We start from the raw sequence: 72,089 nt of genomic DNA, 5'->3' as shown, positions 1-72,089 counted from the left end.
GCAAAACTTTTAATGATTAGTGAAATTTAGATTTATATCATGCATGTCCTTGGGTTATACCTCTTTGATAAGTTCATGATGTCAAATACTCTATTCCTCAAACCTTAGATGAGTGCCCAAGTTTTGTATGGTATCATTTTATACTTCAAGACCTCATGTTCTAACCCTTCAGTGACATTTTCCCTTAGGTCGAGATAGTAATGATGTGCAATTGTCTAGATGGGAGAGAGTAAACATTTCTTATTGATGAAGGATGGTTGTATGCTTATTTTAGCTAAGGCATTAAATACGAAGTAAGATTGAGGCCAAGTCTAGGTTACATGTCATGGATAGTTGAATTTTTACGTGTTATGTTTTGGAAGATTGTCGTATGCTTGTTTTATGTATTCTGTGAGTTTGAAGAATGTTAAGTGAAGTTTTGTGTATGACCCGATCAGTTGAGAATATGTCATGTGTGTCCTTCTAAGGATGGTGCATGGAAGTTGTTCATGATAGAAGGTTGTAGGATATGACAAAGGTGCTTTATGAGAGTGTGTTTAGAAGTGCATATGTGGTTATAGAAGTAGTCTTGAACATCATGTTTGTATATATATTGATGAATGCACTGAACGTTAGTAAATGTCTAGTATAAGGTTGAATGTGGTCGTTAGAGTGGTAGTGAGAATTTTGCATGAGTTGAGAAATTATGAAATGCAGGGTGTGTTAAATTCATAACTCAGACTAGCATTACAATGTTATGTGGTATATCTTGTGACTTTGATATAGGCTTGAACATGGTGAGTGAATTTAATTTAGTCTAGACGTTAGTAGAAGGAAATATCAGTGCCATGTGAGAATTATAAGTTGAATCGAGTGAATATAGTAATTGAAGGGAATAGTATAGTTGATATAGTGTTTTGAGAAGTGTTGCTAAGTTTGAGAGTAAAAAGTTGCATTGCCTAAGGCCTAGTACTCCTATCCCGACTTATGATTCAAAGGCCTATGTTCCAAGCTATGGAGCTCTAGCAATAATGTAATCCCTTATTCAGATATCTTATTCAGATCCTGCCCAAAGTTCCTTGCTCCCTCATATTGTTAGAACTCCCTAGAAGGACGTTGAAGAAATTCTCCCCTTGAATATGAGTATTTAGTATGATTCAGTTGGGATAGTCAGTAATCCAGTTTAACGATCAGACAGATAGATCTCTATAGTTGTCTATTTTCCAAACTAGTTTGGTCTTACTATCTAAAGTTTCATAAGTACGGCCATCCTATGAGATGGTTGTTCGCACCCGTGTGATTTTTTGTCTTAGTAAATGTGTCAAGCATCAGTTTAGGTATTTGGATATTTGTTCATGACTTAGTTCATAAGTATTCACTGAACGATCCTTATTTCCCAAGCATTCCAGCTCAGACAATGTGATACCCATTGTGTGAACTTAGCCTTGTCTTCTCATGAATTATGCCTGCATAAACTATCACCTCGTAGTCTATAAGTACAATCACACCATGAGCACATCAAGCCAGTTCTAAGCTCTCAACATGAGTTAGCTCCTCATAAAAAAAGAAAAGGCAAGTTAGCTCAGTTTCAGACGAAGATAACAACCTTCCTTAATTTAGCCTCCTCCCTAATCAAGGATTCGACTAAATGGCTATTCTTGTCATGAATAATTATATTCATCGAAGTATGCCAAAGTTGAGAAAGATATAGATCCGGTTTAACAAGCTCCTCAGTTTTCTCTATATTTTAAACCTAACTAGCAACATTCGAGGACCTGCAAAGTTCCCTCGTCGACAAGCCTTTCGAAATGAATCAAGAGAAGTATTACACTTAAAAATTGCTAAGTGTTCAACACTTAGCTTAGTTTGAACCTTCAAACTTTGGGGACTTATTTCATAATCCTCCCGACATCCCTTTTTCGATTTTCAAGTTGCATTACGATTGGGCAATCCCATTGTACATCTCGGATAAGTTTCAGAATTTTTCAGATAGCGTAAGGGGATGTTTGGATTTTCAAACAAGTAGCAAAAGGCTATAAGCCTGCGCAGCCTCGGTTAGACCACCGGTCTAAGTAGGGCACTGCCCAGGCTAGGCCGGGGGTCTAAGCAGGGCGCCGCCAAGGCTATAACAGGGGTCCAAGCAGGGCGCCGCCCTGGGTATAGGCTTAGGCTAATTTTCAACCTCTTCCTCCGACTCATTAAGGGTAAAGTTGATATTTTCCACTCTTTTATCATCCTTAACATGAGATTACACCCCAAAATCACCATATCATTCATATTTTCATCAAAAATCACCAAGAACATAGTTTAGGGTTTCTACAAAGAATTCAAGAGAACTTTAAATTTAACCGTGGGTTTTCAAAAGGAGTGAGTTTTGATCCTAAGTTAAGAAAGAAATCCGCAACCTTGATTTTGAGATAAGGGATGCATTTTTGCTCCTATTATATATTGTTGAAATGTGTTAAGGTGGATTTTCTCAAGTTCTGAGATAAGTAAGGGAGTAGTATTTAGCACCGAGTTGGGCTTGATTTCGAGATCTCATGCCCCAGAACTACGTGTAGCACCGAGTTGGGCTTGATTCCGAGGTCTCATGCTCCAAAACTACGTGCCCCCATAGGTTTCTGATATACCCCGAGTGGGTTAAGCTAGTGATCACTAAAAGTTAAGATTCTACTCTGATGGCAAGGATAGAACAACTCTCCCCAATGTGGGTAAGACGTTAGACTCCATGTAGCTCACATGGTTTATGTCGGTTAGAAGAAACTCCCAAAGTAGTCCCCTACACTAATTAAGATAAAAGTATACATATTGAAAGTTTGATTATTTTAAGATTTCAAAGTTCTAAGTCTCAAAATATCTAAAAGTGTTACAGTTTTAAAGATCCCAAGTCTTGAAGTTCCTAAAGTTCTAAGTCCTTAAGTTTTCAAAGAAGTTTTACTTTTCTCAAGATAAAAGCATGAGTTTAAAGACACTATTTAAAGATTCCTTTTGCTTACAAGTTTTGATAATAAGAGGAGAATACAGATTTTAGAGTTAAGTATAATGATTCACGAGATTTATATTACATGTTTCATTAGTCATGATTTATGAGATCTATATTTCAGTTTTAGTCAAGCTATGTGAGTCATTTATATTAGCATGCATGGTTTTCTATAAAGAATTATGATATTGATTATTAAATTGCATACACCCCTATATACTCAGTACATTCCCAAGGTACTGATCCACATACTTGTCTGTGTACTACATTTCCTCATAATGTTGGCACAAGTTGTAGCGCATATACCATATTCAGTCAGTTTGCAGCTTCCAGTCAGTAGGTGATGAGTCCTTTTTATACAAGGGCTTGAGTTAGTTATATAGTTTGAGACGTGTTGTATTTTCTTTATTGAGTCGAATAGAGTAAGGGTAGTTGGGAGTCATGACCCGGCTACCTATAGTTAGTTCTAGTAGAGGATTCATAGACAGTCAGTAGAATTTGATGTATTCATTTGTAGTTTTGTTGTAAAAGCAGAGTTGAATTCTTATAAATTCAGTTTGTATTGAGCATATTCATAAAAGAGTTATCTTTCGCATTATTTTTTCAGATTTATACATTTTATTCAGTTGCTTATGAGTTATGCCAGTAGAAGGGTTAGCTTGGGGTCACTTGTGACCCTAAGCACCGTGTGATGTCTCAGGATCCATTTTTGGGGCGTTACAGGTACCCAAGTTCATCTCAATACAGCCTTTCACCCTCAGACAGATGGTCAATTAGAGAGGACCATTCAGACCCTATAGGACATATTGAGAGCGTGTGTTATTTATTTTAAGGGTAGTTGGGATGATCACTTGCCATTGATTGAGTTTGCTTACAACAAAAGTTATCATTCCAGTATCCAGATGGCTCCGTTTGAGGCTCTACATAGGAGGAGATGTAGATCTCTAATTGGTTGGTTTGAAGTAGGTTAGACTGCTTTGATAGGGCCTGAGTTAGTATATGATGCATTGGAGAAAGTTCAATTGATCAAAGAGAGGCTTAAGATAGCCCAAAGATGATAGAAATCTTACACAGATGTGAGGAGAAAAGATCTCGAATTTGAGATTGGTGATTTTATATATCTAAAGATTTCTCCCATGAAGGGAGTAAAGAGGTTTGGTAAAATGGGGAAGCTCAATCCCCGATATGTTGGCCCTTACAAAATTCTGAGCTGCTTCGAAAAGGTGGCTTACGAACTTAAGTTGCCAGCAGATTTGACATCAGTGCACCCAGTGTTCCACGTCTATTTGTTAAAGAAGTGTATTAGTGACCCGGCTGTAATTATTTCTTTAGAAAGTGTAGATGTTCATAAAAGACTTTCTAACGAGGAAATCCCAGTCGAGATCCTTGATCTCCAAATTCGTAGACTAAGGAACAAAGAAGTTCTCTTAGTCAAAGTTCTTTGGCAAAACTAGTCCATTAAGGAGCCACTTAGGAAGAAGAAAAAGGTACACAAACCAAGTACCCTCATCTTTTCTCCACAAACTCAGACTTAGTTTAAGGTAACAGTTTTTATTTTTCATTCTCAGTTCCAGCTATATCATCTTCATGTCATTCCATGCATTCATGAACCAGTTCAGGCCTATGTCATGTTTCAGACTAAGTTATGTAATCATGTTTTCAAAATGTATATTTAGCATGTAACCTCAATTCCTCAGTTTCTTAGCTTAACCAGCCTTATTCGAGAATGAATGCTCCCAAGGGAGAGAAGATACTATAACACCCCACATTTTTGGGCTAGAATTCAAACTGTTGTTATGAAGTATACAGACCAAAACACAATGATTTAATTTCTATATATTTGTGGTGATCAATTCTATAGTGTGAAAATGTCCTTTTATATTAGTCGAGGTCATAAAAATCTCCAAATTGAAAGACGAGTTGAGAACACTTCCATTGATTAAGTTTTAGTGAATGATTTATCTTGGGTAAACTTTAAACGACCATTAATCCTTATACATAATGAGTTACGTGTACTACCTTATATTAAATGAAAGATCTTTGAATTTTCTTTCCAACTCATTTGGTTTCACTTTAATCCAATATCATAGTGAAAAGTTATACTCTTTTTACTTCAGTGTGTCCGTCTGTCAACTACGTGATGACGTGAGTTGATAAGCCATCAACTAAGTGATGACTTATCAGCCCAAGTCATAAACCTTAAGAAAAAACCATCAACTTCAGCTTCCAAGTGATGACTTGGGGTGATAAGCCGTCACCTAAGTGACGACTTATCAGACCAACTCGTCACCCATGACCAGCAAGGGCCCAAAATCCATCAAAAGTGAGGACTTGAGGTTATAAGTCGTCACCTAAGTGATAGCTTATCAACCCAAGTAGTCAACTGAAAATCTCAACAATTACAATTTGGTTTCGTAGGGGTATTTTGGTCTTTCTTTCACCCAAACCTTACCCTCTACGACATAAATCACCAAAATTACATACTTAGCTATTGTGAATTAGTTTCAAAAGATCTTAACCCTCTTTATTCCTAAGAACAAGATTAGGGTTTCTTCTTAAAGTAATCTCCCAATAACTTTAAGACTCCATCACACTCTCTACAAGATAATCAAGAATTTAAGGTTCCCAATCCAAGAGCATTCAAGAAGAGTTAATTTCCTTTCAAGATCAAAGCTTTAAGGTATGTTAAATGTTCATCCATTGCCCTTTTCACACACCGAGTTCAATAACCCAATTTCAAATTCAAAGTTATGAATTGTACAAGCTATTGTGATTTTAACTATGAATCCCCATGCATTTTGATTCTATTTGATGTTTCCATGAAATTGTTGTTGTGATTAAACCCTACATGTTTTGAATAGTGTTGTTAACTAATTTAAGCCTTATTTTAGGGATTTAGTATCAAAATCATGCTACTACTAGTTGCTTTAAAATAAAATTACTCCCATGTTTAAGCCATGCATTGCAAGTGCTTGATAAAATGCCTCAAAGAATGAGTTTTGAATAAATGCTTATACTTCATGTCCTTAAAGTGTTAGTGTGATCTTGCTATCAATGATATCGAGTCTTGGGGATTATCAATACCCAAAATTAGCTGTTTACTTAGTTTAAGTACTTTTAGAAGAGTTTTGAATCTATTAGAGTATTATTAGTTCAGTCAGTGCATCATGTCAGTAAGCTCAGTTCAGTCCAGTGATTAGAATTAGTTCAGTTGGGAGTAGGATTTAGCACCGAGTGAACCCAGGTATGGGGCTTCACCTACCAGTTAAGGGTGTGACCTTTAGTAGCAGTCCCTGCGTTCCATAACTACATAACTAGCGTAGGTTGAGATGTTAACCTGCTAGTTGAGGGTTGATCTCATAAGGGTACCTGCCAGTTAAGGGTAACCCGTAGTCCTTTGGGACAACACTTTAATGGATCCAAGAAGCCAGTGTTAGTACCTGTGGCACGGTACTGACACTCTTCTAACTGGAGTCACAGCTTGGACCCCTATTTGCTCATATTGGGGCATGTCGGTTAGATGATAACTCCCATAGTTTTAGTTCAATATTCAGTATACTTCAGTTCAGGGTTGCATTGACCATATCATACAGTTATCAATTATTCAGTTATTAAATTTCAGTATTTTAGTTTACAAACTATTTTCAAAATTATGTTATATGCTTGGTCATTTATTCTCAGATTTTATAGCATTCACGCATTCATATTAGTTATTAAGTTATCTCATGCTATTCATTCAATTATTATTCATGTACATGAGCCCATGCATATTATCCTAACCCCATTTATCATACCAGTACATTTAAAGTACAGACCGCATACTCGTTTCTTATGCTATGATGTCTCATATCAGAGGTTCGAACGCTCAGGTCCCCGACCGCACTTAGATATCTAAGCACATCAATAGAAGTAGTCATGGTGAGTCCTCATATTTTGAGGATAGAATATATTTATTTTTATGTTTTCAGTTCAGAAGTTTTTTGAAGTTAGTTGGGGCCTATCCTATCAAATCTTATTCAGTCAGTTTTAGAGGCTTTTCGACACTTCAGACAATCAGTTAGTTTGTCATTATTTTATCTATTTCAGACCGTTATTTTTTGGCAGTTGTTTCCAGATTTATGATTCATAAATGTTTTAGTACTTAAAACCTTATGGTGTATTCAGATACTCCGCACATGTTATTTTGTTGTTGTTATTCAGTGCTCATAGTAGGTACCAGCTCATGGGCTAGCTTGTGGTCACTTGTGACCATAAGCACCATGTGGCATCCAGGGTGTACTCCTAGGACGTTACATAATCATTCTCAAATCCTTAATTCATCTTCTCTTCCAAAAATCCCGAGCTCCCAATAAAATGTTTCAAGAAGGGTCAAAGATTATTGTTTCTTCTCAACATTTTCTCACCAAATTTGTAAACAGGGGTATGGAAAACGAATCCAAGTCAAGTACGTCTTCATATTAATTTCAAGCTAGAGTTTAGGCTTCAAGATTTTATCAAAATTCTTTCATCAAAAAGGCATGTTAAACACTCCTTACTTTCAATATTGATATATTGCAATAATTTACTTGGTATTTACGTGTTTTCTTAATGGTTGTTTGAAACTAGAATTGAGGAGATTTGGTTGTAAAATCTTTATATTGGTTTCCTCTTGTTTTAATGATTTTCCATGTATAAATGAAGGATTTTGTAACTGAGATGTGTCACATAAAAATGGTGGAATTGTTAATATGGTTTCACAATGTTTACGGATTTTGCATGATAAAGATATGAACCTCAACCCATTTCATAATTTGGTTTTTGATGAGAATTTTATAGTGTTTATTCCGTCTCTTGAAATATTGTATGACATAAAATAAAAAAAGGTTTAAACGACTCATACAAAGCCCTTGGGGGCTATGTTTATGACTTTTGAAAGCCCTTGGGGGCTATGATTATTGATTTTAACATAGAATTTAGAGTCAGATATATTAATGAAAATAATATGGCATAATATAAATGGCTTGCAAGTATTGGTATGATGATTCAAACATGGGAATGCCTTAATGAAAGACTCAATGGTTAAAGGTATTTAAATATTTTAATTAGACTAAATAGGAATTGTGTAACTACACTGAGAAGGCATACGTCCTCCTAATCAATGCCCGAAACCTATATTTTACCAACATGGGAATGTCGTACCTTAATTGGGCAACAAATGGTATCCTTAATATGAGGATAACAGAGAGGATTTAGACTATTGGTGAATTTAGCCTAATCTCGATACTTGAGACAAGCCTGGACTGAGGCCCCACTGATTGGAAGGTAATGGACCCATATAGTCTATGGGTTACTGGAGGTAGGTAAAAAGCTACTTAGTTCAGGACTAAATTTTAATGGTCATGTCTTTATGTTCCTTCTCCCCCATTATTATGGATAACTAATATGTGTTTTATGACTAGTTTTGTTAAAAGAATGTTTTACTCCTTTTCTTAGGTTGCATTTCACTACTCGTCGTACTGACCGTCTCCAAATGCTACGTCATTTTATGATGCAGGTTCGAAGGCATTTTCTAATGATTTTGGGCAACATTAGGGAACTCATATTCTCTCTTGGACAACTGGTGATAAGAGGTGAGCCGTCCATCATTCGAAAGGTGATTGTTTATTTCTCTTATATTTCTATTTTATTATTTTATGATTTTTATGGTATAGTCGGAGCCACGTCCCGACCTAGAAGTTATTTTCAAAATTAGAGGCTTTGTAGATGGTGTTGGGTTGTTCTTTTGGATTTTGTTCTTAAAACATGGCTATTACTTTATTTGCATCTTCAGTAACTACTATGCTTATGATATAATTGTAAGACCCTGCAAGATCCTAGCTCATTTCTACTCACTATTGCATGTTAAAAGGGTCCAAGACCTAGAAAATTTCACTAAGTGTTAAGACTTAGTCATTTCCAAAGCCCTTTACACTTTGATGATTTTATTTTCGACCTTCTTAGCCTAATAATATCAATTTTAAAGTTGATTCATGATCGAAGATGTCAAGAGTACATCTTAGGTGAGTTTCAAAATTTTTGAACGAGCATAAGGACATGTTTGGACTTTTAAAATAGTTGTTGCAGGCGATTATCCCGCAATGCATGCTCCATTTCACCACTAGGAGCTCGCGATATAGCCTGTGGGGCCCGCTCCAGTGCACCGCACCAGATCCTGCGACACGCACTCTATCGCCCACTCCTTTATTTTCCAGGTTTTGATTTTATTTTTGCAAGGGAAATTATGTCATTTCCCTTCACCCAATAGGTCCATAACACAGGATTTAGGGTCCCAAAAGCATAATTTACTATCGTATTCACAAATTCATAAAAAAAAGAAAGCCTTCTCTCTCAAGAAACAAACCTTAGCCTCTTCAAAAGGATTAAGAGATTCAAGCTTATTCTTCAAGAATCAGCAAGAACTTTCATAAATTCATCAATTAAGGTATTTAGATGTTCATCCATGGGCCCCTTTCACCCATGGAATCCAAGAACCCCCCATGGAATCCAAGAACCCATTTTCTATATCAAAGTTATGATTTTGAATTGTTATTGTGAGTTGTATTTCATGAAGATATTATGAACTTGGATTTTAAATTATGTTTATCATGTGGTTTCGTTGGAATTAGCCTTTACAAGATTTAATGATTCTTATTCATTTGATTAATCTTAAATCCATGATTTTAATGTTGCAATTATGCTATTATTACATGATTAAACTACTCTCATGGTTAAGCCCATAAATTCCAAGTGTTTGATGAAATGCCAAAATGATTGAGTTTGAACAATGACTACTTATAATGGTTTTTGAAGATTTAGTGTATCCTATTGCTATTGTTATCGAGTCTTGGGGTTATGAATACCTAAAATTTAGCTGTTTACTTAGTTTTCAGTATATAGAGAATGATTTCAGTCATACCATGAGCGATATCATTTAGCTAGTTAATACGGTCAGTTGTGGGTTTAGTTAAGCTTAGTTCCATCCAGTAAACAGTGTCAGTTCAGTTGGGAGTAGGATTCAGCACTGAGAAAACCTAGGGATGGGGGCTCACCTATCAGTTAGGACTGGGTCCTTAGAAGTAATTTCTAAGTTCCAGAACTATGTAGCCATCGTAGGTTATAAGATGTCACCCGCCAGTTTAGAACTGACACTCTCAGGGATCACCCGCTAGTTATGGATTGCTTTCAGGGGTCATTCGCCTAATTAGGACTGACTTCATAGCTGTTGTGAGTACCCATGGCACGGTAATAGCACTCTTCTAACTGGGGTCACAGGTTGGACCCCGATCAGATCAGTTTGGGGCATGTCGGTTAGATGATACCTTTTATAGTTTCAGTATTTAGTTCAAAATTTAATTCAGTTTTGCTTGACCATAATATACAATTCAACATTTATTCAGTTATCAGATTTTAGTATTTTAGTTTACAGGCTATTTCAGAATTATGTTATATGCTTGGTCATGCTTTCTCAGATTTTACAGCATTCACGTATTCATATCAGTTATTCAATTATCTTATGTTATTCATTCAGTCAGTTATTACTCATGCACATAACCCATGCATATCAGCCTAACCTCATCTTGCATACCAGTACATTCAAAGTACTGATCACATACTTGTTTATTTCTCTATGATGTTTAATATCATAGGTTCAGATGCTATGTTTCTTGACCGCACTTAGACAGATAAGATTATCAGCAGCAGCAGTGGTGAGTCCTCATATTTCAAGGACATGCTTTCTTTATTTCAGTTTATCTTAGTAGTCTAGTATTTCTAGTCAGTCGGAGTTAGTTGAGGGCTTGTCCCATCAACTCCTCAGTCAGTTAGAAGCTTTTCACATGATTTCAAACAGTTAATTAGATTATTAGTTTTTATCATTTTTAGGTAGTTATTTTAAGACTTATGATGCAGTAATGTTTTAGTATTTAAAACCTTAAGGTATATTCAGTTATTTCGTACATGTGTATTTTGTTACTAATATTCAGTGCTCACAGCAGGTACCAATTCATGGGCAACCTTTTGGACTTTTGGGATTGTAAGCATTGTGTGGCATCCAGAGTGTAATCCCGAGGTGTTAAAAACTTGGTTTTAGAGCCTAAGGTTTTAAAGTGTCCTAGAAAGTCTGAAAGCCGACTCGAATAAAGTCTTGTGCATGGGTGTGAAGTGCGCCACACTTATGGACGAGAGGCTACAAGATATTTTAAGAAATATTTTCATTCTGTCATATCATATCTCAGATCATGCTATAGAAAGGTTCTCTAAGAAACTCATGCATATTCTCATCATGCTCTATTCATGTAAACTCTGCCTTATTTTAAGCTAACAAAAACAGTGAAGCTTAAATCCTTAAAGATACAGTTTTCTCAAACAATCCCCATAGACAGTTATTGGATTTCACGTAGGCTCAAAAGTATCCCATCAGTGCTTTTAAGTTTTAAATTTTGAAAGATTTCATTCATGATCATGAAAAAAAATCAGGCACTAAGCCAATGTCAAATGTGCCCTCAGATCCCTTCTCAGGATCCTATGATAGAATATGATCTAGAATTAAAAACATGAAACTAGGAGTTTAGCAGCAGTAGTAGAGTTGGGATAGTGTTATCTAAATTTGAGTAGATTTTGTATTCTATGGGACTAGTTGTATGAAAGGTGAATCAGCAGGCTTAAAGCAGTGTATGCAAGAATTTAAGTTTGTTAATTCAAAACATATGTTGTGCATGTGATATTTGTAGGCTATGATGAAAGTAGTATGGTTATTAAAGATTTGAGGATATCCATGTTAGTGTTAGAATATAAGTTTGAATCTTTGAAGGTTGGGCTAATAGAAAGAGGAGTTGAAAATTCTAAGTTAGTCCATTTTAAGTTATTACATAATTATTTGTGGGGCTATAGAGGGCGAAGAGTTGTATCTCAGAAGAAAGTACTAACAGCAAGTTTTACATTATCAAGCATAGTCATTCAGGGTGAGTTTACCAATTATGCGTATTATTATACCCCAGATTCTAGAGTAAAGTAGTGGCAGTTCAATTTAGAGATATTGATTAAGATGTTCCCAGACTTAGAATAATGGCTTTAAGCTAAGGGGGAGATAATAGAAAAAGTAACCAAGTTAGGCTCTCAGGTTCTAGTAGTGATACCAGCGTGTTGTAGAACAATACTTGAGAGGAAGATGCCCAATCCATTCTTATCTCAATTCAAGGTTTTCAGTCATCACGATATCTACTTATGCCTTACATGTCATTTCTATGATCATAGTTTATGTTCATGCACATCACAGAGAATTATGTACACTTCTAGTCCCTAGTATAAGGAGTTCCAGTTTACCCAGCAGTCTGAATCATATTCCATGAATTTATGAACTCCAAACTCAGGTCATGAATCTCATGACTCATGTATTCATGTTTTACCATATGTTCAGTTCCAGGTACTCATGCTACACTCCTAAAGATCAGCGAAATTCAGAGAATGTCATGTATATCCTCAGTTTAGACCTCTTTGATGAATTCATGTCATTAATACTCTATTCCTCATGCCTCAATTAAGTGTCAAAGTCATTCTTTCATACTTCAAATCCTTATGTTCTAACCTTTTAGTGATCTCTTCTTATGTTAAGATAGTAATGATGAACAATTATTCAGATAGGAGAGAGTGAATGTTTCATGTTAAGAGAAATTGTTGTATGCTTATTTTAACTAAGGTTGTAAGTGTGAAGTAAGATTAAGAATGTCATGGTTAGTTGAAATTTTGTGTGTGCTTTCTTAGGGTAGTGAATGGAGGTTGCTGATGATAGAAATTTAGAGAATATGAGTAAGATGCTTTGTGGGCGTTTGTTTAGAGTTCATATGTAGTTATGAAGATAGACTTAAATGTCATGTTGGTGTTTAAGTGGAAAAAAATGCATTGCACGTTAGTAAATGGCTAGTAAGAGGTTGAATGTAGTTGTTAAAGAGGTAATAAGAATCATTCATGAGATAAGAAGTTATGAAAAACAGACAGTGTATTGAATTCATAATTCAGATTTGTATTACAGTATTATGTGTGCATTTTGTAAAGTTGAGTAGGCTTGGACAGAGTAAGATAATTTAGTTTAGCTCAGACTTTAGTAGGTAGTGTTATCAGTGCCCATGTGAATATTTTCAATAACCTCAAGTGAAATGAAATTTTGAAGTGGAATGTATAGTTGAGTATAATCTTTCAGTATAATTCAATTTGTTTATCCAGCAGTCTAGTTAATAGTCAGATAGAAAATTTCATATGGTTTTCCATCTTCTTATCTAGTCTTACTATCTGATGTTTCATGAATATGGCCATTCCAAGAGATAGTTTATTTGCATCTATGTAAATTGCAAATCCAGTTCATTTTATGCATCATGTTTCAGATTCTAGATAATCAGTCATGATTTAGTTCATAAGTGTCCTGTGCATTATCTCAATCTTTCATTATTATTTCAGTCAAGCTAGTATCATTCAAGGGATGAACTATCCCAAGGGGGAGATGTTGTAATACCCCAAGTTTTCATATACTAAACCTCTCAAATTTTCTTCACGAAACTAGATCCAGCCTGAGGCCATGGTTTCTCCTAAGAGACTTTCATTTCTATTTCATCCTTATAACTATTCTCATGTCATTGCATGTATTTAAGAAATCAGCTCAGTTCATGATATTCATTTTATGTATTATGTTTCAGACTCAGTTATAAAATCATGTTCTTAGTCATGCATGTTCAGTATATGATCTCAGTTTCCCCAGTAGTCTCATCTTTATCAGTCTTATTCAAGGACGAATATTCCCAAGGGGGGGATATTGTAAGACCCCATAATATCTTAGCTCATTTCTGCTTACTATTGCATGTTAAAGGGGTCCAAGACTAAGAAAATTTCACTAAGTGTTAAGACTTAGTCATTTCCAAGTCCCTCTAAACTTCGATGATTTTATTTTCAATCTTCCCAGTCTTAGAATGTCGACTTTAAAGTTGATTCATGATCGGGGATTCGAGGGTACATGGGTGAGTTTTGGAATTTTTGGATGAGCGTAAGGGCATGTTTAGACTTCTAAAAAAGTAGCTTCGGGCGATTAGATCGCGGTGCACGCTCTATTTCACCATTGAGGGAGCCCGTGGCGCCCGCTCCATCACTCGTCCCCTTATTTTCCAGCTTTTGATTTTATTTTTGCAAGGGAAATTGGGTTTTTTTCCTTTACCCAATAGGTCCATCACATGGGATTTAGGGTACCAAAAGCATAATTTTCTATCTTATTCACAAATTTCTCTCAAAAGAAAGCCTTCTCTCTCAAGAAACAAACCTTAGCCTCTTCAAAAGGATCAAGGGATTCAAGCTTATTCTTCAAGAAAATCACCAAAAACTTTCATAAATTCATCAATTAAGGTATGTTAGATGTTCATCCATGGGTCCCTTTCACCCATGGAATCCAAGAATCCATTTTCAAGATTAAAGTTATGATTTTGATTTGTTATTCTGAGTTGTCTTTCATGAAGCTATTATGAACTTGGATTTCAAATTATGTATATCATGTGGTTTCATTGGAATTAGCCTGATACGATTTAATGGTGCTTATTCATTTGGTTAATCTTAAATCCATGATTTTAATGTTGCAATTATTCTATTATTACATGATTAAACTATTCCCATACTGAAGCCCATGAATTCTAAGTGTTTGATGAAATGCCTAAATGATTAAGTTTGAACAATGACTATTTATTATGGTTTTCAAAGCTTTAGTATGTCCTATTGTTATTGTTATCGAGTCCTGTGGGTTATAGTATCCAAAATTTAGTTGTTTACCTAGTTGTAAGTATCTACAGAATAATTTCAGTCATACCATGAGCAATATCATTCAGTTAGTCAATACGGCTAGTTGTGGGTTCAGTTAAGCTTAGTTCCATCCAGTAATCAGTGTTAGTTCAGTTGGTAATAGGATTCAGTACAGAGCGAACCTAGGGATGAGGTCTCACCCGTCAGTTAGGACTGGGTCCTTAGAAGCTATCCCTAAGTTTTAGAACTATATAGCCAGCATAGGTTATGAGATGTCACCCATCAATTTCGGACTGACACTCTCAGGGACCACCCACCAGTTTAGGACTAATCTCAAGATCACCCACCAGATTAGGACTGACTCCATAGCCATTGTTAGTACCTATGGCATGGTACTAGCACCCTTTCAACTAGGGTCACAGGTTGGGCCCCGATCAGTTTAGTTTGGGGTATGTCGGTTAGATAATACCTCCCAGAGTTACAGTTTCAGTATTCAGTTCAGAATTTAGTTCAATTTTGCTTGACTATCGCATACAGTTCAGCAGTTATTCAGTTATCCAATTTTAGTATTTCAGTTTACAGACTATTTCAAAATTATATTATATGTTTGGTCATGCTTTTTCAGATTTTACAACATTCACGGATTCATATAAGTTATTTAGTTATCTCATTCTATTCATTCAGTCAGTTATTATTCATGCACACAACCCATGCATATCAGCCTAACCTTATCTTGTATACCAATACATTCAAAGTACTGATCACATAATTATTTCTTGCGCTATGATGTTTAATATAATAGGTTCAAACGCTTAATTTCTTGACCGCGCTTAGACAGATCAGATTATCAGCAACAGCAGTAGTGATTTCTCATATTTTAAGGACATGATTTTTTTATTTCAATTTACCTTAGTAGTCCAGTATTTCTAGTCAGTCGGAGTTAGTTGGGGGCTTGTCCCATCAACTCGTCAGTCAGTTAGAGGATTTTCAGACGATTTTAGACATTCAGTTAGATTATAAGTTTTCAGACTATTGTTTTAAGACTTATAATTCAGTAATGTTTTATTTTATTTAAACCTTAAGGTGTATTAAGTTATTTCGCACATGTATATTTTGTTACTATTATTCAGTGCTCATAGCAGGTAGCAGTTCATGGGTTAGCTTGTGGTCTTTTGGGACCATAAGCCCCGTATGGTATCAAGGGTGTACTCCCGGGGCATTACAATAATACTAAGGGGTCATTTCGAGCATTTATTAGTTTGGGATAACCATTATAGCTAGGGTCATGGTTTGGATCGTGACAAATTTGGTATCATAGCACGGTTTAGTGTTCCAAGGTATCTTTAAGGATGTGTCTTGTAGAGTCTTTTTATGGGTATTTTGTGCACCATATTTATAATTAGTAGGATACAGGGCATTTAGGAATTGTTTCTTATTCTTTTATACTCTAGAAGTGCAATAGTGTTGTCTATATGAAAGTTATTCAAATTCCTTCCTTTCTATAATTTTATTGGTTATGTCTCATTATCGAGTAATACAAGTACAAAAGCTTAAATTCCTAACGACGTTGACTTTTTCTATTGAGTCATAAAAAAGTTATGAAATAGCACAAGGACTTAAAAGGAGTCCATTAGTGCGTTAAAGTGTATTGATTCAAGTGTATACCTCTATCTTCATATATTGTGCATTCCAGCCCGATATAATATATGTACTCAGTCTCTTTCAAAAACTTTATTGCAAGCATCTCGCTTATGGGAAAAGATATGTATCTGAATATCGGGATAGTATTTCCCCTCGAGAGGTAGTATAAATTGGGGTGTTATGTCCTATGAATAGTAAGATGATACCAAGGTTAGTGAAATAAAGTCATAAGGTTAGAAGTCAGAGTAGGGGTAACTTTATAGTGAAAAAGGTAGTTGTATTCATGTAATCTGTAAGTGGGTGAAGGGGTGATATGTGCTTATGGTGATTGGCTATAGTTGTAGAAAGATTTGTAAATTTTATGGTAGTTAGTAGAGGAAGTTATTAGTTATGATGATTTAGAATTTATTTGAATTAGGGAAGAAGCTCATGATGGATATTTATTGCAGTGGAAAAATTATTTATAGATTGTGAATAAAAGGATAGAGTGACTAGTAATTTAGACTTCAATTGGAAAAATCTTAGAAAAGAGGGAACTTAATGGTGTTTATAGAATTTTGAATGTAGTTTAAAGGTATGCATGGATAAGTAGATAGGATGTGAGAAAGGAAAATGTGCTAACAAACCGTAATGAGTTATATTATAAGATTAAGATCGGTTATTCTTATTATGTAGCTATACAAATTGATATTTTTTCTAGTAGTTGTAAATTAGTATAGTATGCAAGAATAAGTGTAATGAATATTAAGGTGTAGTAGTAATGTTGTGAAGAAGAATGCACTTGTAAGTAGCAATTAAGTGGAATGAGAAATTTAGGTTGATTAAATTATCATATACTTTGATGGACTAGTACAGTATATAGGATGTTTCATTAGCATTTCATGATTGGTAATAGATATTATGATTGAATTTTAGATATTGACTATTGTGAAAAGAATGTTAGCTCAAGGATAGTGATGTCATATTTGTGGGAGTAAATTAGTAGGCTTGATTTGATGTGTAAAAGAGCTTAGGTGGATAACTTATGAACAATTTGAGTGGAAAATTGTGATATATACATGAGGATTAATGTTAAAATGATGAATGGTGAAAAATCATTTGATGGATAAGAGCCTTAAAGTTATAAGGATAAGGTGTACTCGGTGTTGAGTTATAAGTGTCATGTGTACCTAGTTCATGTTCTTGAATATCTTAGTATGGATAAGTCTAGGGAGTTTTTATATGGCGTGCTTGTGAGTTGAATTGAAAAAAATATAGATAGATGATGTGAGCTTTTGGTATAGTTTTCCAAATTTCATTAAAATGTGAGGATATGATATTAGAGGTGTAATGCTTGTATACTAAGGAGTGAAAAATGGATTGTTATGTATTAAAAAGTGTGGATGTGTACGCTCATAAGAGTGTGAGTTATAGGGTGATGACTATAGAACCTATAAAAGAGATTAAGATTAGTATCCCTGGAAGGGATATCCTAGAAAGAATTTACTATCCTCGTATGATAGTTTTAGGGGAGAGTTTGGCATTCATGTTGTAAGACCCGAAAAAGATTGATGAATTTATTTTTGACCCTTCCTTGTGTTTAATAGTAATTTTTTACTTGAATCATGATAAGGGGTATTAAAGGAATGGGAAGAGTTTCAAAATTTTCAGAAAGGGTTCAGGGTCATTTCAGGACCCCAAACCAGTGAGGTCCGCGATAAGGATATGGCATGCTGCTTATCCTCTAGATAAGAGTGTAGCAAGCTACTTAGCCTCTGTGATAAGAGTGTGGCACACTCCTTATCCTCCACGATAGTGGCGTGCCATCCTAGGACCATGAACCGTGCTCTGATACCAAGCTTGTCACGACTCGAGTCGAGACCCTGGCCACGACGAGTATCCCGAACTAAGAAGGCCCAAGAGACCCCTTAGCATTTAATCATAAGCATAACTCATATGGTATAATAGTGCGGAAGATAAACTGAAAACACAGTAGTCCCATAATCAAACTTAAAACTTCATAACATTGTATCAAAGGGGAAAACCCAAACCAACCTAAAACAATCTACAAAGCCTCTACTAAACTGAAAATAATAGTCTGTCTAAACCGGGTTAAGGCCCCCGGCCAGATCATAACACCACTGAAAACTAACACAATGCTTATGATGCCTTCCTAAGTAAAGGAGGCTCACCAATCTCTGAAGGTCTGAAATAATCTACTGGGTTGTAGGACCACAGGACTAGGTCTCAGGTTAGGACCACAGGACTAGGCCTCAAAACCTGAAATATTGGGAGGTCAATACTCGAAAGTACTGGTATGTAGAACAATCCAAAATAATGTATAATTCATTTAAAATAAATGATAGCATTTAGAAAACACTTTAGCATGATATAGTAAGAACACATAGGCCTAATTTAAAACCTTCAAAGTACATTCTCGTAGTCATGACTCGACTCTTTGTTTTACTTCTGATCTAGATGGTACACCCTACAATTCTGTAATTCCATGAGCTATATAAAATCCACCCTTGACTCTGCGGCCAAGCCCCCAACCCTAGTTTGCCGCAAGGGCTGGAGTCTCTGCTCTCTACTACGCCACAAGCCCATCGCGAGCGTACAATCCTCTATTTCAGAGCAAAATAAAACCCATATTGGCAAAACACTATTTTGGGCAATGAGTTATCTGAACTTGTGCCTTCTTCAGATTACTATCTAATTCTCTTTAATCCCTATTGTAGTCTCTTAAAATCATACTTCCGTTTGATAAACAGTTTTTTTCTTATTCTGCTTAGGGCACATCATAACAGGGTATCATCATACCCAGACTTGTAAGTCCTTTATTTCATACCACATAATATCCTCTTCTTATTTCAAAGCATGTTAATGACCACCCAAAAGATTTAAACATCACATGAGAGTTCATATTTCAAAAGCACATGAAAACTTATGCCAAAACACTCTCTTTTCAATACTTTAACATATGGTGGTCATCTCTTTCATCAATTACATGCATTTCTCTATTAGGAACATGAGCATTTATAAATCAAGGAAACAACCTCTCATTTAGACATAAATCAATAGAATTCATAAATGATAGCAAACCTTCAAACTCAAGCTTTTAATCATCCGTATAAGCAACTCACAATATTGTTAATAACAATGGATTTAATAACAAGAGATGGAATTCCGCAAATAACCTCTCAAACTAATAACACATGTACACATGAAAACATTTCAAATTTAGGAAACAACACCATAATTTCTACAAGATTTCATCATAAAATGGGATTTTCAATGCATGTTCCTCAATACTTTCAAAACCCATTTTGTATGCATAATTATATACCTTTAAAGCTTGTTTAAAACAACAAATTTACGCTTATGATATTTAGGATAGTCCTGCATACCTATTGATGAATAAAATTCGAGATATCTTGAATCTAAGCCTTAGAAGCATGAGTTTGTCGAAAGAAACCCTAACTTTTCTCTCTTGAGAGTAGAAAGGAGAATAAATGATGAAAAACTGACATAATAATGGGCAAATAGCATTTAAACCATGTTTTAAGTCATGGGTAGGGTTTTATGGTAAGTAAAAGACCAAAATACCCCAAAAAAACAAACAAAAAATACAGGATTTTCTCGGCTGACGACTAGGTTGACGAGCCGTCAACTTGGTGACGTTCCGTCACCTTAGTCATCAATTATAAATGGAATTTTATATTTTACGGTCAAGGGTGACGACTAAGGTTGACGGCTTGTCAACTTAGTCATCACCTGTGTCAACTTTGTCGTCACCTTTTGACAGTCAGACACTCAAAAGTAAAATGAGCATTTCTACTTTGATATCGGATTAAGGCGAAATTGACCGCGTTGGAAAGAATACTCGAGGACCTTTCATTTGATATATAGTAGGCCACCTAAATCACTATATGTCGGGAGTAATAGTCATTGGAAGTTGACCCAAGTTGAAACATTCACTAAAACTCAATCGGTAGAAACGTTCTCAACTCGTCTTTGAGTTAGGAGATTTTTTGTGACCTCAATTCATATTCAAGGGTATTCCAACATTATAGAATTAATCATCATACATATAATAACATGGAATCATTGGGTTCGGGACTATACGCGTGGCAACGACGATTTGAATTCTAGCCCGAAAATGTTGGGTGTTACAAAATAATTCTTCTACAAGCGGAATAGGCATTCCCTTAGGTATGCATGATGAAACTACAATACATAAAGAGCATACAAATGCAGTTAAATATATAGGATTCAGCATTATCCAACTAACAAACATCCTGAACATTATAGGACGTTAAAACATCATGAACAACAACTACTCTTCTTGACTTAGACTTAGTGTCTTTAAGGAACAAAGCAACAGGCTCGCAAAGAAGCCTACAAACATCATAAGATGGCAGGAGTTGAGCAAGGAATTCGCTCAATGCATTAGGATCAGGTCCAGGGGAGGCAAAATCAGATCATATTGGGAGATCATGGATGTGGATTTTGGCTATGAAGGATTTAATGATCTGGCTCAAACCCGAGCTTGAAGATTATGAATAGCTGTGCCAACATAGTAAACAGAAGGATCATATAATGAGGACATTATGCAGGCAAGTTGAAGAAGTTGATTGAGATGGCTCTAATTTGTCTGGAATGGAATCATGACTATGGGTGTGTTTGATATGAAGGAAAAAATCTTCCATCGATGATGTTTTTGTTGGAAAACAATTTGGTTTCTTACTTATTTTCTAGTATTGTTAAGCAAAAAAAATGTTATCTCAAGAGCAATTATATGTAATCTAACAAAAAGTTTTTGAGATGGAGATGGTAGGTTGTCATTTGTAAACCTGTATTACATATAATTGAGTCTGTCATTGGAATGTTTTTGAGATGGAGATGGTAGGTTGTCATTTGTAAACCTGTATTACATATAATTGAGTCTGTCATTGGATGGGTGGGAGGATACAATAAACATAGGTTGTCATTGGATGGGTGGGAGGATAAAATAAGTTTTTTGGTTTACATATGTAATCTGTCATTGGATGGGTGGGAGGATACAATAAACATACGTTGTCATTTGTAAACCTGTATTCCCTACTTCAATTGAGGAAGTCATTTCCTCATTTTTAAAGAATTTGTTTTCCTAGAGAAATATTTTCCAAAAATTTTGTCCAACCAAACATGAAAAAATAAGAAAACATTTTTCTAAAAAAAAGTTTTCCTCCATACCAAACACATCGTAGAGCTTCTTCGTTTTCTTGTTTTTTCAAGTTTTCAAGATCTCATCGCATTGTATTGTATCTATTTGATAGGTATAATTAAGTTTTCTTTTTTTCAAAGAAAAGTTTCATTGAAAGCCACTTTAGAAGGATGAGGATGAGGCATTACCCTATGTACAAGCTTCTTTTCTTTTTATTAGATTGCCTTAAGCCAGTCTTTCTTCAAAACAAAGTGGTTAACATGGTCAAAGAGTCAAACTGTCACTTTGCAAGTGCATAGCATGTGTTGTGTGGGTTAAGCACAAATCACAGGTTCGAATTCTGCTGCAAACAAAAATTCGATGATTTAAATGGAGAAGAATAAAAAGGTGTCGCAGAGAATGTCTTAATGATACTTCGTATCTCAATGTGTTTATCAATCAAATAGATGATTATTAATCTATACAACGGAAACAATTAATGGACTTGGAATGTCACTTATGAAGTTTGTTCTCTATTTTCATTAGAGAAGTTTTTTTTTCTCATTTAAGAAACTTGTTTTCTTAGATAAAATATTTTTTAGAACATTTGGCCAACCAAATTAAAGAAATATTTTTCTCCATGCCAAATACATCATAAATCTCGAATTCTTTTTAACCCACACGTGCTCAACAAATTTTACCCGGAGGATTATTTTTTTTTTACAAATTTGAGAAGATGGTAGCAAGAAAAATCATTTCTTTTGGGTTCGAAGTTTTGATGATTTACAAGTTCACAGATACACAATACAAACAGACTAACTCATTGAAAAATCACATGTAACGGAAGACAAGAGTGCTCGAATGAAGGAATGGATAATGGTTACAATCTAATAAACTCAATGAAATAGATCATGTGTTGAATTGAGGAGTTGGAGTTTGACTACAACACTGAAAGAAGCATGAGTTGAATTAAAGGAGTCTTACTTGAAGTAGAATGCAAGCAATGAGAGTTCTGATGAAACCAGGAGCTTGATTCGAAGAAGAACTCTTTGAAAAGTTGTGTTTAAATACAAGAAGTGTCATTCAAAGTACTCACGCACTTACAAGGCATCAGAGGCACTTTGGCAATTGACTTGGTAGGGAGCTACTAAATACTAAGGAACACATTGGTGAACTAGGTCCTAGTACTAAGTAGGATAAAGTGTCTTAGTCTTTATGTATTAGAAGTTGGTCACAGTGTTGTAATGATGATGAAATCTTAGTTTCAGAGAATTATATATGAGTTAGTTTTATTGTAAAGTTAGGAAATTCGAAGACTTGGAATCACACACCTTGATTGGAAGGCTTGTGAATTGAGCATATTTAGGAGTTAGAGTTTATAATTTCTAAGTTACAAGAGTTTTGTAATTCGTTGTTGTTGATGCTCAAGTTGTTATAGTGAAGTTTGGGTTAAAAAAGGTCTCTATTTTTTACACCTCTTGAGCCGGGTATGCTCCACTTGAAAATAATTGTCCTCTTATGCTTACTGTTTTACTACCTTGTGGGAACGCATTAAGTAATCTACTCCACTGATAGTCAACTCTGAAGTAAAAGTAAGTAAACCTCTAGGTCGTGTAGATTAACAATTGGTAAGTAGGTATATTGAAGTTACTCATTTGTCAACTGTGAGTTTTTTGCTATAACTGCTAAGCTTTCATTTTCTTTTTGATCATGTAATTGGTTTTACAAGCAACAAGTAAGTGTCGGCATCACTTTTAAATTTTTTTTCCATCTTTTTTCGCCTTTTCTCTAACTTTAGTCTTTATCATACTTTGGATCTTTAATTACTATCATTATCATGATCAAATTCTTGAATTTAACAGTGGTTGACTTGACGAAAATGAAGGTGCAAGCTAGAGATAGTTCATATGATTCAATGTTTTGGAAAATTGAAAATCTCTGATCACTTGAATGACTTGATAGGATATTTTTTATCAGAAAATAAGTGATGCTGATTATATCTTCACAAGGTTACTACTAAACCAAATATCGTATTTGTTATTCCAGTGAACCTGAAGCTTTCACCTTGATATCATGGATGTGGAACATTTAAAAGTGCTCTTGGTATTATAGTAGAGCTAAAATGTTATAATAGAGAGACGGGTCGTACATTACTTTTATATTAACAATTTCTTTCTCAGTCTAATATATGCATGTTCAACTATGGGCTTATCTGTTTCAATGTATTATGTAGTATTTGGCTATTTGCTGTACAAATAAAGTACTCTGATGGAAAACAACTGGATCCCTATCGAAATAGCCAGCTCATTCTTTGCAGTAACTTCATGTACTATTCTTGATAAGGTTCTATATCTTTCATATTTGATCTTACAACATCTATATATTTTCATTGTTGTGTTAAGTTTTTAAAGGTAAATAATTTTTTCCCATCTTCTTTTCAATAAGAGGCGGATCATAATTTTTTTCTACCTTCTTTTCAATTAGAGGCGGATCCAGGATTTAAGTTTGTGAATTTTCAATAAAATAAAAATGGTCGTATCAAGAAGATTCAAACTTGGGTATGGCAGGTGAGGCATTTCTTCAACCCCTTTTGAACCATTAGGCCAACTAACAACTTTGTTAATGGGTTCTTCACTTATCATTCTTATCCATTTAATAGATTTTTAATATAATTACAAGATATACGAAAATGTTTGGGGGTTCCTGGGAACCCGCACCCGCAATGCTAGATCCACCCTTGTTTTCAATTGAATATAGAATAACAACATTAACAACATACCCAATATATTCCCACCAAGTGAGACAATTGAATATTAAAATTACATTTTTTACTGTGTATAATTTGAAGTTGATTGTGCTAAAGAGACCATCTTCCAAGCTTTGTGAAGGGAGTTCTTAAGCCTTTAATAACTCTTTGTTATCATTTTCTTTAACTTATCCACTGTCTCACAGGCCTTATTTATTTCTTAGTCTTTGAGCTTATGTTTTTTTCCTACTACTCGGATATTGGAGGATGTGACATATATACAAAAGCACGAAATCTGTAAAGCGAGTTACCTCTGACTCATCATGAGTTGTACAAGCAAATTGGTATAAATCCTTCCCGTGGTGTGCTGCTCTGTCGTCCATCAGAGGCACTGTGAAAACTATGTTTGCAAAGGTTGTAGTACTCATACCACTTTGGCCTTCATAAAGGTAAGTAGTTCGGCCAGATATGCTTGAAGCCTTATTTTTATGCATCAATATACTTTAGATCACCAGTGTAAATGTTTGTATAATCTATCTTAGTAGCATGGTATCAATCAAAGTTTTCAGTTTAAAGTGTTTATATCTCATAAAAGGAATTTTGAATTAAACCTCTTTGCGTATGGCTTTCCAGTTTCATAGGTAGTAGTATTACTTGATAGGGGGAGAGAATAAGGCAATTAACTAATATACTATCTCCTTTTCTCCTTTGAAATTGTAGCACCTAACTGTGGTTTTATGAGGATTCATTAGATGGTCATCTAGCATAAGATATTGGTTGATTTATTTCTCGAAATTAAACATTACAAATTTAGAAACCACTCTAAGGATGATGCTTTATCTAATTTCTGAATTTAAAACGATCAAGAAACATAGAAACTAAATATGAATTTTAGTGTTCTGAGGGACATAGTCCTGCAACTGTAGGACACATGTATTCTTCACTTTTAATGAGTTATCTTCAGCAAACCTATTCAATATGCAACAAGTTAGACAAGTTCAAAGTAGATGATTAGGAGAAGAGCATGTTCAAAATTGGCATGTTTGCTTTTACCATCCTAAACTCGGTATATTCTTTATAATAATTTCTTTAGCATGACACAATATAGAGTTGTGTTTGGTGATGCATTTCTAAAATATTACTGCTCTCATTGACGAATAAAGACTGTAAAATAGTTAAGCAATTATGAAGTTACGGTGGTAGATAATCTATTTATAATAATATAGCAGGTTCTGAGGCATGTTTGAAAAAGTCAGATTACAGGTTTCTTTTAATTTATTCTTTAGCTAGGCTGGCAGGAAATTTTTGAAGCTATGTCAAATAACTTTTTACTCAAGTAATTTACTTATTTGAATCCAAAATATGATCAGATTTTGATGACTTGCAGGTAAAGAAGCATTCTGGAAACAACTTAATCTTACTTTCAAATCAAATGCCTAATAGTAACAAAGTAGTTTAACAATGTAATGTAGTATTATGAGAGAATTTTGTATTATTTTTGTGTTCTAGCAAAGTAGCTGTGACTCTTCCTCTCCCAAAGTAAATCCTTCCGAAAGTTCATATATTAAGTGCTTACTTTATAAAAATGTACATTCTAAATTTTTCTTGACATTAACACTGTGTCAATCCTTCACCAAGGATCTACCAGAAATAGTTGGGTAAATGTGTACATTATATCCTTTCAAAACTCCACTTGTGGGGTTATATTGGGCATGTTATCATTGTTCTTGTTATTGTATAGCTTGATGTTGATTGGTGTTTATCTGCATTTTGTGCTGATATCGAGGAGACTAGCAATCTAAGTAGGGACTATTGTGTGTATTACTTGAAACTAATGAAACATTATTTAAGGTGCCAAACAACCTCACAAAATCTATCAGGTTACACTTCAAACCTATCGTACAAAACTTGTTTGCCTAATATTCTTGATTGATCTTGAATTGAGAAGATTATTTCTTGTTGGCACAAAAAATACCAAGTAAATAGTTTTGATTCGTTACAGGTACCTGAAATACTTTGTAATATAAAGCTGTCTCAAAATACAACATGCACGGGCATGCCTATCTAGTGTAAAAATAAATCAGAACGAGAGGACAACCACGTATCAACAAAACAATTGAGATAAATCATGAGACATATCTTGATTTGGTTTCAGAAGTGGGTAGTGATGGAGGCAACGTACTAAGAGGCCATTAGAAACCAGAAAATATGGTAATACTAGATTATATGGTAATATTGTCATGGTAAAAGGTAGAATAGGAAAATTAGAAAATAGGTGAGGGTATGATAGGAAAATAAAACAACTTAAGGACGCAAACACACAGAATTCACCGTTACAAAAATTCAACCTTCTTCATCTTTACGTAACGACAGTATAACAATGGACTCAACAATACGATACCTTAAAATTTAGATAACAAACTAAACACACACATAGTATAACAATACAATAGACAACCAACAACATATCTGGTGTATTCCCACAAAGTGAGGTCTGGAGTAGGGGTGTGCATCGATCGGTTCGGTTTTATGTGTTATTGGTTCGGTTTATCGATTTTCGATTTTTAAATATGTAAAACCAATAACCAACCAATAAGATATTTTCTTATCGGTTTCGATCTATCGATTTTTTGTCCTTAACGGTTCAGTTTTCTGTTTAACCAATAAGAAAATACTTATAAATAGAAATAGTAACAACTAACATAAAAAAAACAAAATCTTAGTTACCGCCAAAATCCTACGCAATGCATTTTAGTTTACAAGAATCTTCAAACTTGAACTGAATGTTAGTTAGAAAAAAAATTAAATCCTAACTGTTGGAAGCTATAAATGTTTTAAGCTTTTCAATACGATAATGGCCGAGCTTTATATTGTGCATTTGTTGCACTGAATAGGTTAATACTTTGTGAATCACTGAATTGTGAATAAGTCCATCCGTTTGTCCGTCCGTCCATGTAGAGAGAGAGTTGGATGGATGGATAGAGATTTATATATATAACATAAATAGAGATAAAATAATAACTTAGTGTATCCTTATTGGGTTATCGGTTTAAGCTAAAATCAAAATCGAACCGTTCACCCAATAAAATTTTTTATAAAACCAATAAAAAATTGTTAACCCAATAACCCAATACTAATAACCCAATAACATTTTTATCGATTCGGTTTATCGGTCGGTTCGATTTTTGCACACCCCTAGTCTGGAGAGGGTAGAGTGTATACAGTCAGTACATCTACCTAAGATATGAGGTAGAGAAATTATTTCCGATAGACCCCCAATCAAGACAAAAATAATCTAGAAAAAAATGTAATAGAAGAACAAGAAATAATAGTAGTAACAAAACAACATATAGTAACAGGAAACATATTACCACACAATAATACTACAACCAATCTACTAGAAATAACAATCACCAAAACACCAAGAAAAAAAAATTACAACTGTAGCACTATGACTACTAGCACGAACAACAAAAGAGCGATTAGTGTGGATGTACTCCTTCCTACTAACTCTTACCCCTAATTCGCGTACGGACCTTCTTCTCTAGGGTCATGTCATTGGTAAGTTGTAACTGTGTCAATTGTCATGCATTGTCTATACAACCGGTAAAAAATAACACAATACATTAAAATCTAGATATCAAACTAAACAAATACATTGTATAACAATACAGTATACAACCAACAACAATATATCTAATGTATTTCTACAGAGTGGAGTCTGCACAGGGTAGATCATACACTATCCGTACCTCTACCTCCCCTACTCAACAAAAGAATAGTCTAGAAAAGAGGCATAATAGAAGAACAAGAAACAATAGGTAGTAATAAATAACACATAGTAACAGGAAACAAGATTACCACAAAATAATACTACAATCGATCTACCCGAGGCAACAAGTATCACCAAAACACCAAGAACAAAAAACTATAGATGTAGTACTGCGACTACTAGTACGGACAACAAGAGTGCTACTAGCATGGACGCACTCCTTTCTACTAACCTTCTATCCTGATTTGTTTCCTTCACATCTTCCTATCTAAGTTTATGTCATCGGTAAGATGTTACTACTCCATGTCCTGTCTATATAACCTATTATTAGTTGCTTTAGGACTGCAGTATTTATTTATTTTATTTCCTATATTTCTTTTTTAAGTTATTAGGAGGTAGTTAGCATGGTTAGCACCATGACTTTATAGTAGGGCCATTATCTATTTTAGTTTTTTTTAAGAACACTTTATGTAACTTTTTTTTAAAGAATGAATATCTCTCTCGGCACAAGTTTCTTTCACTCAGTGATCTTTTTTCATTCTCCTGCTTCTTTTCTGTAGTAATCTAGACATTGTTTGCATAGTGTTATGTGTGATTTGTCTATTTAAAACTAACATTTGGTATCAAAGCTTTCATCTTAAGGGATCTGTGATTAAGTTGGAGAAGTTATGGATGCAGAAACCAGTTTCTGATCAATCGCTCCGCCGGTATTTGATGGAGATAACTATCAGGTCTGGGCAGTACAAATAGAGAAGTACTTGGATAGTTTAGATCTATGTGAAGCTGTGGAAAAGGATTACGATGTTTCAACCCTACTGAATAATCCCACCATGGCTCAGATTAAAGTACACAAGGAAAAGAAGACAAGGAAATCGAAGGCCAAGGCATATCTATTTGTTGTTGTAGCGTCAACAGTTTTCACATGAATAATATCGCTGAAAACTGCTAAAGAAGTATGGGATTATCTTAAGGAAGAGTATGCTGGAGATGAGAGAATAAAAGGTATGCAAGTTTTAAACTTAATTAGGGAATTTGAATTGGCAAAAATGAAGGATTCTGAAACAGTGAAGGAGTATTCAGATAGACTTCTTAACATTGCAAATAAAGTGAGGCTACTTGGCTCTATACTTGCCGACTCAAGAATTGTTGAGAAGATTCTGGTAACAGTTCCTAAAAGGTATGAAGCAACAATTACGACCTTAGAAAATACTAAGGATTTGTCAAAAATTAGTTTGACGGAGTTGCTCAATTCCCTGAAAGCTCAAGAGCAAAGAAGACTCATGAGACATGATGTTACAATAGAAGAGGCTCTTGTCAGTAAGCACCAGGTTGACAAATTTTCGAAGAAGAAAAAGAATCAAGCGTTGAGTGAAGGAGAAACATCAACCAACAATAAAGGTAAGGGGGGAAGTGCGAAAAAAAACTTCCCCCTTACCATCACTGTGGAAGAAAAGGCCATCCACCATTCAAGTGTTGGAGGAGACCTGATGCTAAATGTAAGAAATGCAATCAACTTGGACATGAGGTAGTGATTTGCAAAGGTAAAGCCCCGCAGCAGGAAGAAAATGCTTAAGTTGTTGATTAAGAAGAGGAGGATCTTCTTTTTGTTGCAACATGTTTCTCAAGTAAGATCTCAACAGATTCTTGGTTAATTGATAGTGAGTGCACTAATCACATGACTCATGACAAGAGCCTATTCAAGGAGTTGAAGCCCACTAAAATTTTCAAGGTTAGGATAGAAAATGGGGACCATCTTCATGTTAAAGGAATTAGAACCATAGCTATCAAGACTGATACGGGCATAAAGAAAATTGTTGAAGTTCTTTATGTTCCTGAGATTGATCAAAACTTGCTAAGTGTAGGACATCTGATGGAAAAAGGATTTAGACTTTTCTTTGAAAATGATCACTGCCAAATCAGTGACACTGCTGAAAATGAAATTTTCAGGGTGAAGATGAGAGGAAGGAGTTCTTCCTTTAGTCCAACAGAGAAGGAGCAACTTGCTTATTCCATGAAGGTAGATGTAACGAAAATTTGGCACAAGAGACTTGGTCACTGTCATCTACAAGCATTATTGTTACTGAAGAAGGAGGATATGACAAGAGGACTACCAACTCTTGTCGATCACTTACCAAGTTGTCAAGCTTGTCAATTTGGTAAGCAGAATAGAAAATCATTTCCTAAAGCATTATAGCACGCTTCTTAAAGGTTGCAATTGATTCACACAGATGTTGCAAGACCTCAAAGAACACCGTCCTTTAATGATAGTTTTTACTATGTTATATTTATTGATGATTATACAAGATTCTGCTGGACTTTTTTCATGAAATACAAATCAGAGGTGGCTGGAATATTTTGGAAGTTCAAGAAGATAGTGAAAAATCAAAGTGGTTGCAGAATCCAATCCCTGCGTTCTGATAATGGAAAAGAGTACACTTCTGAAGAATTTAACAAATTCTATGAGGAAGAGGGTATTTCTCATCAGCTTACTACTCCATACACTTTGTAACAAAATGGAGTTAGTGAAAGGAGGAACAGGTATATAATGGAGATGACATGGTGCACATTGCATAAAAAAGAGTTGCCAAAAAATTTTTGGGCCGAGGCAGCTAATACAACAGTATTTCTCCAAAATTGGCTTCCTACTAAAGCGTTGGAGAGTAAAACTCCATTTGAGGCTTGGAATGAATTCAAACCATCTCTAAGCTTTATTAAAGTATTTGGTTGTGTTTGTTTCTTTCATATGCCGCAGGGTAAAAGAGACAAACTTGATAAAAGAGCCGTCCCGAGAATTTTTGTGGGTTATAGCTCATCCTCCAAAGCCTACAAAGTTTATGATCCTCAAACAGGGAAAATGATTATTAGTCGGGATGTGCACTTCAATGAGGAAGAAAAATGGGATTAGGATCAACTTTCAGTCAAAGCTTCGGAGGAGCAGACATTTGATCAATGAAAAAATGAGTTAATAGATGATCCTCCAATTAGAGGTACAAGATTACTTTCTGACATCTACCAATAAAGTAATGTGGCAGTTTGTGAGCCTGCAGTGCACAAAGAAGCACTTCAAGATGAAAAATAGAGAAACACTATAGAGCAGGAGATGCTAATGATCAAGAAAAACAACATAAGGGAGTTAGTTGACAGACCGAAAATTAGAAAGGTCATTGGAGTAAAATGGGTATTTAGAACCAAGCTTAATTCTGACGGTTCTATCAATAAATACAAGGCTAGGCTTCTCATCAAGGGATATGCCCAATTATTCGGTGTTGATTACTCGGATACCTTTGCTCCAGTAGCCCGACTAAATACCATCAAAATATTGCTAGCAATAGCAGCATAAAAGGGTTGGAAAGTGTTCCAACTAGATGTCAAATCTGCTTTTCTAAATGCTGTATTGCAGGAAGAAATCTATGTAGAGCAGCCCGAGGGTTTCATTGAGCAAGGAAAAGAAGAAAAAGTCTGTCTGCTTAGAAAGACTCTTTATGGCTTAAAACAAGCCCCAAGAGCTTGGTATAGCAGGATTGATGATCACTTGTTGAGTTTGGGGTTTGTTCGAAGTTTTTCTGAAGTTACTCTTTATGTCAAACATAAGGGAACTGATCTGCTCATTATTTCCCTTTATGTTGATGATCTCTTGGTGACAGGAAACAATGTGCGACTGGTTGAAGATTTTAAGAAGAAATGATGCAAGTCTTTGAGATGACAGACCTAGGACTAATGACATACTTTTTGGGGATAGAAATCAAGCAAGGTTACGATGAAATCTTTATCTGCCAAAAGAAGTATGCTAGGGAGATACTGAAGAAATTCCATATGGAAAATTGCAAGGCAACAAGCACACCGATGAATCCAAAGGAGTAGTTGAGCAAAGAGGATGGAACTGATAGAGTTGATGAAGGAAACTTTAGAAGCTTGATTGGATGCTTGATGTATCTCACTGCTACACGACCCGATATTCTATTTGATGTAAGTCTTTTGTCTAGGTTTATGCATTGTGCTACTAAAATGCATTTGCAAGCAGCAAAAAAAATTATAAGATACATCAAAGGTACTGTCGAGTATGGGGTTAAATTCAAAAAGAGTGAGAATTTCAAGTTGTATGGATTCTCAGATAGTGATTTGGCCGGATCCACTGATGACATGAAAAGTACATAAGGATATTGCTTCAGTCTGAGATTAGGGATTTTCTCTTGGTGTTCCAAGAAGCAGGAAACTGTGGCACAGTCCACGGCAGAGGCTGAATTCATTGCAGCAACAGTAGCAGTAAATCAAACCTTATGGCTGAGAAAATAATTTTCTGATTTGCATATGGAACAAAAGGTTAATATTGAGATTCATGTTGATAATCAAGCTGCAATAGCTATTTCGCATAATTCAGTGTTTCACAAGAAGACTAAGCACTTCAATATTAAGCTTTTTTTCTTGAGGGATGTGCAGAAAAAAGGAGAAGTGATTCTTGTTTATTGCAAATCCGAAGATTAGCTTGCAGATGCATTTATGAAATCCCTTCCTGTCAGCAAGTTTAAGTTCCTAAGGCAGCAACTTGAAATTTGCAGCTCCTAATGCAAGGAGGAGTATTATTAGTTGTTTTAGGACTGCAGTATTTATTTATTTTATTTCCTATATTTCTTTTTTAAGTTATTAGGAGATAGTTAGGATGGTTAGCACCATGACTTTAAAGTAGGGTCATTATCTATTTCAGTTTTTTTTAAGAACACTTTATGTAACTTCTTTTTAAAAAGAATGAATATCTCTATCTACACAAGTTTCTCTCACTCAGTGATCTTCTTTCATTCTCCTGCTTCTTTTTTGTAGCAATCTAGACATCGTTTGCATAGTGTTATGTGCGATTTGTCTATTTAAAACTAACATAACCGGTAACAACAATAATACAAACAAGGAGTTAATAACAAATATATGAAAGCAAATCAAACAAATTGCAAAATAGGAATTCTTTTTAAGTACTTTCAGATTCATTCCAAAAATAGAATGTCAATAATCCTAACAAACTAAGCAATTGTTACTAGGTAATCTCCTTCTAACATTACTTCTTTTTTACCTTCACTATACTAACATTACCCAAAACTCCCTTATGTTTAAGTAACATTTCACTATAGATCACAAAAAGCTCTCAGACGTTTCATATCCTCATCAACCTCTTTTACAGAATTCTCAAGAGCATTTATAGAAGCAATCGCGATACGTTGAGCATTTTCAATACTTTCAAAAATGTCTCTCATAATCTCCTCCTCAGTCTTGGTGGACAAGAGTTTATCTGCCCCTGTATCAGTGGCTACAACTTCAGCATCAGATGACTTTGGATCCATACAAACAAATCTACAACGAAGCACACGGGATATAATATTAGAATATGCAAAATTCATGGGAATGCAAAACTGTTCGTCACTTTACAAAGTAAATATGTACTTATAAATACATATATATCCAAGCCAAGGTCATAGATACAAGTAGTAAAGCATTTTCATCAGCCAAGGTAACCAATGACGTCCCAGTGCACTCCATATTACATCCTTTCTTGATGTTATCATCATACGCTACGTCAGTGGCGAAGCCACAATTTTCACTAAGGAGTTCCAAAATCTGAAATCTGAAGAAGTAAACACACGAAGAAGTCAAACGAGGGTCAGCGCCTACCATGAATATATATCAAAAAAATAAGTTTAATCATATATAAAACAATATAATTTTTCATCAGCGAATGGGGTTCGGATGAACATCTCGACACTACCTAACTCCGTCCCTGTTTTCATTCCTTATATGACAGTTCCTTTTTACTACTCCCTCCATTTCAAATTGATTGACTTATTTTGACTTGGCAAAAATTTTAAAAAACAAAAAAGATTTTTAAATGTTGTACTCTTGAATTAAAGTTAGGTCAAATATATCATAATCTTCTCTAATCTTGTGATTTTAAACATTACATGCGGAAAAGCTGGAATTAAAGAATTGCTAAAGACAAAAAGAATCACTAATTTTTAAACGTACTAAAAAAAAAGTAGGTCAAACACAATAAGTATGCTCTTAAACGCACCAATTTACCCATAAGTGCACGATCACCACAACTCACTGATCACCAAAAGAATTAAATATACAATGCAACTTCCTATAGATGGACGCCCGGCTCAGGAAAAAGCATATCAAAACAGATTATGAAAGGAATAACGGATGTGAAGAAATCATGGCAACATTACTATAAAAAGCATGACAAAGTATCTAAAACTACAATAACGACAATAAAATAGTGCGATAATCTAAGTATAAAATACAGTAAATAATAACAGAAATCAAAGAAAACTAAGTGATACATAGTATTTTAATTAGTATTGAGCAGAGAAGATACAATACATTAAAAAGTGTTAAAAGAAAAGCACAAAGCTAATATAATAAGGGAAATAGAGGGAGAAAAGAAGGAACCTGAACACAGAGAAACTTTTGTGCGGCTGCTTTAGCTTCAAGAGAACTAAAGTAGGTGGTCAAAAAGGGTTGCCCTTAAAATAAGCTAAAATAAGAGTCGTAAACAAAGCCACAAGTTAAAAACCCTAAATAATTCTTAAATTTATTTTATTATTTTAAAGATAACTTACACAAATTCAATATGTATAGGAATTAATTACTTCTTTTCTCACAATTTTACACATGTATCAACTTTTTGATACATTAGTAATTAATCTGAAAAATTAAATTAATAAAATCTCTTAATATAAAGCGAAAATCAAGGAATATGTTTTTATTTGATTAATTTTATTTTATTATTTTTAAAAATAATAAATTCATTAATTTCATCATTAATATAAGACGAAAAATATGTATTTCCTCTTTTTCATATTAATTGGTCATTTTACTAAATCAAGAAAACATTAATTAAATTTTTCGCATATTACACTTTGTAATTAATTTTTTTTAAAGTGTTCACATTTATCTGTAAAGTTTTCAAGAAGTTTTTTAAGGGATGAATTAGTAAAATTATCTTCTTATTTATGATTTCTTAACATGCGCGTAAAAAGAAAAATGAGTAATTAACATGGGACGAAGGTAGTATATCTTGGTTATGTAATTTGATTAATTTCATTTTATTAATCTTTAAAATGATAAATTCATAAATTTGATGTATCTATTAGTAATTGGCCAAACCCATCGGTGACCCCCTAAACTTGGCACGAACTTTTACTTATGCACCTCAAGTGGACATTGTTCACTTTTAGCACCTCAAGTAGTCATAAAGTGTGTCACTTTGACATCTTTCGACATCAGCTCTGGTGCGTGGATCACACTCGCGGCCAACATGGATTACCTGATCAATTAATTTGTGTCATCTAATTTTACATTGCCACATCATTATATATACACAAAATTATTATTTTTTTAAAAAAAGAAAGGCCAAAATACATGACAATTACATCCAGTGAATTAATGACACGTGTTTTATTCCCTAAATAATTACAAAAAAGCTCCCCCACATTGTCTTCTCCACCCAACTTTCTTTTAGCTTAAACCTCCATCAATGGAGATTGAACTTTTCAATAATGATAAACATATCTCCTCATTCTCTAACAACAATAGATCTACATTAATAGCTTCACGAATTTCAAATACATGATGAAAAATACGAAAGGATGAGGTTAGTGTTCAATTAGAAAATAAATTAACGAAAGAAAATATAAATACGAATGGAAGTTGCTTGAAACTGGAATTTTAGATACATGGAAAGGAGAGACATGAGAATTTCAGATACAGTGAAGTTGAAGAATGATTTGAGAGACATGGGAAGGAGTGACGCTGGAAGTGGAAGGAGCAAGAAAAAAAATATAGAACTGAAAAAAAAAAAATGCAAGTCTCCAATTACATAATAATGAAGCAAGAGAGAGCAAAAACATGATATTGTGAGCTACACCTTCAAGAATTAATGAAGTAAAAATTAATTGTGTTAAGAAAAAAAATACTGGAAAACTAATTGATGGAGACGGGGATGGAAAAAAAGAGTTTGAATAGCATCTTTGTTTATTTAACAGAGTGAGAAATTACTTATATTGAGCCTTGATTTATTGCTATGATGTGTAATGAATCTTGATTGTCATTGGGTTGCTGTTATTGTGTTTATGGTGTAATGGTGGAGAATTGAGATTAAAGGGTGTGTTCCGTGGATTAATGGAAGGAGTAATATTTGGTGTTTATGGTGTGTATTAGTTAATAGAGTGAGTATTTTGTTAATGGAGTGAAATTTATTTTGAGTGTTGATTTCACCTCCATTAATGGAGGTTAAGCTAAAAAATAGGTGTGGAGAAGACAATGTGGGAGAGGTGTAAAATTATGAAAATACCCTTAAAAAATTACAAAGATACCCCTTAAATGTGCTTAAAAGCGAATGTAATACACTCTCTTTACTGATTTAGCAAAAGGTGTCAAAATGACACACTTTATGGCTACCTGAGGTGTCAAAAGTGAACAACGTCCACTTGAGGTGCGAAAGTGAAAGATCGTGCCAAGTTCAGGGGGCTGTCGATAGGTTTGACTTTAGCAATTTGATGTATCCAACTAGCTAAACACTTAAATACATGTGTATATAGTTGTGTACATATACATTCATATGTATCATGAACACATACTAACCTCCTAGATGCTTAAAATATTGATAGATTTTAATACATGATGAATACAAATAAATTCATAGGCACCATAAATATATACTAACCTCTTAGATGCATACAAATTTTTAAACTATGATACATGTACACACAAATACATTCGTATGTATCATAAACAAACATTAAGTTTCATATCCTATATGAATTAGTAGTTTATGATAATTGACGTATAGATGCATTCATCTGTATCAAGAAGCAAAAATTACATTCTTTTGACTATGATATATGTGTACACAAATACATTCGTATGTATCATGAACAAGCACTAAGTTCATAATTCATAAGAATTAAGAGACTATGATACATTGGCGCACAGGTACATTCATATGTATCATGAACCAAAAATTACATTTTTTGAACTATGATACATTTTCACAGTATTACATTAGTATGTATCATGAACAAGCACTAAGCTTCATATTCAATATAAATTAGTAGACTATAATACATGGTACGCGTGTATATTTATATGTATCATTAACCAAAAAAAACTATATTCTAGATACATGACATTGTAGGTGAACAAAATTACCCATGTGAAACATCACTGGATCTCTGCTAGGAAAACCACTGCTTGAACCATTCTTGTCGGTCGAATCTTATAGATGGAAGAACTATAAAATTTGAAAACTAAAATATCAACATTGATTGATAAAAATTGAATTGTAGATGAAAAAATAGTATTTAAAATCGTCTCTAGCATTGGCACCACCATCACCACCTCCGTTGCTCTCATTGAAAACTTAGCAGCCACAGATCTTCCGTAAAAATTCTAGAAAGGGTGAAATTCAAAACCCTACAAAATATTTTTGAAGAATCAATATATTAACGAAGTTGTTTAGAGAACGAAAAAAAGAGAAAGAAAATGGTATGATAGTGGATGAACAGTGATGAAAATTGAAGCTAATAAGAAAAAAATATTTGAAAATGTTAAAAGGAGCGAGTTTAGCTGAGTGAAGATGGTATAGATAGAATGTGTTATGTATCAAGTTTTAAGGAAAGAAAATATTTAAATTGTAAATAGATATATATATATATATATATATAAAATTATTTTAAAGATGTGGGAAAATGTATATTAATGGTAAGAATATTTGAAAAATTATGTAATTTACCTTAAAATCAAATGGCATAAATGAATATAAAAGTTATAAATAGCATTCTATTATGTAGATTTGAGTCACTATCAATTCACATTATACTTGATTTTATAAAGGAAAAAGACCTTATATATCCCTCAATTTTATGATTTTAGAGCTGATATATTTTTCCTAACAACAACACAAAAAAACGAAAAAGGTGGCTCACGTATACCTGTCTTTCAATAGAGCATGTTTGCTCAATTTTTTTTTTTTTTGACGTACTCCCATTTTTTCAAATTAAAAATATCACTTCACCTTCATTAGTTACATATAATCTTTTTTGGGTTAAGGGTACTTCTGATCCCGACTTAATGATAAATTTTGATCTTAATCCTTATATTATTTAATTAACACATTTAACTTTCAATTGTTTTAAATGTGTAACACTCATACCTTTGCTTGCAAAGAACCGCAAATCTCCTAGAAATATAATTGTTTCGTATTGTTACTCCCAACTAATCCTCCACAAAATATAAGAAATTTTCTAGATCTTGACCAATTCAAGGTGAAAAATGACGTTGCTGGAGAGACAAAATTAACGTACTTCTAGAAACAATCTAAATATAACATACTTCTTATAATGTGAAAAGTGCAAACCAAATTATGTCCTACTTTTTTTTAAAAGAAATGGTCGTTATGTTCACATAAATCGAGACAAAGGAGAGCACCTTTGTCCCTATCTGTGGATTATATAAATATTCAAGATGTCCGACACTAGTCTTAATAACTTTAAGAGCCCATTTGAATAGGATTAAAAAAATAACTTTTAGCTCAAATGATTAAAAACTTAAATAAGTACTTATAAATTAAACAAATAATTGTTTAAATAGAAATGCTGAAACTAAAAAAAAATTATGTATTTGATAAACAAGTAATGTTAACTACTTTTTTATTGTTAAAATAACATAAATGTTCTTAAAGTTGTTAGCACCATAAATAAGGTGAATTATTTATAATTTTTAATTTTAAAATACAATTTTTGAGCAAATCTCCGATGTAATAATAGATTCAATGAAAACAAAAAAGAAAGATGAAAATAAAATTGGAGGAAAGAGATAGCAAAGCGGCAAAGAGAAAAATAAAAAAAAAAACTAACATATATTTAAGAGCTATAAGTTTAGAATATTGTTGAAATTGAAGGAAAATATAAGGGATAAAAAGATAAATATCTTGATCAAACCTAAAAGAATTTTAATCTAAAAAGCAAAAAACTTGAGGGACCCAGCTTCTCACTTTTTGATTCTTTTAGTCAATTTTTAGCTTTTTTTAAGTACTTTTTAATTTTACCAAACACCTTAAAAAGCTTAAAAGAGATTAAAAACTGATTTGACCAAATTTTAATCCTATCCAAACAGGCTCTAAGTTTGCTATGCATCTACTAGCTGAAGTTTACATTGGGACATCATATATTATCCTCTTTTGCAAATTGATACAGCCAATGACGTTCAAAAAGAGAAGAAAATAAATGAAAGAGATGAATTCATGATACAAGTAATGTGTATTGTTTGGCTGGATGTGTCCTAACAGGTAAACCCGTAGGACTCTTCTCATACCAATCAGGGAAGATGCCAACCGTCTCTCCTCTATACGAATGCAAGAAGTATTGTATATCGTCATTCAACAAGGGAGATGCAAAGAGCAACAGCCATCCCTGATACCAGAGAGATAAGTTGGATTACAGTATTCACCAATGTCGTCTTGCCACTATTATTCATTTCAGCCAACACTCCAGCAACCGAAATGTAGATGAAGCCACCAGCAGTAAATCCCTGCCAGATTATATTCGAAATAAGAAAGCCACTCTTCTATGAACTTAACAAAAGAAGACCAGAATCTCACCTCAATCAATGACGAATGACCAGAATCTTGTCCCAACGTCAATGCCTACATAGCATAACACAACATGGTTCAATTAAACGCGATAAGAATAGCAGAATCTTAACGCATGCCAACAGATTAATACTGACCAATGCAGTTCCAGCTAGTGCCACAAGTGCAGACAAGAAGTTAAAGAAGAGGGCTTTGGAGACGCTGAACCCAGACCTTACCAAGATTCCAAAATCACCTATCTGCATAGCAAACACATCATAAGGTTTAGGGATCATTACATTCACATGATAATGAACATAAAGTCACGGATTCAAGAGGGAAAAAGAATGTTAAGTCAAAAGATGTGACAAATGTGAGATATGAGCTAAAACGTCGGGAAGTTGTAATAATGTAGAAAGCTATTCATGGTTGGGGGTAACGTGCAGGCACTTGTATGGAAAATCAATTGAAAACATGCAACCGGTATTGACATGGTAATGTAGAAATACTAGAAAGAAATATACAAGACCTCTTGAGGGAGCTCATGTGCAAGAAGGAACACAGTTCTTGACCACCCACCAACTGATCCATAAAGGTGGAAGGCACTTCCCAAAGCCATCCCATCAGTAAAATTGTGCTGTCGCATAACAAACATAAATTCTCTCAATCTCAATGTTCACCAGCCAGATATGTCTAATTATTTGTGAGAAATCATAAATACAGATGAATTATGTAAGCACATACAACACCATCTGAGAAGAGGTTGAGATAACCAAAGACAAGGCTTGACTGTGGCTTAGCTTGTTCCTCTCCAAATGAGGTAGAATTGGTTGAGCCATTTGCAGCATCTAAAGCAGTATTGTCTTCAGCAGCACTGGAGCCCGTGTTCCTCTGCCATAGCTAGCATATGAGACAATAGAAATAACAAATATATATCTGCAAACAAATAATATTCAATGACTGCATATCTCTTTTAAATCTTTCCACTGACTGCAAAGACATACCATTCAAAGAGATTTTCAACATGGGAAAAGACACTGCAGAATTGATAAAATGGATGAGAGATTCATTACACCTATAGCCTGTTTGGCCAAAGCTTCTAGGAAGCCAAGAGTGCGTCTTCTTTTAAAAAAAAAAAAAAAAAAATTCAAAAAGTGCTGATTTTAGAAAGTTGAGGTGTTTGGACAAGCTTTTACGCAAAAAAAATAAGTGCTTTTGCCTAGTGGCAGAACCTGTTTTCGAAAGCTAAAATAATAGATTTTCTGCAGAAGCACTTTTGGAACGTTCGCTAAGCACAAAGTACTGCTACAACTTTGGCAAAAGTGCTTTTTAAATAGATTATTCAACATAAACTGCTACTCTCCAAAAGTACTTTTTTGAAAAAGACTTACGACAAAAAGTACTTATCCAAATAAGCAAATTTTAGAAGCTTGGCCAAACAGGGTACTACTAGTTTTTCTCAATCTGACACTATATCAAAACAAGTGCAAAGTCAACCCATATCTTATATTAAGTAGTTAATTACAAAAGTAGGATTAGTGTTTAGAAAATTTTCATATGCAAAGAAGTAACTTTACGGAACTTTCATGCATATAATTAAACCCCAGTTCAATGCAACCAATTTAAGCAGCAAAAATTTTACAATATTTAAGGTACGCAACTAACAATTGCTTCTTAATGTATTATATTGTATCACAAGATTGAATTTAGTTCAAGCCAAGTATGAAGAGTGGAAAGAAAAAAATATGACAACAATTTCATTAAGAATCTTGACAAAGTAGTTTGTGCTTCGGTCAGGGCAGCCTCACAACACGTTATGTTGGGGAAAGGTTCATAGGACCCTCTAAATTTTGAACAATATTACTCCCTCCAGTTCAAGTTTTTGTCCGGTTTTGACTTGGCACGGAGTTAAAGAAAGTAGGGAAGACTTTCAAATCTTGTGGTCTAAACTAAAGATGTGTAGAATGTACCAAAATGTCCTTTAATCTTGTGATCTTAAACATGCCGTATGAAAAGTTAGAACTAAAGAGTTGCCATAAAAGGAAAGAGACATTCTTTTTTAAATGGATTAAAAAGGAAAATAAGATAGACAAATTGAAAACGGAGGGAGTATTTGGGAGTATTTTTTACACGTATTTGTTTTGGACTTAAGTAATTAGTATTAAGTGAAAGTTCGGAAGTGTAGATCATCCTGACAAGAAATACACTTCACCGAATCTCAGCCTGGTAAAGTATGGAACAACAAATTGTGGGGCATGTACTAATTCTACCTTCCGGAGAGTAGCTCCTCCACTTGGTTTTTCCCCACTTGGAGAGTCAGCAGACACCCCATTCACTCCAGCTGCCTTTTCTGATAAACTTCCACCATTCTCCTTAGATAGTTCCTGGAGACGGTCATCAGCATCCTTCAATTTTGTGAAGTGCATATGATGATGATGGTGGTGGTGGCCATGGAATCCTTCAGAAAAATCCTCAACATACCTCACAAGCTTCTCAACAATAAGAAAGAGCACAATTCCAGCTGCCAAGACAAAGTATCATGAAACATTCAGCAGTCAGGCAACAGCAGCAGTGCAGTCGATGACATTATCAGAAGTGAATTAAATCTCGGGCACTTAGATATGATTTTAAGTTCAATACAAGTCAGGAAGTACAAAATAGGAGTCAATCAAAGAATTAAAATACAGTAGAAGGAAGTTAATCCACGTTGTGAAAAGAATTCAAGCCCTCCCCTGAAAAAATATAAAAGACACCACCCTGCAAAGTGATGAGAACTTTGAGTTAAAATATTGGTCCAAGTAGGTAACGTAAGGTCTTCCAAAAGGGGTTTATAAAGATCTTGTACTCTCTGCACATTGCCTTAAAAGTTTAAGGTTGGATGCTCATATACTTTTACATTCGCCATCAGCATCATCAAGCTCACGCTGGAGAACATCTTGCAAATTATAAGGTGGAACATGATATTTTTAATCATAAATAAGCATTCTTCCTTCGGAATATTCTAATGCAAAAAATTCTGATATTTCCTATATTTTAACTGTGGAGCAAAACATGCCCAATATGTTTCATGCAAAACTAAACATACAAATTTCACAAAAATGAACAATGAAATTTAAATGCAGAATCATGTCCAAGAACTTACCCAATACGGACAATCCAATGGAAAGATCCTCCAATGAATGGGCATGTGAATGACCGGAGTGATCGTGAAGATGGTCATCATGTGAGTGGGAGTGTCCACCACCTAAAATAAGTAACCTTTTTTTGATGAAATTATTCAATGCCACAAACACTTAAAAGCCGACAATATCTGGGGGTGGGAGATGCAGCATTTATGTATGATATATCATGTTTCTTCCCTCGAGAGAATAGCTATATTCTAACAGCATGTTTAAGAATACCCATACCTACTTAATACTTTGTTACGGCCTCCATCCCAATTTGTTTGCTATATTTTGACTGGACAATGTCGAAACAAAGAAGACTTTTGGCACATCGAATAAAATATGGAATTTGGGATAGTTTGATAGGTCATGTGTTTTAGAAAGAAAGAAGACCTTTTGGCGGATTGGATAAATGTTCATAAGAAACCAAAGGCAGCCTTTTACCAAATAATTTGTTTTTGTATTCAGTGGGGTCTTCAACAAGTCATGTCAACGGCAAAATAGGAACTTAAGATATAACAGGTTTCTTAATATACAAAAGCGTCAATCTTATTAGGACGGATAAAAAGGAAATAGTGCCAACCAAATTGGGACAAAAAGAGAATTATCTTTTTCCAGAAAATGATGCTCCTGCCAACTTACAGTCTTAGCTCAGGAGAAAAATATTCCCACTAAGCAACATGCCTCAGAACAACAAAGGGACACAAATACGAGCGCAACAAAGTTATTCAGACTCTAACATGAACTAGACCAGTGAATTGAGAGTAGTGAAAGGTGAAAAAGGGAGTTACCCAGGCACTCAGGGGAAGCAAGTTAGACAAACCTGCCTTTGATGGTGTATGCTAGTAAGTTTTAGTAGGCTGGCGGCTTCATGGTTAGACATCTAAGAAGCAGGCCTGATGTAAAGACACCTCGCTTATGTCATTTTAACAGTTTTTAAGCTAAGAAAGACGAAATTATGATGGAGTAGAGCTAACAGTTTATGGCATTTAAAGGTAAGTGAGCCAAAAAGCAATATGTTATGTTCCTTCTTCATCAATTTAAGATTAAGAATCATACCAAAAGCATGTGGCAATTGGTGAAGGAAAGCATCCCCGAGCATGGCTCCTGCCTGTATAAGTCATGAAGTCTCAAGTAAAATAATGGTTTCGCTCATAAATGTTCAACTTTCATAAACCTTTTTTCTTGCTGAATTTTATGTCTGAACACAATTTCACCTTCCACATTTTTTCAACTTGAGTACAAAGAAACGAAATAATTTGATCAAACGCAGAAGATTTTCAGGAATTCTAATAATAAGAGATCAATCTCACCCCAAATAAAGCCAAGGAATCTACAACTGTTTTTGACGGCTTCCCTTGTACTACAGAAGACAAAATTCTGATTCCATTAGCAGAAAAGAAACTTCAGGGTGAAGATAAAAAAGGAATCTTTAAGAACAAGGCACAAACATAATTTTAAGAATTTGAGCTACTTACTAAATATTAAAGGCAAAAGAATCAGGCAGATAAGGGAAGCCAAGCTCACCAATAGTGAGCAACCCATCGCACTGACCCATAGACCTGTCAATGAAACCAGAGAAAAGCTCTCAGTGACACTTAAAGACATCCATTCCAGAGATCTAGAAAGATGGGTCCCACAGTCATGTGCCATTAAATAGTAATGTTACATATATTGGATCAATTGTGGAGACTGAGAGCTCAATGACGGGCAATTTTATAATTTTGCACATGTCGGGCAAGTTCAAGCCTTCTTTTGAATGATTTGCTTAAAGCAGAATATCATGTTTTTCGTATGAGATCAAAAGTACTATCAATAACCCCTCTGAAAAAAAGAAAAAAAGAATCACGTCAACAGTGACACTTCAAGTAAGGGAATAACCAGAAAAAAAGTTCAACCAAGGAGATGTGACATATCTCAAAATGCCTATTATCCAATCAAACATGCAATTAAAAAAAACTATCTTGCATCGTGATGCAAAATAAGCACATTTGGATCATTGGATAACGATAGCTATCTATGAATCTCACAAGTCCAACAGTATGCACAAAACGAGGAATCCCAAATTACGTTAATGAAGTTTTCATTCTGACTTGACTTCAAATTAATGTGACACATGATATCCACCTTTCAATCAAAACTGTTTTGAAGACATATCTCATGGTGATGATCAAATTTACATAAATCAACAGTTTTATAAGCTATGACAGTGTTCAGCCCTATGGCAAAACCATGAATCACCTTTACAGCAAGCATTATATTCCAGACGTGATTCATTTCCACTGTCCTCTTCTTCGCAATTGAAATAATAGCTAAAACATGCTCGCACCCACTTGTCCTGCCATATCAGACACATCCTCTCCCAATTCATATTGTGGCTGATAATAGCATTTACAGGACAATACGAGGTGGTACAGGCAACCTCTTCTGGTTTGGGGAAAATAACATCCTTTTGCAACATACTACAATATGTTACCTATGTTGGTCGGCCTCTCCAAAATTGTTGCTGCACCCGTCTCGGAGTCTACAAAGTGCACTATGTTTGGAATATCTGACACACACCCGTTGACATTTTTAAAGAGGCCGGACGAAATTGTTGCATGCTAAAATCAAACAACAACAACAACTACCTCAATCCTAAGCTTGTCTGATCAGCTCTATGAATCCTCACAATTCATCTCACTCCATTTGGACCCTTAAATTCCAAAATTTAATAGTTTGGGGTATGCTAAAATCCAACAACCCCAATCCAAGCTTAACAAGTTAGTTGTACTACTCGTTTTACTCCATTTGAACCCTTACATTCCAAAATTTAATAGCTTGGTTGTATGCAAAAATCCAACAACTACCTCAATCCTAAACTTGTTGAGACAGTTGTATGAATCCTCACTATTCATTTACTCCATTTGGACCCTTAAATTCCAAAATTTAATAGCTTGGGGTATGCTAAAATCCAAAAACCACCTCAATCCAAAACTTGTCAAGTCAGTTGTATAAATCCTCACCATTCATTTACTCCATTTGGAGCCTTAGATTCCAAAATTTAATAGTTTGATGTATGCTAAAATCCAACAACTACCTCAATCCTAAACGTGTTGAGTCAGTTGTATGAATCCTCACTATTCATTTTACTCCATTTGAACCCTTAAATTCCAAAAGTGAATCATTTAGGGTATGCTAAAGTCTAAGCACAAATCGAAATGACATAAATAAACATTAAATAATATGAATACAAACAACAAAAACAACATACCCAGTATAGTCCCAAAAGTGGGTTCTAGAGGGTAGAGTGTACGCAAATCTTACCCTTACTTCAGAGGTAGAGAGTTTGTTTCCGATATACTAATTAATACAAATACCCCATTATTTTTTCGTCTATATCTCAATCCCAACTACATTGAGCTAACAATTCAAAAGGGTGTTCCAAGATTCAATACAAACAACAACAACATACCCAATTATAGTCCCACAAAGTGGTGTCTGGGGAGGATAGACTCTACGCAAACCTCACCCTTACGTTAGAGGTAGAGAGGCTGTTTCAGATAGACTAATTAATACAAATACCCAACAATCTTTTCGGCATATATCTCAATTTCAACTACATTGGGCTAACAATTCAAAAGGGGTTCAAAGATTCGGCTTAAAAGGAAAAAACTTACCAAGACCAGTAAGATCCTTGACTCCATGTCTAACAACTACTACCTCGATTCTAAGCTTGTTTTTGTTAACTCTATGAATCCTCACTATTCATTTTACTCCATTTGCACCGACAACAACAACAACAACAAACATAAAGTGGAGTCTGGGGAGGGTAGAGGTGTATGCAAACCTTAACTCTACCTCCGAGGTAGATTCATTTGGACCCAAATTTCAAAACTTAATAATTTGGGATATGCTGAAGTCCAAGCACAAATCAAAATGCCATAAATAGGCACTAACAATGCGAAATACCTCACGATTTTTTGGCCATATATCTCAATCTCAATAACAATTCAAAAGGGGTTCCAAGATTCAGCTTAAAGGGACAAAATTTACCAAGACCACTAAGATCCTTGACACCATGTCCATGATGATGATGATGGTGGTGGTGGTGGCCATCCATATCACCATGTGACCCAAATCCGTACAGTTTCAAATCCTCCTCTTCTGCCAATTCCTCTAAAAGCTTCCTCTCCTTCACTTCACTCATCCCATGTCCATGATGATGATGCCCCTCATGACCATGAACATGGCCATGGCTACACTGGCCAGAAATAGTTGCCCACAAAAAACTAATAATGATCAAGAAAAAACAAATCTTTTTCCAGAAAGAAGCAATTTTTTTGGACATGTTGACAATTTGGGCAAGAACAAAATTAGTGAAAAACCCTAAATTTATGTGGGGTTTTGTGTGTGTGTGTGTGTGGGGTGTGGCGGGGGGAGGGGGGGGAGGAGTGATAAGGGTGTATTTGGGAAAAGGGTATTAGAAATCAAGAATTGCGGTTCTTGCAAGTGCCTTCTATGGTGATTACACAAACAGCACAGAAGAATAGTATTATTATTCCTATTATGATGCCAAAAGTTACTACATCCATGGTGTGGGGTGGGCGTTGGGGTGGGGGTGGGAGTGGGGAAGTGTGTAAGAGTATGGAGTTTGATGAGAATTTTGCAGAAAGTTAGTACTGAATTTTAAAGGATAATATAGCGAGTGTTCATAGTGTACTCGTATGTTTTTTTTGGATTTTTGTATGATGAAAGATATAGTGGGTGACATGAGTCAAAATCAATAATCATTAGAGTTTGTGGGTAGATGAATGGAAGTTAGTCTAAGCATGTGGTGGTTAGAGTGAAAAGTAATTTAGTTGGAATTGGAAGCCATGTTGAGAGTGCATTTTTTTTCTATCAAGCAAGAAAAATCTAAGGGATAGTTAGGTAAGTGTTATAAAGTGATTGTTAGATCAAGTCTGGTGCATGGTGGGTTTTGATTAGTCAAGAACGTATACGTCCAGAAAATGAAATAATAAAAATGAGAATGCTAAAATGGATCAGTAGGTATATTAGGAGAGAATAAGATATTTAGAAAGATATTTAAAACAAAATGAGAGTAGTCAATGGACAAGTTGAGGGAAACGAGACTCGGATGATTGACATGTAAAGAGGAGATGTACAAATGTCACAGTGAGAAAGTGTGAGAGGTTGACTATAGTAGGTATAAGAAGAGGTAGAGGTAAACCGAATAAGTATTTGAGAGAGACGATTAGACAAGATATAACACACCTGTAGTTTTTTGAGGACATGACTCTAGATAGGAGAATGTGGATGCCGACGATTATGATAGAATGTTAGTAGCTAGATAGTTGAGATAAAGTTTGCATATATCACTCTACCCTCCCCCACTTTGTGGGACTATACTAGGTATGTTGTTGTTGTTTGTTAATTGGTGTTGTTAATGGGAGAGTTGTTTCTGTTTTCAGAATTATTATTACTCTTTTTAGTACCTTAATTCTTGATTTATTATTACATATTGTTTCATTTGCTTTAACCATTTGATTCGATTTTGTTTCCTTCGCTTTAACCCTTTGATTCGATCGATTACCTTAATTTTTTGTTGTTGTTACTGTTCTTTTTTTAATTGTTTTCTAATTGACATTTTTACTATTGTATTACCTTTTATATTGTTTATGATATATTTTACTTGAGTCTAAGGTCTATCACAAATAACATTTCTACCTTCACAAGATAAAGGTGAGGTTGCATATACAAGACCCTCCTCTGACCTCACATATGGAACTACATTAGGTCGATTGTTGTTGTAGTAGTAATACAAGAATTAATTATGTAAGTATTACTAACGCAATAATTAGTTATGTACCAATTAGTTGTGCAGAGTTATTAATGACAATAAATAGATAACACATTAATGCAGCCTTAATTGACAATCAAATACTCTAATTGATCATTTTGTAAGCTGTAGCGTTCAACTGACAAGTGAAATTAGTTTGAGGTGTCTAAATATACATTTTTAAAAAACATTAAAGTGTTTAGTTGCCAATTGTGAGCAGTATTTTTAAAGGTAGAGGCTTGAGGTGTGAAGCGAGACATTTTACTAGGTATGAGGCGAGCTGTAAATAAAACATCCCAGGTGTTGATCTCTGAAAATTTCTAAAATTTTATCATCACTGTCCTGACTACGACTTACCATACGAGTCGTAGGGTGTCTTGATGGGCCATATGATCCTAGTCGTAAGGCGTCCAGTGAATGGGGCATAAGTTGTTGTCCTGATTATGACTTGAGGTCATGAGTTATAAAGACTCATGACAAGTCGTTATGTCCAAATCGTAGGATGTCCAATGTGTACCTAAATAATTTCTGTGTTGACTATGACTGGACCCTACGAGTCATAAAGTCTCATTATGAGTCATTGTATACGAGTCGTAAGGTCAATAGTATGTGTCCCTGGTGACATTGTCTTGACAACAACTCGTGGAAACGAGTCGTAATGAGTTGTGATGAGTCGTTATGAGACTTGTAGCGACTGGGTGAGATATTTTCCAGCTTTTTAATAGGGGTATTTTAGGCATTTTCCTCTTATCCCAACAATAACCTACGACCTATAAACATACTTGGGACCCTATTTTCATCAATAACACACTCCAAACATTCTTTCTTCTCTCTCAAGTCTCTCAAGCATCCATACTTAGGGTTTCCAAGAAGTAGGTCAAGTAGAGCTTCAAGAGTTGAATTGTCTCCATAATCTTGGGTATTTCAGACATGTGACTCTACCTTTAACTTATTTTTGTTAAATGCATGAATGCACATAGTTAGTTTTGTAGATTTGAAAATGGGTTTTGATGTGGTTGAGGGCTTTTGACATGATTGGTCATATAGTTGATTTCCCATGATTTCTTATGCATTATTCATGCTTTACTAATGGCTTTGAAACTGTGAGGTGCATGGGTTTGGTTGATAAACAAAAGGGTTGTGTTTTCGTCAAATTTAATGGTTTGCCTTGACTTGTGGCTTTAGAAAGTGTGTGCCCTCAACTAGAATGTGAAATTGATAATTATTTATAGCTTTGTCACATGGTTTGACTTGCTCACTTGAACTAATGCATTGGCATAAAAGGTTAATGAATCATGTTATGATTTTATTAAACTTTAGGGTATGTGGATTCCCTGTGTGAATGTTTAATTGAACCTAAGGGGTTATGAATTTCCCCGTGTGATGGTTAATAAATTGTGGCATAATAATGAACTTGCAAGTGTGTTGGTATGACGATACCAATGGGATGCCTTAATGCATAATTGGTTCAATAATTGAAAATGTATGTTAAATATTTCAATGGGCCTAAAAGAGGGTTGTGTAACCAGACCGTGAAAGTGGAGGTCGCGAGGGACCAACATCGAAATCGCACTAGCCAACGCAGGGGTCTAAATGATCGGAAGGTTCAAGTCCCCTTTATTACTATATGATTCAGAGGTTCGAGTCCCCCATGCTATATATATCGGTGCTTAAATCACTTTTAATTTATGTTGGGAGGTTCGAGTCCCCTATAAGGCATATGCCGTATGATTATCCTCTGGTTCGTGTGGCTACACGTACTGGGTCCCTTGTATGTAGGGGAGAGATGGGACCACATAGCTCGTGGGTGCCTTAGTTATGACGGTTATGCTACACGATCCAAGATAAGATTTTAAAGGTTCATGTCAAGCCTTATTCCCTACCCTGACATGTGATATTATGTATATATGTATTTGCATATGATTATATGCATTGGATTTTGGACTGATTTTGAATTGTTACCCATGGCATTGTTTTATCCCCTGTTCCCGAGTTACATTCTAGTGCTCCAACCGTTAACCGTCTTCGAACGTTGTATCCTTACGCGATACAATAGCGAAAATTCTTCTTCTTTTCCTGCGCAGTGTTAAGTGCTTGTCGTTAGTTCGTGAGTTGACATTAAAGTGGCGAACTTTCGTACTTCGAAAGACTTTATTTAATGGTTCTAGTTTCCTATGTGTTAGACTTTGTTTCAGACTTATTTTTGGCTATTGTCAAGGGCATATCCCGATAATTTATTGGTATTCAGTTTTCTTAGATGCTTTGCGGATGACTATGGACTTGGGTGTTGGCTGTTAATATTGGTTAATGGTTTTGGACATATTATCCATGTCTTAAGTTTATCCTTACTATCTTTGATATATGTTCGGAATTCAGTCACTATTAGTGTAAATATTTTGTTTGGCTAGGCATAAGGGGGTGGTCTTCGGTCCTCAGTAGACTTGAGCTACCCGTCATGTGCAGGCCTTGGTTCGGATTGTAACAAAGTTGGTAGTAAAGCCTAGGTTCATGGTCAATTGGGTGTCCACAAAGCTGTGTCAAATAGATTCTCTTTTATGAGTGTCTAGCGCGCCACACTTACACAGGAGAGGCTGCGAGGAATTTAGGAATGTTTCCTTTCTTGTTGTATTACTTTCGGTCTATAAAGTTTAAGGCTTGGATCTCTCTAATTCCCGTTTATTCACCTTTCAGATCATGCCTCCAAGAAGATCTAATATTCGTGGAAACTCTTTCATCCCGTCTGAGGACAATGTGGACGGAACTCATCCTTCCCTTAGGGTACAGACCCAGTCTAAGATCGCTACTTCTGATTGCCCTCATGGAGTTCCATCGATCCCCACTAATCCTTCTCCCGTGGGTGACACTCCAGCTCAGTCACCTCATGAAGATATTACCAATGCTGAGTTCCGTTGGTCCATCAGTCTGTTGACCCAATTGGTAACATCTCAGACACAACAGTCGTGTTCCCCTGGTATTGTTGTGAGCTCTTCTGAGGCCACTAGAGTCAACCAGTTTATGAGGTTGTCCTCCGATTTTCACTGGTTCTAAGGTTGAGGATGATCCTCAAGGGTTCATAGATGAAATAAAATAGATCTTTTGAGTAATACATGCTACTGATGTAGAGGGTTTGGAGTTTGTCACTTATCAATTGAAGGATGTGGCGTATCAATGGTATGAGAAGTGGGATCAGTCTAGGGGTGATGATGTCGAGTCAGCTTTGTGGGATGATTTTTCTAGTGCTTTTCTTGACCGCTTCTTTTCTTAAGAGTTGAGGAAGACAAATGCGGAGGAGTTTGTAAACTTGAATCAAGGCAGGATGATGGAGAAGGAGTATGCTCTAAAGTTCCATCAGTTTTCATGATATACTCTTGAGTTTGTGTCTAGCATGAGGGCTAGAATAAGGAAATTTGCTTCTGGGTTGTCCCGTGATTTAATTCTGGAAAGCAAAGCTTCCTTGTTGAACAAGGATATGGATATCTCTAGACTTGTGGTATGTATGCAACAAGTCGAAGAGAAAAAGAAGAAGCAAGTTGAGATAGGGGGAAAAGAGAGTAAGAAGTTTAGACATTCAGAACAGGGTGAAGGCCGGCAACAGAGTGATAGGGATAGTAGGAAATAGTCTAAGAAGAAGAATTGGGGGAGTCTTAACTCCTATTCGATAACTAGTGCTCCCTAACCAAAGCCATCCGGTGATCGCCGTTTTCAAAGTGGTGATAGTTTTAGGGCATAGGGTGCCCAGTCTTAGGCCAGTAGAACCCAGTTAGCTCCATTATATCTTTTCTGCAGATTGTGTGGTTAGTTGCACCGTGGTCAGTGTGAGAAGAGGAGGAATCGGTGTTTCAATTCTGGTACGGTTGGACATAGGCAGTGGGATTGTCCTTTTACGGTTGCTTTTGGGGCTAACAAGGTTCTTATTGCCACTTTATCAGCTCTTATACCAAAGGGTGCCACTTCTAGCTCCGACATTGGTCAGAACCATTGATAACACTCAATTTACACATCAAATTAAGTGCAATGCGACATTGACAATATAAACCCAACAAGATTCGAGGTCGAATCCATGAGGAATAATGTGAGTGGCGAATGAGTTAGTTCAAAATATAAGTTGTTTGCTAAATTCAAACCTATGATACAAATATTTTGGGGATTGAATATTTTCAAAAGTATATAAAAATTCTCAGGCTTCTAGAGGACTAACTTGAGGCTAAGAATAATTAGAGTATAATCAATTAGGGACGAATCTTGGGGTCATGCCATTCTAGGTGCAAACTTATGCATGGGAAATTAAAACTTTATCCAAATTTAGCTATAGTCATGGTTAGGCCACATTTAGAGGTATTAGCGTCAATCTTTCAATAAAACACTAAATTTTATTCGTGGGTTCTTTCAAACACCTCACAGATGTGGTCAAACAACCAATCTAATACCTCAATTAGGCCCCTTATTTCTAAGATGGTACTATTAAATGAGTTAACTCAATCAACACCCTTATTTCTAAGATGATTCCATCCCACAAGCTAACTTAAGTTATTGTTTGTAAATACCCTTCACCAAATAGTCCTCTTTCAAGGATGGTATGAAATCCTAAACAATTGGAGTTTTCACCCACAATTCTCAGTTCAAGTATGGGGTAAAAGCAAAACCCACAACAAATAGCTAATTAGATAGATAAATAAATAATACCCAAGCACTACTCACAACCTATTCAAGCATAACCCCAAGAGGAAGAACTAGCAATTCATAAAGATAATAAATAAAAATATACCAAAATTTCCATTAAATTAATTCATGAAAGATAAAGAAAATGTCAAACCATACTTTAAATTCCAACGAATCTTGTGAGGGAAGTTTTGAAAAGCTAAAAGATAAGTTGACTTGGGCTTTGGTCTTGACTTTGCCCGAGGGTACAAATGGTTTTATTGTTTATTATGATGCATCCTGGGTGGGACTAGGTTGTGTATTAATGCAGCATGGTAGATTTGTGGCATATGCTTCTAGGTAGTTGAAAGTTCATGAGAAGAACTATCCGACTCATGATTTGGAATTGTTGGTTATGGTTTTTACTTTGAAGATTTTGCGTCACTATTTGTATGGGGTTCATGTTGATATCTTTTCAAACCATAAGAGTGCACAATATGTGTTCACCCAGAAGGAGTTGAATCTTAGGCAAAGGAGATGGCTTGAGTTGCTCAAGGACTATGACATGACTCTTCACTATCATACATGTAAAGCTAATGTAGTTGCTGATGCTCCGAGCAGGTTATCTATGAGAAGCTTATCTCATGTGGATGAGAAGAAGTGAGGTTTGGTGAAGGATATTCACCATTTGGATAATTTTGGAGTTCATTTGTTGGATTTCAAATATAGTGGTATGATTGTTCAAGAGGTGGGGAAGTCATCTCTTGGTGTTGAGATAAAGGAAAAACAGGTGTTGGACCCTATCTTGATGCAAACCAAGGAGGATATAGGTAGGCAGAAAGTGATGGCTTTTAAGATTGGTGGTAATGGTATCTTGAGGTACCAAGGTAGATTATGTGTTCCCGATGTTAATGGGTTGCGAGGAGGAATTTTGGCCAAAGCTCATGAGTCGCATTATATGGTTCATCCTGGTTCAGCAAAAATGTACCATGACCTCAAAGAGATCTATTGATGAAATAATATGAAGAGGGATGTGACCAATTTTGTGGCTAAGTGCTTGGTGTGTCACCTAGTGAAGGAAGAGCACTTGAGGCCGGAATATTATTTCAAGAAATTGAGTTGCTTATATAGAAATGGGAAATAATTAATATACATTTTGTTATTGGTCTTTTGCAGTATTGAAATCAGTTCGATTCTATTTGGCTCATCGTGGATAAGATGCCTAAGTCTGCTAATTTCTTATCGATGAGAACTAATTACTCTATCGAGAACTATGCAAAGTTATTTATTCAAGAGACAGTGAAGTGGCATGGTGCACCTATTTCTATTATCTCTAATAGGGGTACTCAGTTCTCGTTGTATTTTTGGCACTTATTTCGGAGAAGTTTGGGGACCAAAGTGAGCCTTAGTACCACTTTTCACGGCAGACGGATAGGCAAGTGGAGAGAACTATTCAGACAATGGAGGATATGCTCAGATCTTGTGTGATAGACTTTGTTGGTAGTTTGGTTGGCCCCTTGCCTCTCATAAAATTTGCCTGCAACAACAGTTATCACTCTAGCATTGGTATGGCTCCATTTGAAGCTTTGTATGGTAGGAGGTGTCTTTCTCCTATTGGGTGGCTCAAAGTTGGTAAGGCTGAGTTAGTTGGTCTTGATTTGGTTCACCAAGCCATGGAGAAGGTGAAGGTGATTCGGGATAGGCTTAAGACCGCCCAAAGTTGCCAAAAGTCCTAGGCGGACATGAGGTGAAGGGAGTTAGAATTTAATGTTGGTGACTGGGTGTTCTTAAAAGTGTCTCCTATGAAGGGTGTGATATAATTTAGGAAGAAGGGAGGGGGGCTCAGTCCCCGTTATGTTGGTCCATATTTGGTTTTGAGAAGGGTTGGTAATATTGCATATGAAATGGAGTTTCCTTCTAGCTTGAGCTCTATTCATCCGGTCTTCCATGTTTCGATGTTGAGAAAGTACGTGGGTGACCCTTTATTGGTTGTTCCTTCAGAAGGTGTGGCTATTTCAAACTCCTTGACTTATGAGAAAGTCCCGATTGGGATTTTGGATCGTTAAGTCCATCGGTTGCAGACTAAGGATGTGGCTTCAGTAAAGGTTCTTTGGAGGAACCAAAAGTTTGAGGAAGCTACTCGGGAAGCCAAAGAGGACATAAAGTCCAAGTATCCATTCCTATTCCCTATTTACAAAAAAATCATGCTCAAGGTATGTGTGATATTAACATCTTTGTTTTCGGTCTTTGATAAAGTTAAGTGTGGATGCATTACTATATTAAATCATACTAAGGGATGTTGTAACCCATTATTTAAGGATGAATGATCCTAAGAGAGGGGGGAGAATGAAACATCCAGATGTTGATCTTTGAAAATTTCTAAAATTTTATCCTCACTGTCCTGAGTACAACTCACCATACGAATCATAGGGTGTCTTGATGGGTCATATGACCCTAGTCGTAAGGTGTCCAGTGAATAGTGCCTGTGTTGTTGTTCTGATTATGACTTGAGGTCATGAGTCATAAAAACTCATGATGAGTCGTTATATCCAAATCATAAGATATCTAGTGTATACCTAAATAATTTTTGTATTGACTATGATACTTGTAGGGTCCTATTATGAGCCATTATATACGAGTCATAAGGTCAACAATGTGTGTGCCTGGTGACACTTTCTTGACAACGACTCATGGAGATGAGTCGTAATGAGTCATGACCAGTCGTTATGGGACTCGTAGCGACTGGGTGAGATATTTTCCAGCTTTTTAATAGGGGAATTCTACATATTTCCCTCTTATCACAATAATAACCCGAGACCTATAAACATACTTGGGACCCTATTTTCATCAATAACACACTCCAAATATTATTTATTGTCTCTCAAGTCTCTCAAGCATCCATACTTAGGGTTTCCAAAAAGTGGGTCAAGTAGAGTTTCAAGAGTTGAATTCTCTCCATAATCTTGGGTATTTCAGGAATGTGGCTCTACCTTTAACTTATTTTTGTTAAATTTATGAATATACATGGTTAATTTTGTGGATTTGAACAAGGGTTTTGATGTGGTTGAGGGCTTTTGACATTATTGGCCATATAATTGATTTCCCATTATTTCTTATACATTATTCATGCTTTATTAATGGCTTTGAAACTTATGGGGTGCATGGGTTTGGTTGATAAAGAAAAGGGTTGTGTTTTCCCCAAATTTAATAGTTTGCCTGACTTGTGTCTTTTTAAATTGTGTGCTCTCAATCAAAATGTGAAATTGATAATGATACATGGCTTTGTCATATGATTTGACTTGCTCAGTTGAACTAATGTATTGGCATAAAAGGTTAATGAACCATGGTATGATTTTATTGAACTTGGGGTATGTGGGTTCCTCGTGTGAATGTTTAATTTAACCTAAGGGGTTATGAATTTCCCCGTGTGATCGTTGATAAATTGCGGCATGATAATGAACTTGCAAGTGGGTTGGTATGACGATACCAACGGGATGCCTTAATGCATAATTGGTTCAATAATTGAGAATGTGTGTTAAATATTTTAATGGAGCTTAAAAGAAGATTGTGTAGCCAGGCTGTGAAAGTAGAAGCTTCGAGGGACCAATATCGAAATCGCGCTAGTCGGTGCAGAGGTTTAAATGACCGGAAGGTTCAAGTCTCCCTTATTACTATATGATTGGGGGAGGGGGGGGGGGGTGAGCCCTCTGTGTTATATATATATATATTGGCTATTATGACACCTTTGATTTATGTTGGGATCTTCAAGTCCCCCATAAGGCATATGCTGTATGATTATCCTCTAGTTTGTGTGGCTACACACACTAGGGCCCTTCCAATTAGGAGAGAGCTAGCCCCTTATAGACCGTGGGTGCCTTGATTATGACAGTTATTCTATACAATCAAGGCTAAGATTTTAAAGGTTCATTCTAAGCCTTATTCCCTACCCCGGTATGTGATATTACGTATATACGTATTTGCATATGATTATGTGCATTGGATTTTGGACTGGTTTTGAATTGTTACCCATGGAATTATTTTATCCTCTATCCCTGAGTTACATACAAGCGCTCCAACCATTAACCGTCTCCAGATGGTGTATCCCCACGCAATGCAAGCGCTGGAAATTCTTCTACTTTCCTGCGCAGTGATCAAGTGCTCGTGGTTGGTTCGTGAGTTTACATTGAAATGGTGAGCTTCCATACTCCGAAAGGCTTCATTTCATAGTTCTTGTTTCCTATGTCTTAGACTTTGTTTTAGACTTGCTTTTGCTACTGTCGAGGGTATGTCCTGACAATTAATCGGTATTCAATTTTGTTAGAGACTTTGTAGATAACTGTGGACTTGGGTGTTGGCTGTTAGTATTGGTTAAGGGTTTTGGATATATTATCCATGTCTTGAGTTTATCTTTACTATCTTTGTTTTATTTTTGGAATTCAGTCACTGTTAGTGTGAATTTTCTATTTGGCTAGGTATAAGGGGGTGGTCTCCAGTCCTCCGTGGACTTGAGATACCCGTTACGGCCAGACCCTGGTTCGGGTCGTGACAGTATGCCCCGAGGCAATGGGGCGTAAGGTCCACAGATCCTGTAATTTTTAAAATTTATAAATCAATATAATTAGAAATAAATATTTTTGAAAAAGATAAATCACCTCCAAAAAAGAGTAAAACTACATCAAAATTATAACAAGCAAGTGGAATATGTTTCTAAAACCGCTTCAGCAAAAAATGTTTAATCAAAGTCTCATAGTAAAACTACTTATAAATTCAAATTTCATATATAAACTATTATATGTCCTAAAAAATACAAATATGTATAAATGAATAGTACATAATTCATCAATTCTACATTTTTGTTACTCGATCAACATATTTACGCACCCATTTATTGTATACTGTATTTTAAAAGAGGGCAAAAAAAAGTAAATAGCTTAAAAGCTCGTCAGTATGAAACTTGAAAATATCTAAAAAGAAAGAAAGGATCTAGAAAGAAGAACGTACACCCAGTACGTTCTTGAGTGGAGGTGTTGTCAACACCCACCGACAAATATGTGTGAAAGTGTGACTTATAAATTTTCTTTTACTTGTGATTGAGTATTTAAGTATTTATCAATCATATATTTTATTATTAAGTTTAGATTATATATTTAATAGGAAAAATCATTTTACTCTGTACATTTTTCTAGGCTTACGCCTCATTTGCGCCTCACGCTTAGGTGAACGTCCCTTTGCCCTTTGATACTTTTGCCTCACCATAATGCCTCGAGGCATTTTTGGCTACGTCTCACCCCGGGGAGAGCCCTGTGACTGCCATTTAAGACATTGGTTGTGACTAAGTTAAGGTTTCTATTTATGTTTTAATGACCCGTTTCTTGTTACCATTATTACTACATCCACAGGTCTAACGACCTAGGTCTACACCCTGGATGTAACAAGAGGCTTAAATCCACAATTGACCCAAAATTTTTTGAAATATTTAATCTCGAGCGGAAGCTAATCTAAACTAAATATGAAGTCTGAATAAACTGCGCAAACAAATGAAAACATAAAATAAAATTGTAAAGTAATACCAAAATAAAAAAGTTTAAATGTCTGGCTCTATATCTAAAAACCTCTACTGCTTACGAGTTGTTAGGTTAAGTCCTCAGCTTACTCTAAATACGAAAGATTTTCTGTTCAAAAAATAAACATAATAAGCACACGTCCTCGAATGATAAGGACTCATCGCTAGCAGTCATTGATGTGGCACTAGAACTTATTAGCTATGATGTTGAGATTGAACGTCTGAACCTATATCATAATATGATAAAACGCAAAAAAAGTACGTGATTAGCACTTTGAATGTATTGCGCATATGATGATGTAAACTATAAAATAAGATGAAAATGCTGATATTGTAATTAATGTAAATAGATATATACTAATATGCAAGGGTAATCTGGAAGCCGTAATATAATGCAAACAATATTGAACTGAGGGTCAGGTATGAATGTACTGAATTTGAATGTTTGAGTAAGTCTACTAACCGACACAAACTATGCGAACTAAGGTGAAGTCCAATGTATACGCCCATTGGAAGGACCCAATATACCTTACCAGGATATAAAGTCATGACTGAGATGAATCCACTAAACTGATGGGCTAAATAAACCTATAGTGACACATAATTTTGGGGCTTTGAATGACCCTGATTAGCTCAGCACTACCCCAAAGTGTTTATACTGATAGATCATATAAAATTAATGTTCTTAAATTAGGGTAGAGTATAATTTTTCTAAAAGTATTCTGAAAGACTGTATACTGAAAATTGATCATGTTTTGCCTGTTCATACTAAATTCACTAGATTCTAGGATCATGTGTTCATAACACATCAAGTTTTTTGAAAGAAAACAACATCATGTGGAAACACTGAAAAATATGTTAAACATCAAATCATGAAATACATGTCATGCTGAGGGTAAAATCATACAACCATAATATAGAAATCATGAGAATACTGAAGATTTTGAGGAATTTATAAAATAGGTATAAACGCTAGAATCATAACTCATGTTTTTTAGGATTTAAATTGAGTTTCTTTGGGAAAGGAGGGTGAAAAGATACCTATTGATGAAATCCCATATATCTGGAGTTAGAGGTGGGCGTTTGATATTAGGTTTGGTATTTCTAAAGATCTAGTTTGGTAGTTCAGTGATCGGTAATTGAAAGTGAAACACCCAAGATCTTAGCCTTGGAAATTTTTTTTGTTTGACGCGAGTTGGCCAAGGTACGATTGGACAAGCCACTCGTACCCTTGGTATACGACTCGTATCTACTTGTCCCTCCCCTATCGTACCCTAACAAGCCTATGAGGATAACATTCTATCCTCTATATGACTTGTCCTTCCTCACTAATACACAAGGGTATTAGTCGTACCCAGGTTAGTCGTATAATACATGGTTCTTGGTGAAGAGTAAACTGCTATTGATACTAGTCTTGGATACGGTTGGGGTATGAGTTATACCCTGTGGATATGGCTCAATGATGGGTATTCATACCTTTTATAGTGTATGTGACCTATGTGGATCCTAGGGTACGAGTTAGGGTACCATTCGTACCTTAGGGTGCGGTTCCCTTAGTGAGTCGTATGGGGGAGTTGTACCCTTGGATGGGGTCATTTTCCAGCTTTTAACCACGGACTTTGTGGTCATTTCCTACACCTTAAACCTTAAGTCCCTTCACTATATAAGTGTATATGGCCTCCTTGGATACATTTTTGAGTGGATCTAACATCCTAAACTCTTTCTGAAACACTCTCAAAGTTCTTGAAGAAAGATTGAAGTAGGGTTTGAAGGGTGCTCATCTAGAGATAAGAAGAGTCAAGTTTTCTTGGTGAATCATCTTGTTTAAGGAATGTATCTTTTCCCCTTGTTAAATAACTCTTAACCCATGTATTTTACACTTGGATTAGTAAGTGTACATGGTGATTTTGAAATCAAATGAAAAGGCTTCTGTTGCTTAATGATGAATAATGTTGAATCTTGCTTAGACTTGTGTTTGTACATGATAATGATGATAAAATGTATATGTCGTGCTTATTGTATGTGGTTTAACATGAAGGTCTTAAGTAACCCTAATATTAATGATTTCTACTATAAAAATGACCTTGTTAAAGGTAGGCACATAAGGTGTTACTGAAAATGTCTACGTGAAATATCTAATCATATTTGGTGATGTTTTGAACTAGGGAAATGTCCCAATAAGCATGAATGATTGACAAATGATTTTGTAAAAGTATTGTGAGCCATGTATTGTGTAATTGATGCTATTGTTGGATTAATGACTAATAAGGGGTTGAAGCCCCTAAAGATGAAAATGAACTTGATGTGTGGGTTGAGCCTACATGTAGTGAGAATGTGGTTAAATCTTTCTAATGAAATATGAATGGTTATGTCGGTCTTGATGACCGCAAATGTAATTAATGAGAGTTAAATCAAGACATTTAGTCTATTAAAGTGATTAGTGATTAAATAGTTTTGTGAAAGTCTAATGTGTATCTATGAAATTAGTCTAGTGAACATAAACGAGTCATGACAAGAACTAAATGAATGTGAATACTTGTAGATGGATGGTAAAGACCTTATTGGACATGTATTGAGTTATAATAATTGTAAATGCTTGGTAAATGGTTGATAAGAACCTTGTTAATCATGTAATGGATTAGCTTATGGGTTTAAATGGGGTGGTGTCCCTATAAGTAATAATGGTTGATAATTGATATTGTGTTGATGTTGTTAGCCATGTAATTTGTTAAACTATGACCATGTTGGTTTGATTGCTAGGAAAGTGGTTCGATACCCTAAGCTTGAACTTAAAATTATATGTGGAACTAAAATATGACATGGGAATATTAATAATGAATGAATGAGTTAGTAAGGGTCTTAATGATCGTCGATTAAATTAAGTGATGACTTGAATTGAGGCGTTGGCCTAATAAAGTGTTTAATCCATGAAAAGACCTTATGGTACCATATGGGTCTTGATAACCATGAATTGAATTGTATAATAAAATGTATTAAGGCGTCGGCCTATTGAAATGGCTGAGCAATGAAGGCTCTATAATACCCCAAAATTTCCTAGCTCAATTTAGTCTTCAGTACACGAGAATCCCTAAGTAGAATTTTTGTTCTAGGTGGAATTTCCTAGATTTAGACCCACCATTTTGTAGGTAATTCAACCAACTTTCCAATGATATAAAATTTGCCAAGATTCGATAACCGGATAAGAAGTTTCGGCTATTTTAAGTTCCAGTTGTAAAACACCGCCATTTCAGTCAGTAGCGCAATATGCCATAGGTCCAAATGACAATAGAAAATTTCCAGTACGACTCCATGATCTCACCGTATCATAAAGGCCTCTAATTTCCAATTTTCCAAATACAGTAAGGGTCGTCGATTATGCCGCGTCGCCCCGAAAGCCCAATTCCCAACTGTCAGTTTTCAGTGACACAACGCGATATCGCCACATCGCGCCAGGGCCCCAAATCAAAGATTTCAACGAAAAATTAAAGTTTCGTCCAAGGTTAAATTAGTCTTTTCCCATGTATTTAATCCACCCAAATATGGGATTTAATACCTAAAAATGTATTTAGGTCATTGTTAACTCACTTTTCCCTAATTTAAGACATTCTCTCTCAAAGATAGAAAACCCTAGCCTCCAAGTTTTAAGAGCAATCTCTAGAATCCCTCTGGGAGACTTCAAGAACTTCAAGAATTTAGATTTCCAGGTATGTTAGATGTTCATTCATGTATCCTTACCTTCCATGGAGCCCAAGAACCTCCTTTTCAAAATATAAGACTTTGGATTCCATGCTTTCTATATTAGAATTGAATTGAATTGACAGGATCAGGAAAGTCCTCCTGATGTGGTCACTGGTAAGTTACAAATCTCCCACTTATATGTTTAAGCTTTATTAGATCCATGAGCTTCTTTGTCTTTTGTAATTTCTTACATAGCAGTCCATTCTAAGGTTAAACCCTGAAACAGTAGTTAGGTTGTTGATTTAGTGACCCACGGACTTAGAACGATGACTTTAAGCTAAAGGGCAGACGGTAGTATAGTACATGGTAGAAGACCATGCATGTTTACAGTTCCTAGTATAAGGAGTTCCAGTTCACTCTGTAGTACAAATCAAGTTCCATAAGTTATGAAATTCCAAACTAAGGTCATGCAGTTCATGATGTACGTATTCATGTTTCCCGCTATGCTTAGTTCCCTTGACTCATGTTACACTCTTAATGGTTCGTGAAGTTCAGTTTATGTCATGTGTTCCTCAGGCCTCAGTAGTGTGTCGAAGTCTTTCAGTTGTGCTTTATTTAGATGGTATCTCATACATCATCACAGTTTTCTTTAAACCTACTCAGTCCCATATTCCGTACAATTACAAATTTGTTATCAGTTACCATCTCATATCATTCTCATGTCAGTCATGTATTTCATGAATCAGTTTTAGCCTTGTAATCCTGTATTAGATATGCATATTCAGTATATAAGTTCAGTCTATTAGACCAGTCATGTAATCATGCTTCAGTTGTGCATGTCTAGTTTATATGTAAACTCAGTCTATCAGTATTCTCTCAAATTATCTAGCCACATTTGAGGGCGAATATTCCCAAGGGGGAGATATTGTAATACCCCATAATTTTTCAGATCAGTTTAGTCTTCAGTACATGAGAATCCCTAAGTAGAATTTTTGTTCTAGGAGAAATTTCCCAGATTTAGACCCACCATCTTGTAAGAAATTCAGCCAGCTTTCCAAATATATAAAATTTGTCCAGATCCAATAACCGGGTAAGAATATATGGCTATTTTAAGTCCAGTCATAAAACAACATCATTTCAATCCGTAGCGCATCGCGCCATAGGTCCAAATGACAATTGTCAATTTTCAGTATGACTCCACAATCTCATGGCGTCATGGAGGGCCTCCAATTTCCAATTGTCCAAATCCAGTAAGGGTCCCCGATTACGCCGCGTCACGCTGAAAGGCATTTCCCAGCTGTCAGTTTTCAGCACGATAACGGCACATCATGCCAGGGCCCCAAATCGAAAATTTCAATGAAAAATTAAAGTTTTGTCCAAGGTTAAATTAGTCTTTTCCCATGTATTTAATCCACCCAGATGTGGAATTTAATCCCTAAAAATGTTTTTAGGTCATTGTTAACTCACTTTCCCCCTATTTAAGACATTCTCTCTCAAAGATAGAAAACCCTAGCCTCCAAGTTTCAAGAGCAATCTCAAGAATCCCTCCGAGAGTCTTCAAGAACTTCAATAATTTAGATTTCTAGGTATGTTAGATGTTCATTCATGGATCCTTACCTTCTATGGAGCCTAAGAATCTCCTTTTCAAAATATAAGACTTTGGATTCCATGCTTTCTATGTTAGAATTGAATTGAATTTATGTTGTTATTGTTGGGTTTTTGTCCATGATTTAATTACAAGTTTTCATGGAATTAATCATTATATGAGTTGAATTGCATGATCTTCATGATAAACCCTACGATGTACAAGTTGATTGATGTAGCTATGATCATCAAGTGTGTTTAGTATTATATGACCTAAGCATTCTCTCCAAGTATTTGTCTAAATGCCTAAGTGAATGAAATAGTGTCATTATACCATGATAGCATGTACTCTCCATTCATATACTACTCAATGCATCCCAAATATTTGTTTAAACGTCTTAATGAGTGATTTATGAGCATATATCCAAAGTCATATTTCCAAAACTTATTCCATGATTTACTTTTAATATTATTAAGTCCTGGGGGAACTTAATATCTGACAATCTAGCTGTTTACCTAGAGCCTTAGTAATTATAGAATAAACTTCGTAGTATTACAAATAGCAGAGCTCAGTCAGTTACTGAACTCAGTTAACTCAGTCCAGTCTAATCAGTCAGTGTCATTCAGTTGGGAGTAGGAACTAGCACCAAACAAATATAGAGGTTACGACTTCTCCCGTCAGGTAGGCAGAGTCGTTAGTAGCAATCTCACACTATAGAACTACACAGCCAGCGTAGGATGTGAGGAGTCCATCATCAGATTAAGGCTTAGCTACCTCCAGGGGTCACCCATCAGATTAGGCTTGACTTTCTATTCAGGGTCACCCGTTAGATAGGCTAGACCACAACAGTGTCTTTACCCATGGCAAGGTACTGGAACCCTTCCAACTGGGGTTATAGGTTGGACCCCACTCAGTTTACTCAGGGGTATGTCGGTTAAGTGAGAACTCCCACAGTTTCAGTTTCAGTCTCAGTCTTCAAAATAGAACTCAGTTCAGTTCTACAGAATTAGAACTGTCAGATACAGTCACTTAATCATCAGTAATCCAAATTATCAGTGATCTCATATTATCAGTATATTCAGTTATCAGCTATCAGATTCAGTTCTAGTATACTCAGTTATAGTATGCATATTATGTTTAGTAGTTTTAGATCCTCCATGTATGTCAATCTAGCTCTTGCATATCATTCAGATAGTTATTGTTCATGCATATAAACCCATGCATTCTGCTTTACCTCATTTAGCATACCGGTACATTCCCACGTATTGATCCCATTCTCGTTTCGTGTGCTATGATATCTCATATCATAGGTTCAAACGCTCAGGTTCTTAATCGTGTATAGCTAGTTCCAGTTATCAGCAACAATTATAGTAGTGAGTCCTCATACTCCGAGGATGTTAGATTACTTCAGTATATTCAGTAGTTCATTATTTTAGTAATCGGAGTTAGTTGGGGACTTATCCTATCAACTCCATATTTAGACAGTTAGAGGCTTTTCAGACTAGAATATTTCAGACAGTTGTTCAGTATTTCAGTATTTTATTCAGTTTTGATTATAGTATTTTGAACCTTAAGGCATTTCAGTCCATCTTCTGCATTATTATAGTATTTTTATGCAGTGCTCCCAGTAGATACCAGTCATGGGTTAGCTTGTGGTCCTTCAGGGTCATAAGCACTGTGTAGCATCTGGGTACAAACTTAGGGCATTACAATCCTATGAGTACCATGTGGACATGTATAGTATCAAATTTACCAAATGATCTAAAGTCTTTAAATGTGAAATTAATTATATGGATATTAATGTATGAACTAATGAGGTAAGAGTTCAATGCCGACTAATAATGGTAATGAAATGACTAGCGATTCTAGTACTTAGTCCAATGAAATGGCTTATGGTTTGACTCTCTTGCCCAATGTATTGTGGTTTGAGTCCCTCACCTAAAGAGATCACTCGAGGTTAAGACACCTCATTAATTAAAATAGCTAGTGATTCAATTTCCTAGATTAGTGAGACGACTAGTGATTCAAGTTCCTAGTATGATGAGATGGCTTGTGGTTTGAGTCCCTTGCCTAATGAAATGACTAATGATTCTAGTTCCTAGTTCGATGAGATGGCTTGTGGCTCGATTCCTTCGCTTAATAAAATTAGTTAATTTGGTTGACCTGGTCAATTATGTTATGTTGGTTGGGGTTCAGATCCCCTTTTCTAATGTAACGAAGAAGTTTAAGGTTCTAAAATTGGTTAGTGGAAGATTAAAAGTTCCTCACTCCATGTCTTATGAATGAATGATTTGAGAATGCATGCTAAGTCTTGTTTTTTCTTTAGAAGCATAATATAAACATGTTGTGTATGTCGATATGTATGAGTATGTGTTTAAGAATGTGATTAAAGTTCTATGCCTAATAAGAGCGGTTTGAACCTAAGTGTGGAGTATCAGAGTCCTCCATTTTATGTCTCATGATTGAAAAGTTCAAGAATATTATCAAGTCTTGATATCTTGTTGACATGTGCTATGTATCTATATGTAAGGATAAATGTATGAATGTTCTTGAATATGATATATCGACTTGTTGTTGAATGATGATATTATTTTATCCTTATTTTAGGGTTATATGCTAGTGCTCTAACCACTTACCATCTCCGAACGCTATGTCTCCATGCGACATAGGATCCAAAGCATCTTCTTTTTTTCTATGTAGTGAACAGACGTTCGAGCAATTCAGGCATTGACCTCAAAGTGGTGAGCTTCCATACTCTAGAATATCTACCCTTCATAGTCATGTTACTCCAGGTCATAGACTTGTATAGATTTGGTACTTGGCTATTGTCGGGGGCTTGTCTCGACATATTTTGACTTCGGTTTGTTAGAGGTTTTGTGGATGACTGTGGACTTGGGTATTTTTGCTAGACTTTTGGCATTAATGAAATGATAGACATTGTCTAGTATTGACTATTAGTCTTATATTTTTGCTTTCTTATTATAAGGTTGGGAATTCACTCGACCCTTGTGTATCATTGTTGATGATTAGGTTAGGTTTCGGGGTGACCTCCGGTACATGTGTGCTTGAGGTGCCTATACGACATGGCCGATTTTAGGGCGCGTCAGAAAGAAGATAACATATACCATACTTTCAAACTTTGGTTTGATAATCGATAATCATTATATTAGGCTTCGATTATGTACGGTATTGGTAATACCATATTAAAGTTGGAGTTGTGTAAACTACATTTAAACTTTAAAAGTATATTTAATAAAAACATATTTAATACTTTTTTGTATTTTTTACGAATATATTACCAAGGTCTAAGGGATTTGTAATACCCTGTACTTATCGTAGCTAGATTCAGCTCTTAGTTGCATGCTTAAGGGGCTTAAGGTTTCAAATTTTCACTACGTTTTGGGGACTTAGTTATTTTCAAGACCCCTAAACTTTGATGATTTTTATTTTGGTCTTCCTAGCCCCGAGAGTTTAGTTTTTGAGTTAATTCATGTTCAGGGAAGTAAGAAGTATATCTCAGGGAAGTTTTGGATTTTTCGTACGAGGATTGGGTCATTTTTAGATATTAATTCTAGAACCTCACAGCAATAGTGGCGCGTCGCAGTGGGTATAGCGATGGGGACATCATCGCATCGTGGTGATGGTATTTTTCTCTAGTTCTTGATTTATAATTTGAGTTCATGTGTCATGATCTTTATCCTAGTGTGTAAAGTGCTTATTAGGTGAAAAGTATTCATAGAAATCACTAAGATATTATTGAAAGATTTTAAAATGATTATTTAGCATGATGTTTTGTTGTGAATTTCTCTGAACTAAAGCATTAATTCCAAGTCCTAAGTACAAGTACTAAGTTTCCAAGAAGTTAATGCTCTTAGGCTCCATTGACATGTTCTATAACATGATTAAAAGAAAAGTTTGATCTTTTGAACTCAAGATAAGACATAAAATCCACAACTGTTCATCTTGATTATAATTTAAAGTAAAGAGAAGCATAACTGGTTATTCAGTCTATAAACCCTTATGCTGTTTTAAGGTGGATTTCTTAAGTATGAGCATATAAGTATTCCAGGAGTAGTATTTAGAACCGAGAAGGGAATGCGGATGAGCGTATCCTAAATTCTTAAAAACTACGAGCCACCGTAGGTTAAGCTTTTTCCCAATATAGATGAAGTTCAGTGATCACTTAAGTTATGGTTCTATTCTGATGGCAAGGGTAGAACAGCTCTCCCCAATGTGGGTAAGATGTTGGAATCCATGGTAGCTCACATGGTTTATGTCGGTTAGAAGAATCTCCCAAAGAAAGAATAAAAAGTAAAGATTTTAGAAACCAAGTGTTATGGCTCACAAAGTATATTATTATTCTTTATTATGCATGTTCATGATTTTGCAGTCTTTGTGTTATTCAAGCTTAAGTTGAGTCCTTTACACTTAGGATACATCATTTGAAAGTTTATATGAATATTCAGTTATCATTTTACTTATGCATTCACCCCCCCATACTCAGTACATTCTAGAGGTACTGACACATATATGTCTATATGCTATATTGTCTTATAATGTTGGTTGTGGTGCTCGTTTCCAAAAGAACGATTGACTACGGGCATATTCACCTATATCTTGACATTTGGTAAGTCCTAATAGTCTGAGGACCCAATTTATCAGACTTCTGTTCGTAGATGAAAGTATTTAGTTATTTGACTTCAATTTATGTTTGGGTCAGCTGGGGTCTATCCCAGTAGCTCCCTGATAGAATTAGAGGCTTGTCAGACTGCTATGTTTTATATTCAAAGTGTTTTTGTAAGATTCCCAAGTTAAACACTCTCAGTTAAACTATGAATTTATCTACCTTTAGATTCAAATATGTTGGTTTACTTTGCATATGAGTTTCAAGTTAAGTAGGCTTTATGGGTTAGCTTGGGAATGCTAGTAGTCTTGAGTACCATGTGACATCCAGGGGGTACTTTCAAGGAATTATAAACTTGGTGTTAAAGCTTAAGGTTTAAAGAGTCTAGGGAGTTGGACAAACCTCGTTACGTAGAGTCCTAATCATGAATGTAAAGCACACCACATTTATGAGTAGGAGGCTACGGAACAAGCTAAGAATTATCATTTCTTTCATGGTATATCATGCTTACTGTTGTCTCTATATGCCTTAAATCGTGCTTTTACATGACAGAATATGCCTCCTCGCCGAGACGATGTACACAGAAATAATGATCAACCAAACTTGCACGCCGACCCTTTGATTGAGAATATATATCATGGTGAATTTCAAGCTGCCTTTCAAGCATTGGCCCAAGCTGTTAACGCCATCAATTCCACTTCAGCAAAATGGTAATTTAGTTGCAGCCAAAATTTAAGACTTTATGAGGATAAATCCACTCGAGTTCTCTAGGTCAAAGGTGGATAAGGATCCTCTGCTCTTTATTGAATCAGTGAGAAATATTACTCAAATTATACATGTTACTAAAAATGAAAGTGTAGAGTTGGTATCCTATAGGCTGAAGAATATTGCTTATGATTGAGTTGTTATGTGGAAGAAAGGTAGGGGTGAGAATGCAACTCTTATGAGTTAGCAGGTGTTTCTGAATATTTTTCTGGGTAGGTTTTTTCCATGTGAGATGAGGGAGGGTAAGGTGGAGAAGTGTATGAACCTGAGGCAGGGCTCTATGATAATGAAAAGTACTACCTTAAGTTTACTCAATTGTATAAGTATGCTCATGAGTTGCTATCTGACTCTAAAGCTCGTATGAGTAAGTTTGTTACTGAGGTATCTGATTTGGTGGTCAAGGAGTGTAGAATTGCTATGCTGATTGAGGATATGGATATTGCTTGGTAGATAAATCATGCTCGATAGATTGAGGTAGAAAAGTTAATGGAAAGAGAGAAGAGAAACAAGAGGGCTAGGACTGGATAGTTTGAGTATAGCTAGCCATGGTTTGGAGGGGGAAGCCGTTTGTAATTTTAAGGTCATTTATCAATGCCTGCACTATTTTTATCTAGTTTTCCTGCACCTAGAACCACGCCAAAGTAGTGGGGCAGGACTTCGAACACCAGGTCTCAGAACAGTATAGTCGGGAGGCCTAGTTACCTGACATATGCTAATTATGACAGGACCCATATTGGTAAGTGATTGATGGGCAAAAGGGGTTTCTATGGTTGCGGCTAGATGGGCCACAAGATCAAGAAGTGTCCTTATGCTAAGTAGGTAAGTAGGGATGTTCATCATCAGACTCAGGTTACTAATGCACTAGCACAGCAGGGCTGCCCAGTCTCTCCATAGGGTGCATCACCAGTACCGGTGGCTATCAGCGCCAGAATCGGTTCTATGATTTACCATCTCATCAGGAGCAGGAATCTTTACCAGATGTTGTCACTGACATGCTTTGCCTTTTACCTCGATGTGTATGTGCTGTTAGACTTGGGATCAAATCTCTCTTATGTAACTCTATTGGTTACTGTAAAATTTGAGGTAGGCCCTAAAAATCTCTCTAAGCCCTTCTCAATTTCTACTCTAGTAGGCGAGTCAGTTGTTGGAAGACGAGTCTATAAAAATTGTCCTATCACCATCATCTATAAAGTAACACTAGAGGATTTAATAGAATTAGGGATGGTAGACTTTGATGTCATTTTTTGCATAGATTGGCTCAGGGATGGTAGACTTTGATGTCATTTTTTGCATGGATTGGCTCCATTCATGCTATGCATCAATAGATTGTCTTACTCATGTGGTGAAGTTTTAGTTTTCTAATGAGGTAGTTTTTGAGTGGGAGGGTAGTTTTGTGTCTTCCAAAGGTCATTTCATCTCTTATCTCAAGGACAGAAAGTTGATATCAAAAGGGTGTATATATTATATAGTTTGAGTCAAGCATACTAAGTCTGAAGTCTCCAGAGTTCAATCAGTCCGTGTAGTCAATGAGTTTCCTGAGGTCTTCCCCAATAATAAGCTAGAGATACCTCCAGATAGAGAAATAGAATTCGATATTGATCTTCCTCTTGATACTCAGCCCATCTCTATTCCTCCATATTGCATGGCTCTGGCCAAACTTAGAGAGTTAAAGGAATAACTTAAGGACCTCTTAGATAAAGGTTTCATCAGACCTGGTGTCTCTTCGTGGGGTGCCCTAGTCCTTTTTATGTGCAAGAAAGATAGTACTCTCAGAATGTGTATAGACTATATACAGCTAAACAAGGTTACCATAAAGAACAAGTATCTCATTCCCAGAATCGACAATTTTTTTGATCAACTTCAAGGTGCCCGGTGGTTTTCCAAGATTGACCCTAGGTTGGGATACCATCAGTTAAAAGTCAGGGAGCAAGACATTTCAAAAACAACTTTCTGAACGAGGTATGGATATTTTAAGTTTATGGTTATGACATTTGGACTAACAAATGCTCTTCCAGCCTTTATGGATTTGACAAAAAGGGTCTTCAAATAGTACTTGGACATGTTTTTCATTGTCGTTATAGATGACATACTGGTGTATTCCAGGAGTGAGAAGGAACATGCAGACTATTTAAGAATGGTGTTGTAGACCCTTAAGGACCGTCAAATGTATGCGAAGTTTGGTATATACGAAATTTGGTTGGAATCTATTACCTTCTTAGGATATGTCATTTTAGGAGTTGGTATTCATGTAGATCCTCAGAAGACTAATATAGTGAAGCACTGGCCTATATCGATCACTCTATGCTATATTAAGAGCTTTTTGGGTTTGGATGGGTATTATAGAAGATTTGTTAAAGTTTCTTCTCGATAGATGCACCATTCACTAAGTTGACCCAAAAGAAAGTAAAGTTCATATGGTCAAATAAGTGTGAGAAGAGTTTCCAAGAGTTGAAGGATAGATTGACTTCGACACCAGTGTTAGCTTTGTCGGAGGGGTTAGACATATTTGTGGTGTATTATGATGCTTCCACAGTTGGGTTAGGTTGCATGTTGATGCAAAATAAGATA

At 35.5% G+C, this 72,089-nt stretch overlaps 3 protein-coding genes and 1 long non-coding RNA gene across 5 annotated transcripts; 2 read left to right on the top strand and 2 right to left on the bottom strand.

Moving 5' to 3' along the window:
- The first annotated feature begins 21,429 nt into the window (after positions 1 to 21,429).
- Positions 21,430 to 26,035, top strand: LOC107872360. Its single transcript, XR_001674795.2, has 2 exons — positions 21,430 to 24,746; positions 25,685 to 26,035. It is a non-coding gene; the product is annotated as an uncharacterized LOC107872360 (long non-coding RNA).
- A 3,080-nt stretch (positions 26,036 to 29,115) lies between these two features.
- LOC107871681 lies at positions 29,116 to 29,598 on the top strand. The gene has a single exon (XM_016718588.1). The coding sequence runs from the start codon at positions 29,116 to 29,118 to the stop codon at positions 29,596 to 29,598; it is 483 nt and encodes a 160-aa protein (XP_016574074.1).
- A 3,408-nt stretch (positions 29,599 to 33,006) lies between these two features.
- On the bottom strand, positions 33,007 to 34,617 carry LOC107872359. Of its 2 annotated transcripts, none has more exons than XR_001674794.2 (3): positions 34,505 to 34,594; positions 33,497 to 33,677; positions 33,007 to 33,406 (listed from the first exon to the last, which is right to left on the bottom strand). XR_001674794.2 is itself a non-coding variant. In XM_016719099.2 (3 exons), exons 2-3 carry the CDS (start codon positions 33,590 to 33,592, stop codon positions 33,181 to 33,183), a joined length of 312 nt encoding a protein of 103 aa, XP_016574585.1. In that variant the 5' UTR covers positions 33,593 to 33,677; positions 34,505 to 34,617; the 3' UTR covers positions 33,007 to 33,180. The 2 variants fall into 2 exon arrangements, 1 of the variants encoding a protein (XP_016574585.1); XM_016719099.2 differs by having other exon boundaries at positions 33,507 to 33,677; positions 34,505 to 34,617.
- A 4,645-nt stretch (positions 34,618 to 39,262) lies between these two features.
- On the bottom strand, positions 39,263 to 47,732 carry LOC107870471 (IAA-alanine resistance protein 1). Its single transcript, XM_016717004.2, has 11 exons — positions 46,883 to 47,732; positions 44,326 to 44,409; positions 44,161 to 44,210; positions 43,907 to 43,958; positions 42,826 to 42,927; positions 41,954 to 42,204; positions 40,428 to 40,574; positions 40,213 to 40,320; positions 39,842 to 39,943; positions 39,714 to 39,758; positions 39,263 to 39,643 (listed from the first exon to the last, which is right to left on the bottom strand). The coding sequence occupies exons 1-11, from the start codon at positions 47,175 to 47,177 to the stop codon at positions 39,488 to 39,490; spliced, it is 1,392 nt and encodes a 463-aa protein (XP_016572490.1). The 5' UTR covers positions 47,178 to 47,732; the 3' UTR covers positions 39,263 to 39,487.
- Between the last annotated feature and the right edge of the window lie 24,357 nt (positions 47,733 to 72,089).

This window comes from Capsicum annuum, chromosome 5 (genome assembly GCF_002878395.1).
Source record: "Capsicum annuum cultivar UCD-10X-F1 chromosome 5, UCD10Xv1.1, whole genome shotgun sequence".
Classification (NCBI taxonomy): domain Eukaryota; kingdom Viridiplantae; phylum Streptophyta; class Magnoliopsida; order Solanales; family Solanaceae; genus Capsicum; species Capsicum annuum.
Note: the sequence above shows the minus strand (reverse complement) of the source record. Positions and strands in the feature narration are given on the sequence as shown.

Coding starts and splice junctions, on each gene's coding strand:
- LOC107872359 (XM_016719099.2), bottom strand. CDS start 33,592: ATGGAGTGCACTGGGACGTCATTGGTTACCTTGGCTGATGAAAATGCT. Junction 33,407..33,506: donor ACCTTGGCTTGGATATATAT/GTATTTATAAGT, acceptor GCTTCGTTGTAG/ATTTGTTTGTATGGATCCAA.
- LOC107870471 (XM_016717004.2), bottom strand. CDS start 47,177: ATGTCCAAAAAAATTGCTTCTTTCTGGAAAAAGATTTGTTTTTTCTTG. Junction 40,321..40,427: donor ACCTCTTCTCAGATGGTGTT/GTATGTGCTTAC, acceptor GTTATGCGACAG/CACAATTTTACTGATGGGAT. Junction 39,644..39,713: donor GTCATTCGTCATTGATTGAG/GTGAGATTCTGG, acceptor ATAATCTGGCAG/GGATTTACTGCTGGTGGCTT.
- LOC107871681 (XM_016718588.1), top strand. CDS start 29,116: ATGAAGGATTCTGAAACAGTGAAGGAGTATTCAGATAGACTTCTTAAC.